Consider the following 72,089-nt stretch of genomic DNA (forward strand, 5'->3'; position numbering starts at 1 on the left):
TTTTTAAATATCAAGTAACGTCAAATGACCCATGAACAAATATGTACTTCTGCCCTATCAGTTTCACTCATTCTCCCTGTATAATCTCAATTTCATGATCTTTTGATTATTTTCTCATAATCTTAACTTAGTTTAAAAAGAAAAATAAAAAAAGAATTTTCTCTCCTCACCCCTTGCACCATGTTCAACAGCCTCATTACCATTCTCTCACCCTTTCCTCCTGTGAACTGCCAACCTTGTCCTACTTCCTTCCTCCGGAGAACCCCCTATGCTCCGGTGAACTCCTATCTGCTCTCCTTCACCTTTAAATTAAGCCTAGAACCACCACAAGCAACACTACTCACTATCACCTTTGAAGTCCTCACACGCAGCTCTAGAACTCACCACCACCCTTAACCTTATCTCAGAACCAACACACACAAACCTATAGTTGACCTTCACCCTTGAATTCAATAGAGAAGTACCATGTTCAACCCTATAACTCACCACTTCACCCTAAAACCGCCATACACTACCCGAAATGAGAGTGTGCGGACAGTGCGTAGGGGGTGGGGGAGAGTGTAACTCTCCATTAAATCTTTGCCTAAATAAAATATGATCAAATATACTTTTTTTATTTATTTTAGAGTAATTAAAAATATTTTGGTTAATCATCACTTATGATTCTATCGCGTAACATTCAAACGTGACATTTTATGATTAATATTTGAAATTGAGCAATTAAACTAATTTATTAATTAGGAAAAAATAATGGTAAGTTGAAGGGGTGGTCGGTTGGAGTGTTGGGATGGGAAAGAGTTATGACTTATGAGTTAGTTTTTGTAACTAATGGCAAATTGGCAATATGAGCATAATTACTCATTAAGCCTTCTTAAGCTACTTAACTCCACAACCCCTCATATAGGGGAGTTCAAAATTCAGATTCCGGATCCATATGGATCCGAAAATTCGGATACCGGTTTTTTGGATAGTGAAATTCACTATCAGGTTCCGGTCCATAAAAATTGAATATCCTAAATTCGAATATCCAATTTAATCCAGATCAAATACCGGATATTTGATTTTCATTTGATTTTCTTCTTTAAAACATTTTATACTTTTATAAATATTTAAGCTCACTTTACTTTCTTCTTTAATCACGCTTAATTATGAAATTTTCAAGTACAAATTGTTTACGGAAATATGATTGGATTTTCAAAATTCTAAATTAATTAACAATAAATTAGTTGTACAACTTAGTTATAATTGAGAATTCAACATATTAGTAAATTCAAGAACCTAAAAAAAAAAATTAAAAATATTTATATATTTTTTTAAAAAAAATAAAATATTAAAAAAAATTAGAAAATTGAATATCCAACTTTACCAATATTTTGATCTTTCAAAACATTGAATCGTATATTTTTGAACACCCCTACCCTCGTATGCAAGAAAATCATAAAACCAAAATTTAGAAATTTTGGGGAGGGTTTCGGCCAAAGAGAGGAAGAAAAGGAAATGAGAAAAAAAATTCAGGTCTAGTATTATGTGTTCTCACATTTTACAATTCGATCCTTGCCTTTTCCTTAGTAAGTTCTTATAATACTTAAATCTTCTACAAATTCTTAAATGTTAACGTTAGAATAATAGGATGTTTATTTTCATGTTTCATGATTAAAAATATTTACTTTTTTTATACATGATATCATTGACTGTAGAAGAGAAAGAAATATATATAGTTATAGGGTTGTATTTTGTTCATGATTATTGTGTGGTGATTTGTAGGTAGATTTGTATAAAATTCGATTTTTGACTTATGAAATTTAGTTCATGAACAAATAATGATGATGTGTGTTGATGAGTAAAAAACTGGTTGTAGATAATATATGTATTCAAAGTTGTCTATGTATTTTTTGTTCTTTTCATTTTTAAGGGGTTAGGATATGTCTGAAAATAATAAATATAAATACAGATGAAAATTGTAAACGTTTCAAATTGCTTGTAACATTAGAAATATTATATTATTTAATGCTCATCTTTAATTTGTGATTAATTTCTAATATATAAGTTACAACAAATTCAAGTTGGTTATTGTTTAATGACGACTCAATACAAAAATTATTTATATTATTTTTTTATAGCTTTTATTATACATAATAATTAGATATATAATGATTGAATTAATGCATTGAATTACATGAAAAATTAAATGTTACAAGTATTTTGAAATAGGGATAGTATATATTAGGTATCAAAAATTCTTTTTTTTATGTGTTTATAGATTTGATTAATTTGTTTATTTTCTTTCGCATCATTTTTGGTTAATTGGGAATTTGGTTGAATTAATTTATGAAAGAAAACTTTGGACAAAATGTCATTGCCTCGGGATGCTCACCACTAGTAATGAATGTTGGTATAACAATTTAAGTTCCGATGGAACTAAAAATCGCTTTTTAACAATTAAATTATTTAAAAACAGTAAATGGGTACTAGAAATTATGAAATTTGATATCAAAGGTAATTGGTACCTTTCTGGACTAATGGGAGAAGGCGGGTTTTCTATTTGGGGTACCTAAACTAGCAAAAAACGGCTTAAATTATTGCATATTTTGAAACATGTGCATTGAATTTGAATGATTAATCTATTGTGAATTATGGATTAGTGAGTACTAATAGTGTGAAATGATATGTGTGTATGTGCACGCACAAATATGTGGTATTGGGTGTGAATTATTGATAGGACCTCAATTTGTAAGGGTCACTAGTTAACTCGTGCTTGAAACATAGTGTGTTGTGAATAGTGTTAACTAAGTATGTACATGCTTAGATTGTTGTGTAAGTATTTGAATTTTTAATGGTGCACTTTTCATCTATGTTGGTTTTTGATCATGTATATCACTTAAAAATTAGTTATCTCTGAATAATATGAAGGAGTTAAAAAGGAATTGAGGATGTAATGTTTATGTTGCCCATAAAAATTCGTTACTTTGTTCCTATGGCTACATGGACCGTAATTGTAACACCCTCAGAATAGGTCAGACTTTTGAAAACACCTTTAATGAAAAACATGAGCCAAAACCTACTCATGGGAGTGTTACAACCACATCTATTTCTAATAAAATAAATGTAAGACTTAACGACTAAGAAATAACATAATAACTTTAAATCCAATAAAGGATCTTACAACATAAGAGAAAACTAAAACGCAATCTATGTCTATATAAAATTTAAACAACTTAAGGTAAAATTTAAACTGAAATACGACTCTAACAAAAACTATGATTCTAGGTGATCCTCACTCCACGATTCCCATACAATCAATAACCTGCAACATAAGAATGCAAGAAAAACAAGGGAAAAACTCCCAAAATCAGGAAATTGAGTAATTCCAACTCCATCCCGTAAAACGATTAAGTTTGAAAATGAATTAAAAAAATAAAATATAATCAAATTGAAAATAATTTTAGAAAATAATTAATAGTTGAGTTTAAAAGAAAAACAATTTGAGAAAACAATATATATAATATCACATAAACCAATTTATTAATTTGATATTTAATAATGACAAACACATAATCAAATTTTTTAATTTGAGGGAACGAGAACGCCAGTAGGCCGAGGCTTTACCCCTATACCTACTTCATCAAGAGGTCGTCACCCCAAATAATTCAAGGCCAGCAGAGTAGTCTCAGGGAACCCTAGTGTGCACACCCCTTCTACTTGGATCACAACAAATACAAGGAAGACCAAACATTGTATCAAATATTAGAAATAATAATACCTGTCGGCAGCTATATTAACCAAACAGGACAACCTTTTCATCACCCTTATACTTGGATCACAACAAATATAAGAGCTTCATTTCCTTCATGTTACACTTTACGTGATTTAATATATTTTAATAATTAGTCGCGAGCACACAAACATATAATCAAATATACATTATACATTTTATTTTTTGATCATATGTTTTCCCAAGAAAAATATATCTCAAGAATATTCAATTGTCATATTAATATCATAATATTTTTCTCCCAAATTCAATCGCATTTAAAATTATTATTAAAATAATAATATAACTTTCATCAAAATAATAATATTATAAGTATTTCTCTTTCAAATTAAACTGTATCTAATTTCGTTATATAAAAAAATATATAAATTTTATCAAAATAGTATTTATAAATTCAAGTTTGACAAAATATAATTTGAGAATATATAAAACATAATATCATACAAAATAATGTCATATCAAATCATGCACCCATTTAAACACGTTAATTATCACTTAGCATATAACACTAACGGGATAGTCCTAATTAGATGGACATTGAGAATTACCTTGTCACGCGATCCTAGACAACGAACGCTCCTAATAATCTCTGTCTACGAATTCGTTGTCTTTAATATCAAAATCTTGCGTTTTCTTGACTGAATTTTAAGCAATTGGAAGATGGAGGAAGTAGTTTGTAGGAGAAAAAAGGAAATGTGAGTAATAATGTGAATGAATTAAGGGTAATTGGTTTAATTTATAATAGGTAAGTGAGGTTAGTTATAAGATTTAGAGGGAGAAGTGGCAAGTTATTTGTTAATGGGGAGTTTTTTTTTATTATTTTTAAAATTTTTGAAATTTATTTATTATTATTATTGTTATTATTACTATTATTATTATTATTATTATTATTATTATTATTATTATTATTATTATTATTATTATTATTATTATTATTATTATTATTAATATTATTTTAAAAAAACAGATGTTACATACACTCCCCCTTAAAACAAAAGTTCGTCCTCGAATTTAAAGTTAACAACTGAAGTTTTAAAAGAAAATTGGACGATTTGGTAGACTCGCATCACCCCCCCTATTTTAAAAAGTTCGTCCTCAAAACTCAACGTACCTGTTCGAAAAGTTCGGGGTATCGCTTTCTCATGTCAACTTCGGTTTCCCATGTGGCTTCTTCGGTAAGTTGGTTCGTCCACAATATCTTGACCAACTTAATTTCCTTGTTCCGGGTACATCTTGTTTTGGTATCAAGGATTTTTATTGGTTTTTCTTCAAAGGTTAAGGTTTCATCAAGTTCAATGGTTTCAGGTTGTATGATATGGGAAGGGTCATGGACATATTTTCGAAGTTGGGATACATGGAAGACATTGTGGACTTTGGCTAGGTTCATAGGTAATGTTAATCTATAGGCTACTTCCCCAATTCGTTCCAATACTTCATAAGGACCTATAAAACGAGGACTCAATTTACCCTTCCTACCAAATCTCATGATACCCTTGGTTGGTGACACTTTGAGCAAAACTTTTTCACCTACTTCAAACTCTAATGCCCTCCTCCTCTTGTCTGCATACGACTTCTGACAATCTTGCGCGCCCCTCATACGTTCTTGGATCATCCTTACCTTCTTTGTAGTCTCCTCAATCATATCCGGTGCTAATCCCATCGACTCATTAACATCATTCCAACATATAGGACTCCTACACTTTCTCCCATATAGGGCTTCGTAAGGAGCCATTCCTATGCTAGAATGAAAACTATTATTGTAAGAAAACTATACATACATCAAATTATCCTCCCAAGATCCACCAAAATCCATAACACATGCTCTTAACAAATCCTCAAGAGTCTGAATCGTTCTCTCTGTTTGACCATCTGTTGCTGAATGAAATGCAAGTACTGAACTTTAGTATCGTGCCCACTGCTTTTGTAGCATCTTCCGAAATTTGGACAGAAATCTCGAATCTCTATCCGATACAATGTCCTTAGGCACACCATGCAATCTCACTACCTCTTGAAAATATGCGTCTTCCATCTGTTGCATTGTCCAAGTATTCTTCATCGCTATAAACCTTGCTGTTTTTGTTAATCGATCCACTATCACCCATATGGCATTCTTACCTGTTTTTGACTTTGGCAATCCTACTACAAAGTCCATTGAAATCGACTCCCATTTCCATCCAGGTAATTCTAATGGTTGCAATTTTCCCCCCCGGCTTCATATGTTGAATTTTCACCTTCTGACACGTTAGACACTTCGCCACAAAGCCTGCAACTTCACGCTTCATGTTGGGCCACCAAAAGTTCTTCTTAAGATCCTTGTACATCTTATCACCACCAGGATGTATTGAGTATGGGGAATTATGGGCTTCAGTAATAATCTTAGTCTTAAGCTCCTCGTCATGCGGTATGCACCATCTTCCTTTATACTTCATTACGTCATTTTCATCACTTTCGAACTCAGGTGCTTGACCATCCTCCTTCAACTTATTCAATTTAGTTAACCAGTTATCCGTAACTTGCTTCACTCTAATTTCCTGAAAAATATCAGATTCAATTGTCATTCAATTCAATTGAGCACCCACATATCCATACTCTACCACTTCTAAGTTCATCCTACGAATCTCTTCACACAACTCATCTACTAAAATTAAAGCATTCATTGTATGACTTGACTTCCTACTCAGAGCATCAGCTACTTTGTTTACGTTTCCCTCACAATACTTCAAATCCAGATCATAATCCTTAATGAGTTCTAACCATCGTGTTTGTCTCATATTCAACTCCTTTTGAGTGTACAAGAACCTCAAACTCTTGTGATCAGTATAAATCTTGCACTTTACCCCGAGTAAATAATGTCTCCAAATTTTCAATGCAAAGACTACAGCTCCCAATTCTAAGTGATGTGTGGGGTAATTCTGCTCATGCGGCTTAAGTTGTCGTGAAGCATATGCTACTACTTTCTCATCTTGCATTAACACATAACCTAGTCCATTTTTAGATGTGTCTGTATAAACCTCATATTCTCCACTTTCATTCAGTAAGGTCAGCACAGAAGCAGAGGCAAGCCTTGATTTCAACTCTTGGAATGCCGCTTCACACTTCTCATCCCATTGAAACTTAGTGGTCTTCTTCATCAAATTAGTGATAGGTTGAGTGATTCTCGAGAAATTTTTCACAAATCTCCTATAGCATCTGGCTAGGCCTAAGAAAATTCTCACTTTTGTCACATTAGTGGGTGTAGGCCAGTTCATTACTGCTTGAACCTTCGAGGGATCTACCATTACTCCATTCTTTGTAATTACATGCCCCAAAAATGCTACCTTTTCCAACCAGAATTCACATTTTGAAAACTTGGCATACAACTTATTCTCTCTTAAAATCTCTAAAACTTTCCTCAAATGAGCCTCATGCTCTTCGCGATTCATAGAGTATACTAAAATATCATCAATAAAAACAACTACATACTTATCCAAATAACACTGAAAAGTCCTATTCATAAGGTCCATAAAGACAGCAGGCGCATTAGTGAGTCCAAAGGGCATGACTGTGAACTCATAATGGCCAGACCTCGTTCGAAAAGCTGTTTTGGCTATATCCTCTTCTGCAATTCGTAATTAATGGTAACCTGATCTCAAATCAATCTTTGAAAATACTCCTGCACCCCTAAGTTGACCGAAAAGATCCTGAATTCTAGGAAGTGGATACTTATTCTTCACCGTCACTCTATTTAAATCCCTATAATCAATACATAGTCTCAATGTTCCATCTTTCTTCCTAACAAATAATACTGGGGCTCCACAAGGTGATACACTTGGTCTTATATATCCTTTATCCAACAAATCCTCAAGTTGTACCTTCAACTCTTGCAACTCGGCAGGTGCCATCCTATAAGGTGCCTTTGAAATGAGTCATGTTCCCAGAACTAAGTCAATCTTGAAGTCTAACTCTCTCACAGGTGGCATCTCTGGAACCTCATTTAGGAACATATCAACAAACTCCTTAACTACAGGTATCTCTCCTAACTCGTCCTCTTTCATGCTCGTGTCATTTACATGGCACAAATATACGGGGTAGCCTTTCCTAAGATGGGTTTGGAGATTTAGGGTGGAGATAAGCTTGGTCTTTGGTGGTTCGAAAGCAGTTTCTTGGAAGGTTAGTTAATATCCCTTAGGGCCTCCAAAGGTAATTATCTGTTTAGCACAACAGATTTTAGGCTGATACTTCTTAACCAATCCAATCCCAAAAACGAAATCGAGGCAACTAACAAAAAAACGAAAGTCAACGAAAATATAACTAAAAGAAATAACCACTACTACTAAGTACTTAAAAGTACTTCAAAACAATAAACCCATTGGTCCCCACTCTCATAATTTATTTTATTTTTTTTTTTGTAACTTACTTAAATTATTTAAAATAATTTTACTTGTACCATTTAGCCTATTTTTAATTTCAACCTTTATCAACTTTAAATCCTAAACGACCCTAAGATTTGACCAAAACAAACCTAGGCTACTGATACCACTTTGTAACACCCTCAGAATAGGTTAGACTTTTGAAAACACCTTTAATGAAAAACATGAGCCAAAACCTACTCATGGGAGTGTTACCGCCACATCTATTTCTAATAAAATAAATGTAAGGCTTAACGACTAAGAAATAACTTAATAACTTTAAATCCATCAAAGGGTCTTACAACATAAGAGAAAACTGAAACGCAATCTATGTCCATATAAAATTTAAACAACTTAAGGTAAAATTTAAACTGAAATACGACTCTAACAAAAACTATGATTCTAGGTGATCCTCACTCCACGATTCCCATGCAATCAATCAATAACCTGCAACATACGATTGCAAGAAAAACAAGGGAAAAACTCCCAAAATCAGAAAATTGAGTAATTCCAACTCCATCCCGTAAAACGATTAAGTTTGTAAATGATTTAAAAAAAAATAAAATATAATCAAATTGAAAATAATTTTAGAAAATAATTAATAGTTGAGTTTAAAAGAAAAACAATTTGAGAAAACAATATATATAATATCACATAATCCAATTTATTAATTTGATATTTAATAATGACAAACACATAATCAAATTTTTTAATTTGAGGGAACGAGAACGCCAGTAGGCCGAGGCTTTACCCCTATACCTACTTCATCAAGAGGTCGTCACCCCAAATAATTCAAGGCCAGCAGAGTAGTCTCAGGGAAACCTAGTGTGCACACCCCTTCTACTTGGATCACAACAAATACAAGGAAGACCAAACATTGTATCAAATATTAGAAATAATAATACCTGACGGCAGCTATACTAACCAAAGAGGACAACCTGTTCATCACCCTTATACTTGGATCACAACAAATATAAGAGCTTCATTTCCCTCATGTTACACTTTACGTGATTTAATATATTTTAATAATTAGTCGCGAGCACACAAACATATAATCAAACATACAATATACATTTTATTTTTTGATCATAGGTTTTCGCAAGAAAAATATATCTCAAGAATATTTAATTGTAATATTAATATCATAATATTTTTCTCCCAAATTCAATCGCATTTAAAATTATTATTAAAATAATAATATAACTTTCATCAAAATAATAATATTATAAGTATTTCTCTTTCAAATTAAACCGTATCTAATTTCGTTATATAAAAAAAAATATATAAATTTTATCAAAATAGTAATTATAAATTCAAGTTTGACAAAATATAATTTGAGAATATATAAAACATAATATCATACAAAATAATGTCATATCAAATCATGCACCCATTTAAACACGTTAATTATCACTTAGCATATAATACTAACGGGATAGTCCTAATTAGATGGACATTGAGAATTACCTTGTCACGCGATCCTAGACAACGAACGCTCCTAATAATCTCTGTCTACGAATTCGCTGTTTTTAATATCGAAATCTTGCGTTTTCTTGACTGAATTTTAAGCAATTGGAAGATGGAGGAAATAGTTTGTAGGAGAAAAAAGGAAATGTGAGTAATAATGTGAATGAATTAAGAGTAATTGGTTTAATTTATAATAGGTAAGTGAGGTTAGTTATAAGATTTAGAGGGAGAAGTGGGAAGTTATTTGTTAATGGGAAGTTTTTTTTTTTTTTTTTTTTTAAATTTCTGAAATTTATTTATATTATTATTATTATTATTATTATTATTTTAAAAAAACAAAATTTACAGTAATGGTCACCATGGGGGTATGCATACTTTACCTATGACGACCGAAACAAGTCGGACAATGTCTTAGGGTGGAGGTTGCCTTGGTATTAGTTCTCTCGTGTGTATTCCTCAATATTTGATACTTTAAGCAGTCTGATAGTCTGACAACATTTTAAGCATGGGGAACTCCAGAGTAAGAAGTAATGAATCATGTAGGAATCTACCTAGAGCCTTCACATGCTAGGATTAATTGTGGTTGCTATATTAAATATTTCATTGTTTGTACTTCTTTGTTTGACGTGCACTTTGTTGCTTATGCATGTGATGCTCTGATTTAATGTGGACTAGTTGAGTGTTGACAAGGTGTAAATGTGTGAATCAGGAGGACCATGTAGGACATAAGTTGCGTGGTTAATTTAACAAAAAATAACATTATAGTTGGTTAACTAAGTTTTCTTTTTATGTTTAGTTTGGAGAGGCCTAATAATGTTCTCAATATTTAATAAGAATGACTAATATGATCTTTGTTTCCGCTCGTAGTTTTTGATTATCAGTTTTGTCTTAGTCAATAAAACGTAACCCTAAAGTGGTGGAATGATTCGTTAGGGGCATAAGGAGTCTTAAATGTTACAAAATATTTCTTTACTCTACTTAGAGATTTCTAACACCTATATTTTTATTTACTATCATGGTTTTTGTAATGACCCGTCTTAATATAGGGTGTATTGGCGGAAACAATACACTAAGTTGGGTCACTATTTTATAACTTTGAATAAACTAAATCAAAAGTCATTACATAATAATCCAGAGAGTAAAACACTCCCATAAATAAAAAGATAAAACATCTAAACTTCAACTTAATGTTCTAAGTAACCCTACACTCTCTCTGTCTTATTCCCTAGTTGCTCCGAGTGAATTCAATCATCACCTGCAACAACTAAACAACAAATTACCGCTTAGTGGCCAGTAATTAGACTATCCTTAACACCAAGGTTTAAATTTAAACAAAGAACTAATGCGAGGCTTAATTAAAATTCAAATCAATTAACAACGATCCAACCATACAAGCCAAACCGATAGAGTCAAATAATGTTGATCAATTCAATTAATACCAAAGTAGGATAACCAAGGATAACTTTTCAAAGACAATTTAACAAAATCAAGTTAATAATATTTTCAAGTCGTACTTGGAACAGACGCAGTGAACAAATTCGCGGCCCACTAAGCCTAGATAAAGTCAGGGCGACCTCGGGTCAACCACAATGATATAACCCTGTCTAAGAATGGCCAATCTCTCTCGTTTTCCGAAGATCCAGCATAACGAGAACGACAACTAAATCTAAAACCAATCTACTATAGATGTGCTGTCCAATCGAAGGAACCACTATGGACTTACCCAACGATTTCCAAATAACAACAAAACCAATGTTCATAAGGAACCACTATGCATTTACCCTTAAGAACCCAAAAGTCAAATTCCAAAACCAAATCAAATGTTCATAAGGAACCACTATGGATTTACCCTTAAGAACCCAAAAGCCACAATGACCATTTCCAAAATACCAAAACTCCTAAGGAGTAGTTCAAAACCAATCAAGATCAAAATCATACAGTTTAAGTTGTAATGTCTGAGTTTGGAATAAGGATAATTCGAACTTAATCAAGAATACACCTTACTACAACTCTTGGCAAGAATATACTACAGACAATGTTATTTTATTCTTAAGTATAAACTTGTCGACAAGCAACAAAACAGTTTTATAAACCATCAAAATAAAATCACATAACCATTATAATAGTCAACAAAAGTCAATGGTCAAGGTCGAAGTCAATGCCAAAGTCAAGTTCTCTATTTACATGACTTTAACAACAAATGGTCATAAACTATCTAATTAAATAAATAAGTAGTACATGAAATTAACACATAACCAAGCAATTAGGTACATGACCAAAAATAATAAATTAATAAATTAAATCAAATTTTAATTCCTCATAACCTTAATTAATTCACAAAATTCAAATTAACTAGTTTAAGCCATTATTAAATAATAATTTTATAAAATTAAACCCAAATTCATCAAAATTAATTTACACTATTACCTATTGATTGTAATATACTTTAGTGTTAAAATAACGTGGAAATAAATTAAAATCAATAAATTACAGCCAAATTACTATTAATAAAAAGTGTAGATTTTCCAGATTTTCATAATAATTTAAAATAAAATTATTCAAATCATGAAAATAAATTTTAACCAATCCTAAATTAAATCTATGTTATAACGCATCATAGAAAATTAAAATAACAATAATATATGCACGAAAATAATTAAAGCAAAATTTACAATATAAAACTGAATTAATCAATTTAAATTTTAATTAATTCTAAACAAGACTTCTATGTATATTTAAGAAACTAAGTGAAGAAAAATCTAGTTACCTGGATAATGGAGGAAGGTAATAATCTTTAGAAGATTAAAGAAAACTCCAAGAAAATCTCCCAAATAATTTGCAAAATAAATTCCTTGAAGTAAGCTTGAATAATTCAAAATAAGTCTTCAAAGGTAGCCCAAAAATATGATAATATTTTGGCACTTGAAGAAAAATAAAGCAAGTATTCTTTTTTTTTATTTTGAGAGAAAAGAATGAGAGAAAGAAAGTTTATGAGCTAGTTTATGAATGAATGAAAATTTCCATAACAATAGGCTAGTATTTATAGGAGGGGAAAAACCATTCCAAAAGACTTCTCATAATGGCTAAAATCTATGAGCATTAGGAAGTTCAATCAACTTGAGAAAAGAAAATGAAAAGATTTGAAGGATGTTCATGCATTCATTCCATTCTAGAATGTACCAATTAATTAAGCATAAATTAAAATTAATTAACCTAATTAAACACTAATTTTACAAGCCTATCATGATAATAATGTACTAAAAAAAAATTATATTTAGTCCTCCTAAGTTAAAACTTGTTACCACAAGTTGGTCCAAAAATAAATAACCTAGGACATATAATAGTAGTACATAAATTTACTAAAAATAATATATTAACACGACGACAACAATAACAATAATAATAATAATAATAACAATAATAATAATAATAAAAATAATAATAATAATAATAATAATAATTATAATAATAATAATAATAATAATAATAATAATAATAATAATAATAACTTACGCACCTTTTAAATCACATTATAAAGCATAAAAGTGATAGTTATAATAATCCACAAATAATATCATAATAAATTATTTTAAATTAAAAACTAGACTTAGAGAAAAGTAACTAGAAAGGGGAATAAAATGGAAATTATGCCACAGAGAAAAATTCGGGGCATTAAAGTTTTGATATTCCCTATCTTATACTTTATGTGGATGATATCATTCTCATAGCCTTTTCTAACTCTCTTTGTCAATCTATTATGTCTCGGTTAAGCTTTGAATTTTCTATAAAGTATTTAGGTCCTTTTCATTATTTTTTGGGTATTGTTGTTTGTCTTACTACTGCAGTTATTTTCTTGTCAACGAAAAAGTATGCCGCTATATTCTTGACAGAGTCGGTATGCGTATCTGCAAACCTCCTCCTACTCATGTTGCTACCACTCAAAAACCAGTGCTACTTCTGGCTCTTCTTATGGGAATCCCACAATATATCGTTGCTTAGCTGGTGCTCGTCATTACCTTATGTTTACCTGTCAAGATATTTCTTATGTCATTCAACAAGTGTGCCTTTTCATGCATGATCCTCGAGCTGAGTAAATGGCCGCTCTTTAATGCATTTTTTGGTATGTCAAGGAAACTTCGGACCACAGTCTGTAACTGTACAAGTCCCCAATTTCTTCTCTATTATCTTACACGGATGCCGATTGGGGTGAATGTCTTGATACGAGATGCTCTACCTTTGGCTATTGTGTCTTATTTGGTGACAATCTCATCTGTTAGTCATCTAAGCAACAACCCACGTTATCTGAGTTTAGTGCTAAAGCTGAGTATCGTGGTGTTGCCAATATAGTGTCTGAGACTTGTTCAATTCGCAATCTACTTCTTGAGCTCAAATGCCTAGTCATAACCGCAACTCTTGTTTATTGTGATAACGTAAGTACATCTTACCTCTGGTAAGCCTGCTCATCATCAACGCACTAAACATATTGAAATGGATATTCACTTCATTCATGGAAAAGTAAAACGTGGTGAAACTTGTGTTTTCATTTACCTTCTCGTTATATATTAAATAGTTGATTTGACATTTTCACCAACGGGCTTCCTAAGATACTATTTGATGATTTTCAAACCAGTTTTAGCGTCTGTAAACCTTTTGATTCGACTGTGCGAGTGTAATAGAATAGAATATTACTAATATTCTTGTGAATATTAGTTTATGTTGTATATATTGGATTATCTTGAAGAATACTTAATCATTGTGTATGTATTTTGCAAGATATTAGGATCTTGTATTTGTACCCTAATTCTTGATTGAGAAAGGTAACCAATTCAATTCTAATAATATAGAGTTTGGATGTTCAACAAGAACAATAAACAAAGTGAAAAGCTACGTAGCTTGTACACACAAGAGAAGATTGCAGAGTTAATATCCATGCTCCAAAAGCAACAACTGAAATTCATAGCAATTGAAAACGTAATAAAACATAGCGAACTTTGAATGAAGAACCATCTAACATAATTCAGATAATAAGACACTTAAGTAATGTACAAAACCACTTAAAGCAAATGATTATCCCACATTCCCACTTAATTAACTTCTACATGAAAATAATCAACCATCTTGACAACTTTAAAGTCATCATTAAAACAACCATACCCAAAACAAAAATTTGCACACATAAAGTCATTCAATTCTTCATGTGGGTCATCTTGAGGCAAAATAAAATGGGTTTTACTAGATGGGTTCCATATAATAATCTCAAACAATGAAGGGTCATTAACATTAGTACAAACTGCAGATTTGATGATTTCTGAAATTTTGTTTTTGTGAAAGATACTGTTTTTTCTTTCTTGTTTATTACTTAGAATCATATTCAATATATACATGAGAATTTATTTAATTATAGTAACTGTCAAAGGATAACTGCCTAATATTTAACTGCTTAATATAATGTAACTGTATAATGTATGAACTGCTTTCCAATACTCCCCCTCAAGTTAGGTCGTGGGATCACCGATGCCTAACTTGCATAAGGTGCTATTGAAGACCTGTGATGAAACTGCTTTTGTGAGAATGTCGGCTAGTTGGTCTTTAGATCTAATAAAGGGGAAACGGATGACCTTGCTTTCTAGTTTCTCCTTGATAAAGTGTCGATCGATCTCTACATGTTTCGTTCGATCATGTTGGACTGGATTTTCGTAGATGCTTATTGCTGCTTTGTTATCACAATATAGAAGGCTTGCCTGTGTCTGGTGAAAGCCTAGCTCTCCTAGGAGTTTCGTAATCCATAGAATCTCTGTAACTCCTTTTGCTATCCCTCTGAATTCTGCTTCAGCACCGGACAGAGCAACCACCTTCTGTTTCTTACTCTTCCAAGTGACCAGATTACCCCCTTCAAGAGTGAAGTATCTCGAGATAGACTTCCTGTCATCCCGATCACCATCCCAATCTACATCTGTGTAACCAATAAGATCAAGGTTATCATTCTTTGAGTTAGAAAACTCCTTTATTACTGGTTCCCTTTAAGTATCTTAGGATCCTCATGGCTGCTGCCATGTGTTCAACTTGAGGTCGATGCATAAACTTGCTTACAATCCCTACTGCGTAGGCAATATCAGGTCTCGTGTGGGATAAGTAGATCAGTTTTCCCACTATCCGTCTATAACGATCTTGATCTGCCGCTTCTGCCCCTTCAACGATTTGTAGACCATGATTAGCTACCATAGGAGTATCTGCTGGCTTGCAGTCTAACATGCCTGTTTCTGCTAAAAGATCTAAGATGTACTTTCTCTGATTGATGAATATCCCCTTCCTTGATCTTAGAACTTCTATTCCTAGGAAGTATTTCAGTTGTCCCAAATCCTTCATCTCAAACTCTTGGAATAATTTGCTCCTAAGACGATCAATTTCCTTGGAGTCGTTTCCGGTAATCACCATATCATTTACATAAATTACGAGGCATGTAATTTGTTTTCCACTCTGCCTGAAAAATAGAGTATGGTTTGAGTTGCTCTATTTGTAGCAAAATCTCTTCATTGCTATAGTGAATCTCCCAAACCATGCTCTAGGGGATTGTTTCAAGCCGTATAGTGCTCTTTTAAGTCGACACCCCTCTCCTTGGCTATACTCATCTGAATACCCGGGTGGTGGCTTTATGTATACCTCTTCTTCAATCTCTTTATATAAGAAGGCATTTTTTTACATCAAATTGAAACAGTGGCCACTCTTTATTTGCTGCTACTGAGAAGAGGACTCGAATGGTATCAATTTTAGCCACAGGTGAGAATGTTTCCGAGTAGTCTACCCCGTAAGTTTGTGTGTACCCTTTAGCAACAAGCCTTGCTTTATACCGCTCAATGGTTCCATCAGCATGATACTTGACTGAAAAAACCTATTTACAGCCAATCGTCTTCTTATCACCTGGTAATCTGCACTTCTCCCACGTTTCGTTTTTCTGGAGAGCCATGATCTCTTTGTCCATAGCTTGCTTCCACTTTGGTTCTTGGAGGGCTTCTTCAATGGTTTTCGAAATGGTACTGGAATAAAGGGATGCATTGAAGGCAACTGCTGTTTGTGATAGCTGTTCATCATCCTATCTACCAATAGGATATCGGGATCTCTGGGATTCATACTTAGGATCATACCTCTTCGGGGACATTCCTCTTGTACTTCGAGGGGGCAAATTATATTTCCTGGGGACAACAACACTCCTTGGCACAATATTGTTAGTGGATATATCAATGAAAGGAGCAGTAGGATTCAGTGTTACCTCTCGTTCGGCCGGATGCTCAGGGATTGGATGCTCAGGAACTGGAGTAGTAGTCTGAGGAGATGATTCAGTAACAATGTCAGTGGCAATATCGGTGGTAGTGCCTACTTGCTCTTTGGGAGCTCGACTGTCAGCCAAGGGATGAGTCAACCAGCTGAGTCCTCACTCATACTCTCCCCCTGAGATCGAGGTTGGGTGTAGTAGGGAGATTGTTCAAAGAAGTCACAGTCCATGGTGGTATAAAGTTTTTGATGGATAGGATCATAACATCGATAGCCCTTTTGCGTAGTACCATACCCAAGAAACACACATTTGACTACCCGTGGCTCAAACTTAGTTCGGGCTTGTGATGGAAGATGGACATACACAACACACCCAAAGATGCAAGGAGGAAGGGAGTGAGAGGAGGGAACAGGAGTAAACGTATTGAGTGTGGCAAGAGGGGTCTGGAATTGAAGGATTTTGTGGGAAGGCGGTTAGTGAGATAGGTGGCAGTAGCAATGGCTTCAGGCTAAAAGTGTACAGGTACATGAGTGTCAAACATGAGGGCCCGTGCTACCTCAAGAAGGGTACCGTTTTTGCGTTCAGCAACCCCATTTTGTTGTGGAGTGTTGGGGCAGGAGGTTTGATGAATAAGACCATGTTCAAGAAAAAACTTCTTCATTGCAATAGAGATATATTCACCACCATTATCTGAGCGAAGTATTTTAGGTTTTGCATGGAACTGAGTGAGAATCATGTTATAGAATTTTACAAAGACATCAAAAACCTCAGATTTGTGTTTCAAAAAATAAACCCAGCACATTCGAGAATAATCATCAATAAATAACACAAAATATGAAAAACCATGAGTGTCAGTATGTGGGGCTGGGCCCCATACATCAGAATGCACTACATCAAAGGGTTTGGGAGCACGAGTATTACTAGGAAAATTGGACTGTTTGTGACTCTTAGCTAAGATACAAGTTTCATAATCTAGGGATGCAGTACAACTATTAAGAGAAGGAAAAAGTTGTTGTAGATAACCTAAGGATGGATGACCTAAACGGCGATGCCAAGTCCTCAATTGGTGAGCAGGAGATCTATGAGCAAGCATTGCACCACTATTTTGAATCACCTCATCGACATAGTATAGACCACCTCGTTCAGTACCACGCCCAATGATCGTCCCCGTCTGAGCATCCTGTACAATACAATTATCAGAGATTAACAGCACAGTACAATTTAAGTCCTTTGTTAACTGACTGACTGACAATAATTTATGAGACAAACTGGAAATTAACAAGCAATTTTTAAGATGAAGAGAGGAAGAGATATTGACTGCTCCAGCTTTGGCAACCGGTACACATGCCCCATTGGCTGTCTGGATGTTGGTTCGGTTAGTAGGATGGGTGGATAAAAGATCACTGGGTTCAAATGTCATCGTATTGGTCGCCCCACAATCAAATATCCATTAAGAATGTGTGTTATCACTAAGAAGACATTTGGTATTGTTGTGTTGTGGGCTAGAAGAGCAAATGGGCCTGGGGTTGGAACTTGGGCCGGAAAATAAAGGGTTGGAGGGGTGTGAGGTGGGTTTTAGGGTTTGTTGATTATAAAAGGGAGTCTGGGGGGTTTTGGGACATTTGGGCTTCCCTTTCCCTTCCCTTTGGCTGACTGCTGTTACTCCTCTCTCTCCTCTCTCTTCCCACTTCTGATTCTCACCATTGTTGGCTCTATGTTCTGAGGTTACTGTTGCCTCTCCTTCCCCTGTGCTCCATCCTTCTAGTTCACCTGATGTTTGACATGATGTCGGTTGATCGGTAGTACAGAGGTTAGCTTTGCCGCCGGTCCGGCTTGCCCGTGCCTTGGTGGCGGCTCTCCTTTTCTGTAGATCGTCCCACCACTCGGGGTATCCCACAAGTTTGAAGCACCCCTCCTTTGTGTGCCTGGAACCACCACAGTGAGTGCATCGGAGTTTTATCCGGTCATCCTCTTCTCGGCTTCTTTGGAAAAGTTTGTTTCTCGTGGCTAAACCCGAGCCAATCTCGGAGGGACTAGTTCTCGGTGATGAGACGCCGGTCATAATTTTCTGGCGTGTGATCTCTCGTCTGATTGAAGCGTAGGCTGTTTCCACCATCGGTAAAGGTTCACTATTGAGAATGTCCATTTTTTATTTGTCAAGATTTTCGTTAATTCCAGTGAGGAATTGATAGAGTCTCTGTCTTTGAATGAATTTATTGAATTCTGTTCTATCCTGTGGGCAAGTCATTGAATTTGGCATTTTTCTATCGATTTCTTTCCATAGTATGTTGAGTTTACCGTAGTAAACCTCGATAGTGTCGTTGTTCTGCCTTAATGTTGCTGCCTTTGAACTCAAATCGAATATTTGCAGTTCGTCCCTACCACATCCTAAGAGACTTTCGATCCCTTGCCATAGGCTGTGTGCTGTTGTGTAGTCCAGGAATTGGTTTACAATATATCCATCTATGTTCTCAATTATCCACGCTATGACCATGGCATCTCTTTGTTCCCATTGGGTATAATTAGGGTCTGACGGTGGTGGGGGTCCGGCAGTGATGTGATTGAGCCGCCCTCGACCTCCAATTGCTACGTGCATTAACTTGCACCATTTTGTATAATTGTGGTATGTGAGTTTTTCTGAAATTTTGAGTGATGTTGGGTGTTCGGTTTGATTGTTTATTTTGTCGAGTTTCTGAAACAGCTGTTCCATCTGTTCCATTGACATTAGGGTTTGGTGTGTTTGCTCTTCTGATAAATCGGTCATTTGCAAGGTAAGAAACGGTAGATGATGAGTCCTTCTCGAATCTAGACCCTAACGCTCTGATACCATGAAGATTTGATGATTTGATGATTTCTGGAATTTTGTTTTTGTGAAAGATATTGTTTTTTCTTTCTTGTTTATTACTTAGAATCATATTCAATATATACATGAGCATTTATTTAATTATAGTAACTGACAAAGGATAACTACGTAATATTTAACTGCCTAATATAATGTAACTGTATAGTGTAAGAACTGCTTTCCAATACAAACCAGAGTGATTAAACCATTACATGATCCACATATTGAAATCTCATAACCAGAAGAAACACATATGGGTAAATCAAATCTTGAAGAGCTATTATCATTAAATCCAATGCCAACCTTTTGAATTGTTATATGTTTTATAGAGGTAAAACTTGAAAGGATTAAACAACGAATTGAGATTACAAATCTTTGCACCTAATATAATTTTCTAGGTGTAGAAGATATAAATCAATCAAAGTCAACCATGCCTAATTGAAGGGTTTTATTCTATTGTATATTATGAATGTGGTCTTTATGTATGTATAGCTACTTAGTTTCCTTATTAGCTTTCCTAGAATTACTCTAACGTTATAGCATTAATTTAGGGATTTTATTTCAACATTCTTCCGTATATTCTTTCTTGTACTTCCTTGTATAAAAGCTTAACACTTTAATGAGAAATCATCACTTCTCCAAAACTCTATATGGTATCAAGAGCCTAAAAGATCTCAATTGCTCTGTGATTAATTTTTCCCCTCTTTTTTTTTCTTCTCTTCTATTCCAATGGCTAACAAACAGCCCCTTATTCTTAATTCTCTTGAGCCCACTAGACCATTTACCATTTTACAACTACAAAACACCATCAAATTAACACCCACCAATTACATAGCCTAGAAAAGTCAATTGTAAGCAACACTTCTTGGCTATGATCTGTGGAAATATATTGATGGCTCTTTTCCCTCTCCACCCACCTCCATCACTACTGATGGTGTTTCTGTTTCCAATCCGGCAGCCTTAACATGGTTCCGCCAAGATCGACTTGTTTTTGGTGCACTAGTTGGGACCCTTACATAAGACCTAGTCCCCCTTGTCTCTCAAACTGGCACTGCCCAGGAGGCATGGGAAATCATTTCCTCCACTTATGCCAATCCATCTCGTGGTCACTTCAAACAAATCAAGACTCAACTCTCCAAAATTACTCATACTAATCAATCAATTCATGAGTATATGCAGGCTATTAAGAAGTGCACTGACCGTCTCGCTTCTATGGGAAAGCCTATGGACCATGAGGACATTATTGATAAGGTGCTTCAAGGTCTTGATTATGAGGTGTACAAGTCAGTCATTGATGCTGTCAATGCGCGAGACACTCCTATCTCTTTCACAGAGCTCCATGAAAAATTAATCACTAAGGAAGTTGTTGTTGCTAATACACCTTCCCCTGCTCAATTCCCAGCCACTGTGCATGCCACTCAATATAAGAAATATTATTCCAAGGGTCAGCAGACAAGCCCTTCTTTATCAGGCTTGCTTCCTTCCCCTCGCCCCTCTTCTTTGCCAAAGCCACAACGCACTTTTTTGGGTAAGTGTCAATGGTGCTGGGTAACTGGTCATGCTCTCGACAAATGCACTATATTTAAGTCTCTCTTTCCTAACATTGAGATACCCCCTCCCGTCTATGCTAATGCGGGTCAGATGGGTCAGCAATCTTCATCCTTACCTCAGGCTCATATGATGCAAGCATTTAACTCCAACACCACTTCTAATGGATGGCTTTTGGATAGTGGAGCATCGCATCATGTCACAAATGATCTCAATAATCTCTCTCTACATGCACCTTATGATGGCTCGGATGAAATTGTGATTGGTGATGGCTCGTCTCTCCCTATAGCAAATACTAGTTCTTTCTCTTTCACCACTCCTTCTAAATTTTTTACTTTTTCTAATGTCTTACATGTCCCATCTATATCAACAAATATCCTGTCTATTTCCAAGTTTTGTAAAGAAAATAATAAATCTATTGAATTCTTACCCTGTTTTTTCGTGTCAAGGAGCAGTTTAAGGGTACAACTCTTCTACAAGGGCCTTCTAAAGCTGGAGTTTATGAATGGCACCCGTCACCTCATCGAGTTTTCACAAGTTTCAAAACACCCATTTATAATTGGCATCATCAGCTTGGGCATCCATCTAGTACTAACCTTAGGATTTTAAATTCTAAGTTTTCTTTAGCTATTTCGGATTTCTCTATGTCATATTGTAATTCATGCAACATTAATAAAAGCCACAAATTGCCTTTTTCCAATTCTACTCTCACTTCAAATGCCCCTCTTGATTTAATTTTTACTGATGTTTGGTCTAATCTAGTGTTATCTAATGATAATTACAAATATTATGTAATTTTTGTTGATCACTTTACAAAATACACTTGGTTATATCCTCTCAAACGAAAGTCAGACACTGAAAATACCTTTTATCATTTTCGGGCCCTGGTAGAAAAATATTTTAAAAAGCCCATAATTCAAGTGTTTAGTGATAATGGAGGACAATATGAAAAACTTAGACCTTACTTTGCTACTCATGGCATTTCCCATCTTACTACTCCTCCTCATACTCAGGAACATAATGGGTTTGCGGAGCGTCGACATAAACATATTGTTGAAACAGGGCTAGCTCTACTTACTCATGCAAAAATGCCTTTAACATATTAGCCATATGCTTTTTCTACAGCCACTTATTTAATTAATCGTCTCCCAACCCAAACTCTTCACAATGATTCTCCTTATCTTCGTCTTTTTGGAGTTGTACCCAACTACTCAAAACTAAAAAATTTTGGAAGTCTATGTTATCCTTGGGTTATGCCATATGCTAGTCATAAGCTTGACAATCGATCTCTTCCATGCATCTTTGTTAGTTATTCTCCATCACAAAGTGCATATTATTGTCTACATCTTCCCACTAACAAAGTGTATGTTTCTAGGCATGTAAAATTTGTAGATGATGTCTTTCCATTTCCTGCTTTTAGTCCAACATCTATTCTTGCATCTCTTTCTGATGTTGATGAATGGTGTACAGTGATTCTTCCCATTGTGGAACCACCAATTGTACAACACAATGTTGAACCTCAATCACCAATTTTATCCTCTCCTATCTTGCCTTCAAACTCTCTACAATCATCTCCAACTACACCAACAACCTCTATGACTTCATCTCCTACTCCACTGCCACCACCACCTCCTCCAGCGAGAACCATTGTCACTCGACTACAAAATAATATTTTCAAACCAAACCTAAAATTCGCTAATCTTACCATCACTCGAGTTCAATCGCTTGAGCCCCGAAACATCACCCAAGTCTTAAAAGATCCTCAATGGCGTCGTGCAATGACAGAGGAATATGATGCTTTGGTACATAATGTTACTTGGGAACTTGTTCCCTCTCACCCATCTCAAAATGTTGTTGGTAACAAATGGGTATACAGAATTAAATTCAAGCGTACAGGTGAAATTGAGCGTTACAAGGCTCGCCTTGTTGCTAAGGGGTTTCATCAACGACCCGGGATTGATTATTCAGAGACTTTTAGTCCGGTTATTAAGCCTACAACGGTACGTCTTATGCTCTTTCTTGCGGTCACAAATGGGTGGAACATTAGACAACTTGATATTAACAATGCCTTTCTTCAAGGTCATCTTAATGAGGATGTTTTTATGGCACAACCTCCGGGTTTTTTGGATAAGGATAATCCAACTCATGTATGTAAACTTCATAAAGCTATATATGGTCTCAAACAAGCTCCAAGGGCTTGGTATCAAGAACTCCGTACTTATCTTCTCTCTTATGGTTTCAACAATTCTATTGCTGATTCATCATTGTTTATTTATAAGAATAATAATGTCACATTTTATCTTTTGGTATATGTTGACGATATTATTATTATGGGTCCTTCATCTTCTGTTCTACAAGTTTTTGTCACTAGTTTGGCCTTTCGCTTCTCTCTCAAAGACTTGGGGTCGCTCTCATACTTTCTTGGTATTGAGGTACTACCTCATGAACATGGGTTGTTTTTAAGTCAAAAGAAATATATCCAAGATTTATTAGACCATGCCAAGATGTCAAATGCTAAACCAGTTCCAACACCTATGGCTACATATCCTCCTCTTAATCTTACTGATGGCTCACTCCTATCTAATCCTACTGATTATCGTGCACTAATCGGCAGCCTTCAATATTTATCATTAACAAGGCCGGATGTTACCTTTGCGGTCAACAAGTTATCTCAATACATGCACAAGCGTATTGACCTTCATTATGTTGCATTAAAAAGGGTACTTCATTATCTTAATAGTACTTCTAATCATGGTGTCATTATTCATCGTAACTCTCCACCTCAGCTTCATGCGTTTTGTGATGCAGATTGGGCGGGTGATCATGATAATTATGTCTCTACAACTGGCTACATTGTTTATTTGGGAAGAAATCCTATCTCTTAGAGCTCAAAGAAGCAAAAGAGTCTAGCACGGTCTTCGACAAAAGCTGAAGTCCGAGCTGTGGCAACAACTAGTGCTGAAGTCATGTGGCTTCGGTCTCTTCTCCAAGAGCTAGATGTTCATGTTAATAATCCTCCTAGCATTTACTGTGACAATCTTGGAGCAACTCACTATGCGGCTAATCCGATCTTTCACTCACGAATGAAACATCTAGCATTGGCCTTCCACTTTGTAAGAGAGCAAGTTCAAAGAGGTACACTCCGTGTACAACATATCTCAGGATGTGATCAATTAGCTGATAGTCTCACAAAGCCTCTAGCAAGGTCTAGACTTCATGACTTATCTACCAAGATTGGACTTGTTTAAAGACCGTCCATCTTGAGGGGGCATGTAGAAGATATAAATCAATCAAAGTCAACCATGCCTAATTGAAGGGTTTTATTCTATTGTATATTATGAATGTGGTCTTTATGTATGTATAGCTACTTAGTTTCCTTATTAGCTTTCCTAGAATTACTGTAACGTTATAGCATTAATTTAGGGATTTTATTTCAACATTCTTCCGTGTATTCTTTCTTGTACTTGCCTATATAAAAGCTTAACACTTTAATGAGAAATCATCACTTCTCCAAAACTCTATACTAGGAATACAAAATACAACAAAATTGAAGATACTTTATGACAATACTGTCTACGAAACTTGATACCACAAACTGAGGCACAATTTTATATTCTGTAAAGGTTATTCCGCCTACTTGGTGCTTATGCTTTAGAACTAAAAATACCTTTAGAGATACAACGATTTTCAATTAATTATAAGCACTATATAATTATTTTTTGTGAAGAATAAGAGTTTTATGAGCAAACTTAGATTATAATGAAAAAAAGTCATCAATTTCCTTCACACTTAATAACTTGTAGGAAATTTTTATTTTGGGAGAAAGAGAGAAAAATAATAGCAATAGCTTATGAATAAATTCAAAAAATTGCATATCTACCAACCTAATAAATTAGGTCCCTTATATTAGAGTAGAGTTAGTTCACTTCCCACTATCTCAGAATTCCACTTCCTGACACTTAATTAAAAGTGAACTAGCTGATTGCCCGTGCTAAGCACAAGCTATTTAATACTTTATTATATTTAACATGTATTTTTATATAATTGAGTAAAGACAATATTAACAGACACAAATAAAATAAAATAATATTATTCGTACGCAGAAATATATATTTGTGTTCCATGATATATCACAAATGGAAAATGAAGTTAAAAAGTATATAAACTTAGTGAAAATGAATACATTTATAGCGAATTTTATCAACTACAACTATTGAACCACCCCTTTGCATGAATATTATTTCATCGCATATTAAAATCTTAAGTCTTTGTCTACCTTTCACTCGTGAAACAACTACATATGATTGATCATATCTTAATATGTATCGTTAAAGATTTAAAATTGATGTGAGGTAATTAATAAATAGTAGATACAACATATTGTTATTGTTAGTTCTTCTCAAGCTTTATTACTCCTATGTAGATATTGCCCCTCTCTAAACCTTACTTTCTACGTCTCAATTTGAATAAAAAAATTCAATTTTTAACAACTCAAACAATGAAAACAACTTAATAAACCACGAGTAATTAAAAAAAATATGGAGTACATCAAAAAAATCAAATTCAAATAATCCATATCCATAACCTAAATTTATTTATCTATTAAATACTATGTAGTTAATAAATATTCAAACTTAGTTCAAATATCATATAAAAAATATCAATTTTGTTAAAAGGTAGGGAGAATATAAGGAGAAAAGTAGTATAAGAGATAAACTTATATCGGTTTATCTTCTATTCCATTCACTACCAAAGTATTGTGGAACTTGCACATATATATTGTGCAAGATGATAAAGGGATACAAAAGTGTTACTATTGAAAGGGATAGGAAACCCACAATCCAATGCATTCAATGTGTTGTCCCATCAATCACAATACTCCCCCTTGAATGCATTACACATATGCGGAAATTTTATTATGACATTCATGATCCTAAAACTGTCTCATTAAAAACCTTTATCAGGAAAAACCCAGTGGGATAAAAAAACTGATTAAATGAAAAAAGAGTACAATGAGCATATTTCTCCCCCTGAAGTTAACATATGTCTCGAAATCGGCACATTCCAATCTTGCGTACCAAATATTCGAATTGCTTTGATGGAAGTGACTTTGTGAATAAATCAGCAGGGTTTTCACAGGATTGAATTTCTTGGACTTTTATCTTTTTATCTTTCTGCAGATCATGTGTGAAGAATAATTTTGGTGACAAGTGTTTTGCTCTGTCTCCCCTGATGTATCCTTCTCTGACTTGGTTGATACATGCATCATTATCTTCATAAATTGTAGTTGGTGCCCTAGTTGTATTTTTTAAGCCACAATCCTTTTGGAGTTGGCCGATCATGGATCTCAAGCATACACACTCTCGGCTGACTTCATATAAAGCTATCAGTTCTGCATGATTTGAGGATATAGCCGTTAGAGTTTGTTTTGTTGATTTCCAAGATATTACTGTTCCTGCATATGTAAATACATATCCAGTTTGTGACTTGGCCGTATATGGATCAGATAGATACCCTACATCAGCATATCTAGTGGGTATGGCATCATTTCCTGATTGGAAAAATAATCCAAGGTCTATAGTTCCCTTTAGGTATCGAAATAGATGTTTTATCCCATTCCAATGTCTTTCTGTTGGTGCATTGCTATACCTAGCTAATAAATTTACGGAAAATGCTATATCAGGTCTTGTATTATTTGCTAAGTACATTAAAGCACCAATGGCACTCAAGTATGGCACTTTCAGGCCTAAAATTTCTTCGTCTTCTTCTTGTGGGCGAAATGGGTCATCACTTATATTTAGTGATCGTACCACCATTGGGGAACTTAGTGGATGAGCCTTGTCCATGTAAAATCGTTTCAAAACTTTCTCGGTATGATTGCTCTGATGGACAAATATTCCACTTTTCAAATGTTCAATTTGTAGACCAAGATAGAATTTAGTTTTTCCTAAATCCTTCATCTCAAATTCTCTCATCAAATATTTAGCTATTATCTCAATTTCTCTTGGGGTTCCAATCAGATTTAAGTCATCTACATACCCAGCAATTATTACGAAACCGAATTGAGATCGTTTAATGAATACATATGGGCTAATTTGGTCGTTTTTGAATCCTGCTTTCACAAGGTATTCACTCAAACGATTATACCACATTCGCTCGGTTTGATTTAATCCATACAATGATTTCTTTAATTTTATAGAAAACATCTCTCTAGGTACATTCTTTATTGGTAAGTTTAGTCCTTCAGGGACCTTTATATAGATGTCTGTGTCGAGTGACCCATATAAATACGCAGTTACGACATCCATCAATCTCATGTCTAGGCCTTGAGAAACTGTTAAACTTACTAGAAATCTGAGTGTGGTTGCATCAACTATTGGGGAATATGTTTCTTCATAATCAATTCCTAGCATTTGAGAAAAACCTTGAGCTACAAGTCTTGCCTTGTATCTAACAATTTTATTTTTCTCATTTCTTTTTCTTACAAATACCCATTTGAATCCTACGGGTTTTATGCCATTTGGAGTTTGTAAAATTTGCCTAAAAACTTCTCTTTTTTCTAATGATTTTAATTCTGCCTCAATTGCTTTTTTCCATCTTGGCCAATTAGGTCTTTTTCTGCATTCATTTATCGATATTGGCTCAAGATCATTTTCATCATTTATTATTTCAATAGCTACGGAATAAGCAAAGGATTCATTTGGGATGATCATTTTTCGATTCCATTTTTTCTTGGAGAAAATATAATTTATTGAGGTTTCATAATTTTCATCCTTTTCATTATCGGAGATGTCTTGATTTTCTCCTTTATTTTCATTTTCATTTTGAATATCATTTGGTGCATCTTCTTGTTTTCTCAATTTTCTTGGTTTAAATCTTTTGAACCAAGTAGCCTTCCACGCTTTCTTTGCACAACAATTTCATCACTTTTTACCTTTTTATCAGGAATTTCTATTCAAGCTGGAGTATTTGTTGCTGGTATATGTGATTTTATAACTCTCTTAGTATCTGTGAACGCATCAGGTAATTGGTTAGCAACACTTTGTAGATGAACAATTCGTTGTACTTCTTGTTCACATGATTTTGTTTTTGGGTCTAAATATTCTAAATGTGTTGCTTTCCAAATAAGTTCCATATTTCTTTTCTGTAAGTCCACATTCTCTCACCCTAAGGATGGGAATATTGTCTCATTAAAGTGGCAATCAACAAATCTAGCTTGAAATTGATCACCAGTTAATGGTTCAAGATACCGAATGATTGATGGAGATTCAAAATCGACATATATTCCCATTCTTCTTTATGGACCCATTTTTGTATGTTGAGGGGGAGCAATGGGCACATATACAGCGCATCCAAAGATTTTGAAATGTGAAATATTTGGTTCATGACCAGCTACTAATTGCATTGGCGAATATTTATGATAAGCTGTAGGTCTTAGCCTAATCAATGATGTTGCATGTAATATTGCATAACCCTAGGCCGATGATGGTAATTTTGATTTCATTAGCAGTGGTCTTGCAATGAATTGCAATCTCTTAATTAAGGATTCAGCAAGACCATTTTGTGTGTGGACATGTGGCACAGAGTGTTCCACTTTAATTCCAAGTGACATGCAATAATCATTAAAAGTTTGAGATGTGAATTCGCCAGCATTGTCCAATCTAATACTTTTTATTGTATAATCAGGAAAATGATTTTTCAATTGGATGATTTGTGCAAGTAGTTTTGCAAATGCATTGTTTCTACTTGATAGAAGGCTTACGTGTGACCATCTTGTGGAAGCGTCTATTAAGACCATAAAGTATCTAAAAGGTCCACATGGTGGATTAACTGGCCCACATATATCTCCTTGAATTCTTTCAAGAAATATAGGAGATTCAGTAACAATCTTATTTACTGATGGTCTAGTAATAAGAGCTCATTTAACTGGGGAATCTTAATATTTCTTAGTGGATGCCAGACTAATTTTCTATTATTTTATACATCATTCCAGTGCCAGGATGGCCTAAGCGGTCATGCCATAAAGTGAATAGCTCCTTATTGTCTAGTCTTATCATATTTATTTTAATTGAGCGTATATGAGTGAGATACAACCCGGATGAATATGCTGGCATCCTTTCAAGGATAATTTTCATTCCATTTCTTTCTGCTGTAAGGCATAAGAATTCTTTTTCATTTATGGTTTTGGTTTCCATATGGTAACCATTTTGCCGTATTGCTTTGAAACTGATAAGATTTCTTCGAGATTTACTCGAGTATAGTGCATCATTTATTTTTAATTTTGTCCCATATGGAGCATGATGCATGCTTTTCCAGTGCCTTTGATTAATTTTGTTGTTCCTGATATGGTATTGACATTTGCCTCAAGCAATGTTAGGTTTGAAAAATATTCTCGATTTTTCAATATCGTATGTGTTGCTCCACTGTCCAGGAGGCAATGAAATGTTGATCCATTTACTGACATTTCCTTTTCTAAGATAAGAGAAAAAAAAATTATATTATTAATATAAAGCTAGAATACTCAATACAAAAACATAAGTAGAGAATTACAACTTATCAAATGAAAAACAAGTTAGATAAACAGAAAATGCATCTAGTCATCTCAAAAGATGTAATTATCTTCTTCTTGGGGATCAAGTTTGTGGAGGTTCACATCCTCAGAGAAATCGGAGACATCTAAGGTGGGCCCAGATGTACTTGCTTCATTTACAAAATTTGCTTCTGCCCCTTTTCCTTTGTTTTTCTGGGAAGCTTGATATAAATCCACTAAATGTTTGGCGGTACGACAAGTTCGGCCCCAATGTTCAGTCATGCCACATCTTTTGTGTTTCTTGACTTGTTTAAAATTATCATTTCAGGGGGGAAATATATTTTTTTCATAAACGTGGCTACGTCCACGGCCACGACTAAGCCCATGACCACGACCACGACCACGACCACGGCCATAGAAATTTCCTTGTTCAAAAGTATTCATGCCACTCTTTTCGTGATATTTTCCACGACCTCTGCCTCTTATTAAATAGTTCCCACGACCTCGATGGCGCACATTCCTCTCAATCATATTTGTCTCATTAAAGGCCATAGTCCCAATAGGTATCCTGTTGTGATTTTTCAATAATAGTTCATTATTTTACTCCGCAACAAGAAGTGTTTTCAGCAATTCATGATATTTCTTGAAATGCCTTTCACGATATTGTTGTTGTAACAAAATTCTATTTACGTGAAAGGTTGATAATGTTTTTTCTATCATTTCTTCATCTGTTATTACTTGTCCACAATAGACTAATTTTGATTTTATCAGATGAAGGGCTGAATTATAATCACTAATTGATTTGAAATCTTGAAATCTTAACTCTCGCCATTCATCTATGGCCTTTGGGAGAAGTCCACTTTTATTATGGCCAAATCTTTCATTTAGCTCTTCCCAAAGTAATTTTGGGTCCTCATAATTTGTGTATTCGTGTTTGAGACTATCGGTTAAATGATGTCTCAAAATTGATGCAGCTTTTGCCTTATCTTCCTCAATTTTTATGGGATCTTTTTCAATATCCTTTCCTTTTTCGGTGGGATTAAGTTCAATTATTGTACATAATAAACTTTTTCCTTTTAGATATAATTTAACATCTGAAGCCCATCGTATAAAATTGTTTCCTGTTAATTCCAGGACATTGAATTCTCTCTTTTTGAGATCAGCCATTATTTTCTACAATTGAGAAAATGATAAGGTTATTTTAATGATTTTGTGTATCATTAGAGATATTAAAGCATATTAGTCTTATCTCCCCTTGATTTAATATCTCAAACATAATAAGCATAATATAATCATAAATAAAAATAAAATAGATAGTATTAATAGATGATAAAACAAATAAAAAAAATACATATTGCTAAACAAATGCAAGATTTACAATTTATTTTTGGATAATTAGGTAGATCATTAACGCTACGAGTAATACAATTAAACCCATAATGATAAGGAATGCTTCTAGTATTTTATTTATATTATCGGAAATTGGATTGATGTGGATGTTTGTAGATGTATTGTTTGGCATGGATGGTTGAAGGAAGAAGGCGATGAAGAAAAAAAAATTTATTTATTGTGTTTGGGATAAGGTGTGAGTGGTGAGTGTGTTTGTGACGGGTAGAAGTCCCTATTTATAGAGGATAAAAAGGTAAATTTTTTTTATTATTTATTAATTATTATAATTTTTTTTTCAGAATCGAACCCTTGACGATTTACTTGAATTATAATTTTCGGACCACTATGGCATTCATCCCATGGTGATATTTTTACAATTAGAAAAGGGTTTTATATGTTGTGTAGAAATAATGTATTCATGTGTGCTAAAATCTGTGTTATAGGTAAATTAAAACAATTTATTATTATAATGTTAAACAAAATGGAATCAAATAAAATTGTTATTTATTATTATTTGAAGGTGAAATTAAATTTTATGAGTTCACTAAGTGATTATATAATTTATAGACTAAAATAACCAAATGCATATGCACATAATATGATGACATGATCAGATAAATAGAGATAAAACCCTCCATAAAGGCAATAACAATGCTAAATTAGTATGTCCATAAAGGCGGTCATTACAAAATAATATTAGCCAGTCCATATAGGCGGCTGAAAAAGTAAAAACGAACATAAAAATTAAAGGACATTATTAAAGTAAATTATTTATGGGTTAATAGTCTGAAAACGTTTACTACTAGTTTCTTCACCTTCGTCATTTTTTCTTTTATTACTTTCTTGTGGGACTGTAGGATCATTAGTAGGTTAGACTGGTGGGTTATCAGTAGATTGTGGTGGCTGATTAGTAGGTGGTTGTGCTGGTGGATTAGCTGCATTATTGGGACTTGGCATTGAGTTTTCATTTATATGGGTATTATTTGGATTATGTTTTTGCAGTTGGTTTGAATCACTATTAGTTGGGTTGGTAGTAACAGATATACAATTTTCTTCAAGGATAAAGTATAGAACAGTGTTAGTAACAGCTTGAATAATAATATTGATACCGTTTGATTGTTGGTCCATATTGTGGCTAAAAAAAATGTTATAATGTTTTGAAAAAAATATTACCTTCTTGGATTTTTGAGAGCAAAAAATAGTGCTTATGACGTGTTAAAAGGTAGGGAGACTATAAGAAGAAAAGTAGTATAAGAGATAAACTTATATCGGTTTATCTTCTATTCCATTCACTATCAAAGTATTGTGGAACTTGCACATATATATAATGCAAGATGATAAAAAGATACAAAAGTGTTACTATTGAAAGGGATAGGAAACCCACAATCCAATGAATTCAATGTGTTGTCCCATCAATCATAATAAATTTAATATATTTGGTGTCTTAAATGTCCTTCCACCACTGTTTAACATGCAATGAAAAATATTCACACTTTTTAAGAAAAAGTATAAATTGAAGATTATTATTAATAAATTAGAGATGTCACTTGTATCACAGTTCACTTTGTAATGAGAGTATTTTTCATATTAGAAGTACAACTTTTATTCTTACATGAATAGTCTCATCAAATCTAGTAATACACACAAAACAATTACAGGTTTAACCTATTTGTTAGGGCATTACTATTTGTCGCCATCCTTTTCATTTTATCGCCACCCCTCCTAATGAAATTACGAATTTGCCCTTGAACTTTAAAAATTTACAAATGTGCCATTAGAGTTAATAACTTTTCATTTTCATTTTTTTTAATTTTTTTAATTCTTTTTATTTATATTATTATTGTTATTATAATTATTATTATTTTTGTTATTATTATTATTATTATTATTATTATTAAACCACAATAATAATATAAATAATAATAATAATAATAATAATAATAATAATAATAATAATAAAACTAATAATAATAATAATAATAATAATAATAATAATAATAATAATAATAATAATAATAATTATAATTATAATAACAATAATAATAAAAAAATTTAAAAAAAAAAAAAAAAAAAAAAAAAACCAATCGCACGGTCGAGTCGCACGTTCTGTGCGACTGTTTTTTTTTTGTTTTTTTTTTATTTTTTTATTTTTTTTGAATTTCGACTTATAAAATTTCTTTTGTTTAATTAATTCATTTTTTAAGTTACTTTTATTTAAATAATAATAATAATAATAATAATAATAATAATAATAATAATAATAATAACATTTAAAAATATAAATTAAATATAATAATTAAAACAAAAATAATAATTTAATAATAATAATAATAATAATAATAATAATAATAATAATAATAATAATAATAACAAAAATAATAATAATAATTATAATAACAATAACAATAAAAATTTAAAAAAAAAAAATCAAAAATATATAAAAAAAAAAAACCAGTCGCACGGTCGAGTTGCACGTTTTGTGCGACTGGTTTTTTTTTTTTTTTTTAATTTCGACTTATAAAATTTCTTTTGTTTAATTAATTCATTTTTTAAGTTACTTTTATTTAAATAATAATAATAATAATAATAATAATAATAATAATAATAATAATAATAATAATAATAATAATAATAACATTTAAAAAAATAAATTAACTATAATAATTAAAAAAAATAATAATTTAATAATAATAATAATAAAAACCACAATAATAATAATAATAATAATAATAATAATAATAATAATAATAATAATAATAATAATAATAATAATAATAATAATAATAACAAAAATAAAAATAATAATAATTATAATAACAATAATAATAAAAATTTTAAAAAAATTAAAAAAAAAGAAAAAAAAAAAAAAACTAGTCGCACAAAAACGATCGAGTCGCACGTTCTGTGCGACTGGTTTTTTTTTTTTTTTGAAGTTTATTTTTTATTTTTTGAATTTCGACTTATAAACTTTCTTTTGTTTAATTAATTCATTTTTTAAGTTACTTTTATTTAAATAAAAATAATAATAATAATAATAATAATAATAATAATAATAATAATAATAATAACATTTAAAAATATAAATTAAATATAATAATTAAAACAAAAATAATAATTTAATAATATTAATAATAACAACCACAATAATAATAATAATAATAATAATAATAATAATAATTATTATTATTATTATTATTATTATTATTATTATTATTATTATTATTATTATTATTATTATTATAAGAATAATAATAAAAATTTAAAAAAAAATTAAAAAAAAAAAAAGCTAGTCGCACACAACGTGCGACTGGTTTTTTTTTTTTTTTTTGAATTTCAACTTATAAAATTTCTTTTGTTTAATTAATTTATTTTTTAAGTTACTTTATTTAAATAACAATAATAATAATAATAATTATTATGATTATTATAATAACAACAATAATAGTAATAACAATAATAATATAATTAAAAATTTAAAAAAAAATTAAAAAAAATGAAAATGAAAAGTTATTAACTCCAATGGCAAATTTGTAAATTTTTAAATTCCAGGGTCAAATTTGTAATTTCATTCGAAGGGGGGTGGCGATAAAATAAAAAGGGTGGCGACAAATAAGAATCGGGATTTGTTAACCTATTTAATTCTACGCCTTTTATCATGTAAATACGAAGTCACTTATGTCATTAATTATGCCACATGAATTTAAAATTTGTAACAAGTTTTGATCTTGCCATGGAAAAAATAGGTTTTATGACAATATCATAATTATACCCAAAATTTTTGCCACGGGTAAATATATATCATGGCAAAAATGCACTTGCGCCACAAATCATGCCACGAGAAATTTTTTTGTGGCAAACAAAAACTTGTACCTCATTATAGCCGATATTCATATTAGATAAACCTACTTAAAATTTAATAGAAAATTTCAAAAACTTGAAATTTTTATTAAAAGAATTCAATCATAAATCGTAAAATATATAAGAAAAAAATACAAGATTTAAAAATATCTCAAAAATTCTAATTTAAAGGAAAAAAGGCTTAATTTTTTTAAAAAAATAAAAAACGACTTATTGAAGAGGTCTCATATCTCCTGCATGTAGTAGTGTCTCTCTTCTTAACTTTTTGTAATCAACTTGAATAAATTTGCTAAATTAGAAAAAGATCAAGCACAATAATAACAAAATAAGCAATCAAAATCCATGTTCTCAAATAAATCATTCAAGAAAATTTAAAATAAAAAGTCAATAAATATATAAAAAAAAGAGATAAAAAGGCCTTTCATGGCCCATTAACTGAAATTGTTTTTTCTCTTTTTTTCAAATCAATTAAACACAAAGTATCTATAGAGATAGATAATTAAGGAAAAAAAAAAATCCAATTTTTTGTTTTTAAAATAGATAAATCATGGATATTTTTTTCTTTAGAAAATCTAGAGTGATTTTTTGGTAATTGATGTAAACAGATCCTGTAAATGTCTAATTAGAAGTCAAAGAAAGAATCTATCTTCCTTCAAAAGCTGCAATAATCTATAAAAATGGAGAGACTTTGATTGATGATATAGAGATATTAAGTGAGGCATTTGATGAATGAAAGCTTAAAAATGGACAAAAATGAAGATATAGAGAATACAGCAAAATTTGTAAATAAATTTGTACTAATCAATTCGTTCATTGTAGAGATTTTATTAGTCATCATTAAACTCAATGTGAAGTCAATAGTCATGGGCTCCCAGCGTATTCATTACTCTAAATATTGAGTGTGAACTAAATTCACTAAAAGAAGACACTTTTCCTTAAATGGTTAGTGCTCGTGCAATGCACAACTTTATTAAATTTATCGATATATTTGTATCATTTAAAAAATTAAAATTTTACGAAATAAATTTTACATTTAGTAGTATACATTGCATACATTATTTTTGTTTGGTTTGTTTCATACTTTGCATTGTGGACATAGATGATTGTGAAAATTTAGTTATAGATTGAACATAAATATTTATGTAAAATTATTTTATAGAAGTAAAAAAAAATATTTTGTTTGTCATAAAATATAAGTGACTTGCATAAAGGCAGTCACAATTTAAATCATATTAAACTTATGCATTTCATTTAAGTAGCCAACTTTAATAGTATAAATAAAAGATCCTCCTAAAAGTATAATATCCTTTAACCAACTTAAAATATCCAATACACTTAAATAATACCCAATTAATAAATAAAATTAATAAGAGTTTATAAATAATTGAAAATAATGAAATAAAATATATGGTTTTCTAATACATTAAATGATATGACCTAAAAAATACAAAATCAATCAATATGGATAATACTTCTATTATAGTCTTAGTTAGAGAGCAATAAAGTCAAACATATAAATATTAGTCATAAAAATAATGACATCATCATTGAGTTTTGGAGGAAAAATTTTTGTTGAGTTTATGACACGTAAGCAATATTAAATAGTGATGATGTCAGCGTGTTTTGCTTTAATTATAGTTATAGATTATTTACTAGTACTAGTATAGGACCTGTGCAATGCATGGATTTCTTAGTGTAAATATCTATCAAAAATAAGATTTTAAAAATAATACGGCAAATAAGTATTAATGTTATTAAGTTTAATTTTTTAATTTAAAGTGTAATAATCAATATGTGACTAAAATTATAAGACAATTCAATATGAAAAATTATTAAAGTTATATATTACATGAAAATTTGGTAATAAAATAAAAATAAACATTAAATGTGTGAATTGTATCTAAATTATAAGTAACATTTAGAGGGTTTGAAACACCTCTTTGTAGAGAAGATTTTCTTTGCGATGACATACTTCACCATCCTTATCACATGAGAATTTTCAAATCTACTATGCTAGTCACTTTAGATATTGCGACGTCAAATTGTCCATGACTAAAAACCGGCTTAGGTAAGAACAAACCAACATGGGATAGTGACTGCCCTTGCTTCTTTTTGTCATCGTAAAGCATAAAGACACAGGAAATTGTCTTCTTTGTAGAGCAACTGGGATTTTAGAATTATCCGTCGGTGTGAGTGTAATTCTTGGAATGGATACCTTGTAACCAATGTTTGATCCGAATATAACAGTTGCTTGTATAATTCGATCACCAAGATAATCAACTAATAAACGTGTACCATTGCATAAGCCTGCTGACTGATCAATATTTCTAAGCATCATAATTGGAGCACCAACTTTTAACATTAAATTACGGTTTTGAACTCTAGATTCACTTATTGAGTTGAGAAATTCAATTGAAAATGCATCGTCATTGCCATCATAATTACCGTCAAATTTATCGACTGGATTTGAACTCAACTACATTATTTCCTCTCTCGGAAAAAGTGACAATACATGTTTGTTGACCTTATCCACAATCTCGTTTGTTGGTGCTGTTATCGCCCTCTCTTTAAAGTACGAATTATCAGTTGAACCCTCACAAATTCCAGGATATATGCAATCAACAATGCAGCTATTGGATCATATGCTTCTTTAATTATTAAATCCTCAGGTATATTGATAGTAGCCTCACCATCATTAGGTCCTCCAATCTTTCCATCACCAAAATTGAGAACCCAATCTGCAAACTCTCGAGCTCATTAACACTGGCTAATCTCGGTCATAATCTCATGTTCTTTGTAAGCCGTAATACCTTGCAATCATTTCAAATCTTTGAAAAATTGAGTGCTGCGAATACAATGTCTTGTCTTGTACCCTTTGGGATTATCAGCAAAACTTGCCTAAAATCACCACCAAATACAATAATTTTTTTAATGAATTCTGCCAAATGACTATTAGGTTCTATGCCTCTGCACATTGAATCTTCAGTAAGCCTAAGAGGTATTCCAAATCTTGAGTGTGCAGTCCTGCCCTTAGGAAGTAACAAAGATGCTATGCCACTTGATGCAATAGGTAGAACAATTTCACCTTTTTATCTTAGACTTACACATAATATATTCCACATAAATGTTTTTTCCAGTTCCACCCTATCCTTATAGAAAAAATACACCGCCTTGTCCTCTTTCAATGATTGTAGTAATTTCATTTTATATAAGAGCCTGCTCTTCAGTCATCAATGGAAGTAACACATGTAGCTTAGCTTTTAAAGATTCCTTGTCATAATTAAGCTCCTTCTTTATTAGCTTATTACTTCTATCTCTGATGATAATATCATCTGGGCACGTCTCAGGACATGTATACATCAAAGAACTTCCATTGTTTCCAAGCATCTCCTTAATATCTCTTCAGGCATAATTCCTTAATTGATGATCCGTTAGGTCTAATTTGGTACATATTTGGTTAAACTTAATAAACTATATAGAAAATAATGATAATAAGATCAAATGGTAAGAAATTAATAATCATTATTGCTCCTATAGTAAAACTACCTAGTATTTGACATAAAAGGTTTTTTTTATCTATTTAGCACACCTTCGGAAAGTAATCTTCATATGTTATCCCACATGTATTTTGGTCTTAAGATACTGTCTGACAACAACAACATTGCAAACAACTTTCTTAAGTAGAATGTCAATCTCCAAAAGCTTGCTTCAGTTATTCCATCAATGTAATCCTTATCATCATCAAGAAGGCCCATTGAATAGCAAGCATCCGAAAAGGTTGGATGTATTACCCCATTGACAGTTCTAATGTCCTCAAATGATGTCGGCCCTTTTGCAAAGTTAGGCAATGTTCTCAGGTAGTATCGTTCACAACAACCTGGTACAACATGATATAGTTTGCCTATTGAGAATCCTCTTTTTCTTTGAGTCCACACTTTTTCCATAATCTGCAATAAGTAACTTCCAAGGAATTCACCGTATAAAATATTTTTAGCATCTTCGTATCATTTGTTGCACTCCATCCAAGCCATGAACATTGATCTCTTACTCGTGGGCCTAGATATGACATCATCAACTGTATCATCATCATTAAACACAACAGTGTGTTCACCGGCCACGTGAAAACTCAACCTCTCTACTAATGGAGTCCGATAATGAATATCAAATCCTAAGATGTGCCATGAAGCTTCACTTACTGAAACATATATGCAATTGAAGTACTCTTGAATTTCATCATCTTTTTTGTTTTCCCCTTCTTCTCGTGTTCTACACAAACTTGCTGTAATCCTATCTTGTCCTTTGTTGATGTATTTGAAGACGTATTTAATAGCTCGAGATTGGTTACACTTTGACATTAATATGTGCTCTATATTTCTGAAGCAATGAAGGATTGTGTGGGACAACAAATCTATTGTCTAGTTCAATGTTACCTTTGACTACAATTGCACCATAATTAATTCTCTTGTAGCAGGGATAAAAATCTCCATCGATATCTGTTTCATTATTAAACCTCTTAGGAAAAGTTTTGAACACTTCTTATCTTGCATGCAAGGTGATTTTGGGTTTGAGGATTCGCATGGCCTTTGAATCATAAAATCTAAAACTAATGCATACAATAAAGGGTTGTCTTCCTTATTAGGCAACTCAGCAGATATAAATTTTTCAATATCAACTGGATTTTAGAGCTTATCATCTTGGGTAAGCCATAAAACTATATGTGAATGTGGAAGACCTTTCTTTTGCAATTCAATACTACACACCACTAAAAAATGACAATTATTAATATATTAATATATTATATTAAAAGGTATAATTAAATAGTAAACATTAGTATGAAATTGCAATTGGTCTTCCAAAAAATTTTCTTTTTTTTAGATCTTTAACCGATAAATCTAAGTTTATTCTAAACACTAAAGACATTATGGCTGGTCGATCATCTTATCAAAGATCTTTGGATTGAAGAAAACGCGATATCTATGGTCATTTTGGGTTACAGGTAAATGTAATAAATACATCTGGAAATTCATATGTCTTGCATATACCCATAGCATCATGTATACCTCAGTCATAAAAAGCAGACTCCCCGGTTATGTAGATGGTAATATTATAAGTCTGCCAGCTATGTTTGACGTACCACCAAATATTGACACAACACCTTAAAGGTTTATATATTTGTTAGCCCTTAAAAAATTTTGGGTCCTTCATATGAAAAGAAGCCTTTCAAACTCTATCATTGTCCATCCATCAACCAAAAAACTGAAGGAATAATTAACCGGAGCATAGTATTATGCCAGCTTCGTCTTGTCTATCCATTATTCGATAAGAAAACAATTCTCTCATTGTTAATTGTTCCTCGCTTCTTTACATTAGTCTGGATAAGTTCAGCAGTTAGATCAATGATGTGTTTATGAACATGATTATAACGTTGTATTGTGCCAAGTTTCATGCTCTTCATTCATTTTTATGCACATTATGCGTGATTTTACTTTGTTCTTAGCTTCAGGTTGTTTTATGGTTGTTTCAGGTATTTTTGGAGGTATCAATGTCAATTTCCATGTGTTTGAAGCTTTGGCATGCATATTAAGACTTTCCCCATACACCTCGCGTCATTGGAAGCCCCTTTGTACTTCAAAAGACTCAAGAGCAAGAGAAATAGCCCTGATTCAACCGAATGTAACACCCATTCGGTCAAATGAAGCTTCTGCAAATCAAGGTTGAATCAAATTGTTGCTAGAATAGGCGAATTCACTGATATTCGACCAAATGAAGTGCATTCGACTGAATGGTCCACCCATTCGGATGAATAGGCATGTTGTTAAGACTTCACAAAAAATTCTGTTTTAGGCGAATAAGGTGACATTCGACTGAATATAAGGGATTCGACCAAATGACTTCTCACATTCTACAGAATGATGGGTGCAGTAGTTTTAGAACTTCAAGTCTCCTTGCTATTCGATCGAATAGCCTACTCATTCGACCGAATGAGTTTGTTTTTGAGCATATTAAGTTTCTTCTCAATCAAGACTCAAGGGCAAATTTTGGGATATCAAGGAAGCTTTGTTTTAGAGGGTATATATACCCAATTTTTGGAGAAATCCCCATCTATCAACTACCTTAGCCCTATTACATCTCTAGTGTAGTTTTATCTTGTTCTTAAGCTTTCCTTACTTTATTAAACCCTAGTTTTTATAGTTTATGCTTTTAATCTTTGTATTTCCAAGTTTGACTTTCTAGCATTGGATTTCAATCTTGGTTTGTGAATCTCGACTACCTCCTTATTTTAGTATCAACTTTGGTTTGTGAGTACTAATCTCCTTTTTACTTTTGAGTTAATTTATACCATTTACTCTCTTGCTTTACATTTATTGCTTATCTAGAAAAGTTACTACATAATCTTTTGTTCTTGTTGGTTTCATTTAATGTTCATTATGCCTATAGTTGTTGATTCATTGATTATCTTTGCTTTCTGTTCTTCAATCATGTGTGAGTAGTGCGATTATAGGTCGTTCGTTGTGATTTGTGGAATCACAAACTTTCTCTCGTATTCTTAGGTATCAAGACTAATTATTCTTTGATTTCGTCTACCTAATACCTTCTTTCAAAATCACCTTCCTAGGGTAAATCTAATCTTGACCCCGTTTTGTTTCCTCCGATTTACATCGTCATCTAACAATGCTTGTCATTATTGCCATCAGTTTTAGAATCCACATCCAATTGAACCCCCAGATGGGATATATTTAATCTATACCCATCTTCTACAGGGAAACAATAACTGATATTGAAGTACAAGATAGCATGGATGAATCTCACTAATATGTTGCAATCTACCGTCTCGACCTTCAATAATTATGTCTCGCTCTTCGGCAACAACACCTATGTCCCCAATAATTAAAGCTGCAACTTTAGATACGGAAGGGAGTTTGTGAGTCCTTCCATCTTGACTTCCTTTATTGATGAGCTTTAATCGAATATCGATACTTTCAAATGACATATGTTATCACACGCCATCCTCCATTTCTGTACATAAGCGATTGTATAATCTAACATATTTTTTAAATCCTCAACAATTAATCATCAAAGTCTTCTTGATTGCCTGAGCTGAAATGACAACTTCAACGCGTAAGTAAAGTCTATTAAAACTCATTAAGGTTATAGTATTATTAAGATTATTATGATATTTTATGAAATGAAATTATATTTACCCAAAAACATTTTTTCTGTTTGATATCTCATTTTCAGTGTTAACAATATATAATTGTTGGAATTTTGCTGAATTTGACCCATCTGGAAGTAAGCTACGAATACTATAACATGTTTGCCCTCGCACGCGAAATATGTATGGCCCACGATTCATATTCACAGTTTTATTTATTTGTCCATCCATTGAGGTAAAAGAAAACATCATGTTGTTCCCTTTTATTCGCTCCATAAAATGTTTACTTTGTATGTCTTGACCATGCAAAAGAGATGAAAGCAATCAAGGGGGTTCTTGAATCTTTGGAAGTGCGATCTTTCCTTTTCTACAGCATAATGAAAAAGTTGGTGCATTATTGGTTTCTCGCTTCTTCACCCATTCAAGGCTCCACATATATGCACCACATTCTTCACACATGAACCATTCATCTCCTATATCCATATATCCTGCAATCAAAAGATCTATATATACTATATAAATTATAGGCATAACGTAAATATTTAATAGTTTAAATATAATGCTTTATAGGAATTAAACTATTTAAAATGAACATTAACCTTCAATAGGAACTTCTTCATCAACATTTATAATAATTAAAAGGAAAAATTGTCCAGATTAATCCAACCTATTTTCAATTCTTTGCTAATAATCCCATCTTTCGAAAATTAAAAATTAATCCAACCTTTGCATTATGTTTGTTGTGAATGGACCCTAATATGCACTAACCGGGTATAATCGGTCATACCCTTCAACTCCTTCTTTATTTCTCTCTCCTCCAATTCTGATTTCAAAATCAGAAACCCAAACCATCCTTCATCTCCCTCTTCAAAGCTCTCTCTTTCTCTTCAATGGAGTCTTCAACAATCTTCATGAAAAACAACTAAATCTTTCCTTTTTCAATTATAAATCTATAATTTTCTTCTCCAATCAATTTCGTTCGACAATTGCAACGAATCTGACCAGATTTCGCGTCATCTAACAGGTATTTTTTTGCCCTAATTTTCGAAATTTTCATGGTATTTCATCCGAAAATTTAATTTAATTTTAGTCTTTGATTTTCAATTTCATACCTAATCATCTTCCTAAATTTAACAGGTTCTCACATCTTCTTTGTCAATGGTTAGTAAAATTTTGAATTTTCTCATTATTCATGCTTTCTTGTATGAAATTTCTGAATTTTTATTTGTTTAAATTTCAATTTTAATGCTTTCATGTATGTATAAATTTTGTTTGTATGAAATTTCTGAATTTTGTTTCGTTTGTATGTTTTAGACTAGTTTTTTTGATGGTGAGAGAAGGAAATTAACACATAGGAGGGCACAAACGGTGAACTTGGACAAAGAAAAAGGAAATGTTGTAAGTGGTGAAGGTGATGACATAACTTCTTTAGTAGGTGTGAGTGAAGGTGATGACAGCGAGGATGAGTCATATGATTTTAGTGGGGATACTGAAGCTAGTGAGGAGGTTTCTTATGTTGATAGCGATGAGGCAAACACATCTGAAAATGAGGTAGATCAATTGTCCGAGTATGAGGATAGTGAAAGTCTCCTAGGATCTGATAATGAAGTCTTAGAGCATATAGATTTTTTGAAATTTAAATGGCAAGTTGGATTAAATTTTCCTAATTCTAGGACATTTAGGGATGCTTTGAAACATTATGCCCTAATTCAAGGTAGGAATGTGAGAATTGAGATTAGTAACAAAAAGAGGCAACAAAGGATTGGTGTTAGTTGTGTGAGGATTGTCCATTTAAGATGTACGCTAGTTGGGATAAGTCATCAACATCATTTGTGATAAAGTCAGTTGTTCCAGAACACACATGTCAAAGGAGTACGGATGGTAACAAGCAATTAAAGTCCTCATGGGTGGCAAACCAGATGCTTGAATTTTCAAATCAAGACCCCATGTGTTCAAAGGTTTAAGGGATGGATGGTTGTTAGGATGTAGGAAAGTATTGTGCATAGATGGTTGTTTTCTAAAGACCTTTTTGGGTGGGATGCTACTGTCAGCTGTTGGGAGGGACCCTAATGATCAAATGTTCCCCTTGGCATGGGCGGTTGTGGAAGGTGAGAATAATGAGTCATGCAGTGGTTTTTGAATGAGCTTAAGAAAGGGTTGCCACGAACAAATGGAGCTGGATGGACGATAATATCAGATGAGCATCAGGTATATTGATTATATATTTTATTGTTTTTAAGTTACTTTTATTGTTACTACTTTGAGTTAATACTAATATGTCAGTTACTTTGATTGTAGAGCATATTGAGGGCAGTTAACCTAGAACTCCCTCAGGCTGAGCACAGGCATTGTGCAAGGCACATATATGCCAACTGGAAAAAGGATTTCAAAGGCGAAGAGTTGAAGTTACATTTTTGGAGATGTGTTAAGTCATACAATATGGCTGATTTCAATGATGCTTTGCAAGAGATGACTGAACTTAATCACGCTGCAGTTGATGAATTTAGGAAAGCTGACCCTAATGTGTTTTGTAGACCTTATTTGAAGAATCTGACAAAATGTGATACCATAGTTAGCAATATGGTTGAAACATTTAATAATTACATTATGCGTGCTAGGTCAAAGCATCTAATAGACATGCTTGAAGATATTAGGACCATGTTGATGAAGAGATTGGTGACAAAGAAAGAAGACGCACAGAAGTGGGTGGGGAGTATATGCCCTAAGATTCTAGCATTGTTAGAGAAAGAAAAAGAAGAAGCTACCAAATGTACTATCATGCCAGCAACTACTTCACTATTTCTGGTAGCTTATTATTTTGATACTCTAGAGGTTGATTTAGATAAGAGGTCCTGCACTTGTGGAAAGTGGGATTTGAAAGGTATTCCTTGTCGTCATGCAATAGCTACTATATTATACAAGCGTTTCGATGTGTCTGCCTTTGTTGATAGATGCTATACAAAGGAGGCTTACCTAGAAGCATATAGTGGATCCATACCACCTTTAGCTGGTGATAGGTATTGGCCTAAAATGAATACCACCCTCCTCCCCCCTCCCATTAAACTTGGCCCAGGTAGACCTAGAAAGAACAGGAGGAAATCTGCCCATGAGGATCCTAAAAAACCTGGGAAGTTGACTAGACATGGACTACAAATGTCATATAGGGTATGTGGTTTACCGGGACATAACAAAAGGAAATGTCCTGATAAGGACACAATTAGGGAACCCTCACCCCCACCAAAGAGAGGAAGGGGTAGACCTAAAAAGGTTGTTGCTACTCCTTCAACACAATCCACAATCACTCATGAAATCTCTGCTCAACCCAGTTAATTAGGAAGGCGAAATAAAAGTGTAAGGGGAGGTCAAGGCAGTAGAGGAAGAGGTGGCAGAGGTGTGATGAACAAGGTAATTATTTTTTTTTTCTTTCTTTTATCTAGATAGAAAATACATTTAATCATGTTAATAATTATGTTTATTTAACTTCATTCATGCAGGGTAGCATGGCAAGGTCAATATCTTCACAAACATCTTAAAAAGTGGTCATTTGTTCAACGCAAGCATCTACCTCGAGTGTACCAAAGAATGTGTAGTTACTTGAGTTAAATTTGTTCGACAATGTAATTATTTTTGCTATATATTTTTTAAGCCATTTGTAATTGGAAAACTTATCCAATCATTTTGTAAGCCATTTTGTAATTGGCCAACTTAACTAAGGCATTTTGTAATTGGCTAACTAATCTAATCATTTTGTATTTAGAAAACTAGTTAACTAACGCATGTAGCCTTAATCCTTCTTAATATATATATATATATATATATATATATATATATATATATATATATATATATATATATATATATATATATATATATATATATATATATATATATATATATATATATATATATATATATATATATATATATATATATATATATATATATATATATATATATATATATATATATATATATATATATATATATATATATATATATATATATATATATATATGTAAAGAAAATGAGATATGTATGTAAAGAAAATTACTATTAATGCAATGATGAAGTTTATGCTTCGGAAATAATAACAATTTCAATTTGCTTCTTAAAGGGTCCATTGGCAGCAAACTGAAAGCAAAGGTTGGATTATTAATAAAAATTTCAAATGGTGGGATTATTGATAGGTAATAGGAAATAGGTTGGATTAATGTAAAGAAGACAAAAGATGAGAATAACCTGGTATAGCAGGTCATTTTCTGAAGGGTCCATTGGCAACAAATTGAAAACAAAGATTGGATTATTTATAAAAATTTCAAAAGATGGGATTATTGGTAGGTAATGGAAAATAGATTGGATTATTCCCAACAATTTTTCCTAATTAAAACTAGATTAGTTTATATTATTATTATTATACAATGAATATTAATAATTTAAGTAAGCCAACAACCACTGAAAAGACAATAATATAATAATTAACATAATACCTGCTTTATCTTTTTCTATAATCTCTTTAATATAGGACATCTTAGTCACAACTACAATGTTTTCATAAAAAATTAATTTAATAATTCCTTGATAAACAAATTTTAAAATACTCATTTGTTCACTTCTATTTGTCCAAAAAATTAAAAAGACAATATTTTCGTGTTTTTTTAATGTCAACTCATCTCATTATATTCTTGTTATATATTTTTATTTTGAGGTTCATGATTTGTTTATGAAATTGTGGAAGAAGTAAAGTAGAATTATATACAAAATATTATAAATTACAATAACTTATTAAAATGTAACACTTGAATATATTTTAATTGAAAATGCAAACCATTTTTGACGTTACTCAAAGGTGTCCGCAATATCATACGCGTACTCGCCACATTCTGTAATGAAGATTGATCTGGGGTCATAGTAATTTTTTAGTTAGACCATGATTTTAGACAATTATTTTGAACAATAAATCATTTCACGATTCAAAGTTAAAATTGCACATAAATAACTAACCAAATAATGTTGGAATGATTGTTTTTAATTCACTTATTTTGCATATACTCTTTTTGAATGGATCTTTCTAAATTTGACTTCTCCCCGCTTTTAATAACATATATTGTTTACTTGACAAAAACATAACAAAAAAAGTATGATAACATATATTGTTTATTATCAAGTGCACTTATGTTATTGTTCAAAAATTAAAAAATTAAATAAATTTTAATAGAATAAATATAACCGGGACAACTCAATAAAAATAATCTCATGAAGACACTCACTATTTTACGAATTTGTGTTAGACAAATAGATCTATTCCATTCATTACATCTAGATATTCATGTTTGAAAATTAAGATCAATACACTAATCTGACCGTTCAAAAAAAAATCTCAACCTTCCATTTGCATTGAAAACTGAAAAAGTTTTACCCATCTTTTTTAATTGTACTTTATGTTTTTCAATTTAAAATTGAAAATTATTTTACTCGTTGCATTGGAAACATATGAATTGAAAAAAGTTTACTTGCATTTATTATATTGAGTACTAAAAAGTTAGATGTTGCCTTATAAACCAATATATCACAAAGCTTTTGCATTTGAAAAATATTTACAAATTCAACGCTTTCATCTCACCATTAAAATGGGATATAAACCATAAATGTCATAAACTCATATTTTAACGCCATTTTAAAAATGTTGTTGAATGCCATCCCATAACTCACGAGCAGTGTCGCGGTATGAGATGGTAAAATGAATACTTGGATCAATTCCTGTTAAAGATCCAAGCAATAATCATATAATTAATAGTCAACCAGTCATCAAGATCAGTAGAGCTTCATTGGTTGATGAATACCAACATCAATGAACCCTAATTTTTTTTTTGCACCCACGCAAACTCTAACGGCCCGTTTGGTAAGTAGTAATAAATGGTGGTAATGGGAATGAAAAACAAGTGTAATTTTAGATTTTAGTTGAAAAATCTTTTTGCTACCTTGATGAACATGCTTTTCCAACTTCAATCATCTTATTTTCTTCATAAAATTTATTCCAATACATTACCATTATGAGATGTGGTATTAGGTGGTAATGAAAATTAGTAAATAAAAAAACTTATTTGTGATCAAAGTTTTATTACCTTGAGAATGAAATAAAATTTTTGATGAAATTTTACACTATAATTCATTTCTGTTATCAGCATTTAGTACCACTAACCAAACGGGTCGTAAAACCTTTATCTCATTCTTCATAAATTGACCCTTTGAGTAGTACATCCGTGATTAGTAATCTTGGGTTACCATTTGAAGAGTGAGAGAGAATAAAGGGGATTTGGGTGTGGTGGATTCGGGTTTGGTGATTTATTTTCATCTACCATTTTTTCTGTATAGTAATGGCTACTGATACCATAAAGTGAGAACAAGGAATGGATTGGTAATTGTATTCTGCCTTTCTCATTCAACTATTGTTGTTTATATACAAATACTCAATGTCAATATTATAGCAAGAGGATACATAGAATATTCTATCTAAGGAAAACTACAAGTAATTAGCTTAGAATAAGGCTATTAACTAATAGGATAAAAAAAAGATAATTGCTAATGTACCTTGCCATTGAATTTGCATCATTTTTCATTTTAGTCCGGCACACCACATTCTTTAAATTTCATCCATACATTTTTAATTCTATTTTAATTTTACCCATACAATTCATTCTCTCTCTTCATGAATTACCACTCAATTCCATGTTTTACGCAAATCTAAGAGGTTACAGTAGTATATCTTTGTTAATTGTTATAATCTTCTATAAATTCATTATTGACAAAACTTAAAGCATTTTTTCTCTTAATGTTAAAACCTGTTGGGATTATTATTGTAAATAGCTTTAGTTATTGGACTCTTATATAATAGGTTTAGGTCAGCCACTAAAAACCTATGTATAAATATCTTTTAATTATTCTTATGAATGGAATAAGACACAGCCGCATAACAAGTGAAAAGCTTTTCTTCTTCCTCTTCCATGAACATAGCTTCTGTACTACTAAAAACCTAACATGGTATCAGGCTTCTACGTGTAAAGGTACGACTGCTTCATTCTTCCATTCTTTTACTGTAATTTTAAAGTGATGGCTGGTGATGAGGATTCATCTAATCCTCTTAATATTGGATGAATCAAAGTTGACCCCTCTATCCCTTATTATATCAGGTCACATGATGGACTAGGGAATGTAATTACTCCCATTATTTTTTGTGGTAGTGATAACTATGAAGAAGAATAGACCCGTTCAATTCGTCTTTCTCTCATGGCATGGCAAAAGTTTGAGTTTGTTGAAGGGACCATCAAGAAACCCACTGATGAAAAGGGTATGCGTGATTGGCGTTGTTTGCAGGCTATGCTAGTTCAATGGATACTTAACACCATTTATGTCTCTATTAAGAAGATATTTCCTTATTTTTGAAGAGGTGAAGCCATTATGGCATGTTTTGAAGCAAAAGTTCAACGTGGGTAACGGACCTCGAAAACAACAAATTAAGAAGGCATTGGCCGAATCCCGAATGTATACAAACCAAAAACATGAGTACAGCTGAGTATTTGGGGCAACTAAAACCATTGTGGGATGAGTTAGCTACGTACAATCCATTACCAAGTTTCATCTTGGGCAGTGTACCTGTAAAATCAGTGAACAACTTCAAGCAAGGCTCGACGAGGATCGTCTTCAAGACTTTCTTTTTGGTGTTAATGTTGACTTATATGGGAATATGCGATTGACTATCCCTTCTCATGATCCATTACTATCTCTTGATAGAGTTTATCTAAATGTTTCTTCAAGAAGAGTGGTTAAAAATGGCAACCATATCTTATTCCGAGCAAGCCGAAATAATAGCAATGGCTGTAAAGTCAAGGGTAGCTTCTTCTTCTGGGATACGTGGAGAAGGTGATAAACATGTGTATTCTTCTTTGTCTTGTATAAAGGTCATGATGAATCCTGTTTTTGTAATAATAATGCGAAAGTCTTGTAATAATAATGTTTAATACAAAAAAAAATATTGCGAAAGTCTCAAAATGCTGAACTGTTAAAAACTTTAAATAATAAAAACTAAAATCATTTAAAACAAAAGTAAAATATTACATAAGAAATATTGTTTGCCCAAAAAAAAAAACATCATCATCAAGTCATCAATAAAGATACAAAAAACAGCTAAATTCTCGATAAATAGTAATTGTTGTGGCCTGGATCGAAACTTGACTTAATCTAGCAAAATGCTGTCATCCATGATACGGATGATAGCCGATTGAATCGGTTAGCGCTTAACGCTGAGCATAACTTCCTATCCAGCTCAATACGCTACATCTACAAAATAATAATTTAAGTATGAACTTATACTTAATTGACACCACCGTATACTTTTACCATATTCTTTTTCTGTTATATACATTTAAGTCATTAAGATACCATTCTCGATCCTGACAGAAGTACGTTACTGCCACTTATACAATTCGGTAATCTTAACATTTAAGTAAGTTCATTTGGTTAATACTCATAACTGTACCATGCATCATAGCATCAACACTAATTAATTTTATCACTGATCAACAAGCACATTAATAAGACACTCGATATATGAATCTGATTAGGTGAGGGCAGTAGTTCTAAACCCTAACTGTGGTCGGAGTCGTCAACCCTCCAATACAATATTTATGCTCGAGCTCTACAGGATAGGTAGCGAACCCCCTGTCTTACACCGCATTTTAAGTGCCGGCCAACACGTTGGGATTTTACATGTGATCCATGGTTTGACATTACCTTACTATCATGGCCAATCAATCAATACTCATTCACACAAGTACATCACATTTTTATTACTACAAGTTGACTTTGAATTTGACTTTGACTAACCTAGGTGGTAACTTCATTTATTTAATATAATTCTTAATCATAACGTTTAATTTACCTTCACGTCTTTATATGTTCATTACTTAATTTTTACACATTAAATTTTATTTATAATTTTATTTTAATAGCTCACTAAATTCACACTAATAACTTAATATTCTATTAATAGTCTCCAAATTAGTATTTTCCACAAGTAGCTATTAAAATCTATTTCTCTTGAAATAAGTTCCCAAAATCAAAATTTCTAACTTTAAAATAAATAAAACTTTGTTCTCTTCACAAAATTAAACATTCTAATTAAAATTCAAGTTAAACTGCAACCTTTGGATAAGTTTCCAAAATTCAACAAGTTCACCAAAAATAATTATTTCAAGTTTGGGAAAACAAGTAAACTTATTAGATTCGCAAAAAATCAACATTCTAGTTATAAAACAAATAAAACTTATAATTTCACAAAAATCAATATTTCACACATAGTTTAAGAGAAAGTTTACTAAAAATACTTTTACATCTTTTTATATAAATTTTGGTCAAATAGTTAGCAAATAAAATATTTTGTACTAAATAGTAATTAAATGTCACAAAAGTTAATTTTTTTTTAATTATGAAATCTCATATATTCAAGAAAATCACTTCAATATTTAATAACTTATAAAACTTTCTCAAAAATAACTTTTAAGATTGTATTTTAATATTATCACAAATAGCTTGTAATAATATAAAAAAGTAAATCAAACTCTTTTTCTTTTTAATATGATAATGATCGAATGACCTTTGAGTATTTTGAGACCATTTTAACTAAAAAAGCAAATTTATTTAATTTAATATAGTAAATCCTAGATTTAAATAATTAACATAACCACTAAAAAAAAAAATAAAAACTTTACGCAATAAGTTAGAAATTTACTATAACTTTAAGGATAAACTTAAATCTCAAAATAAAGTATAATAACAATATTCTTAATATAATCATACTTAGTAAAATACGTTCATAAAATAACTTACTACCTTATAAACGAGTTTGAAGGCTAACATAAACATGTTAATAAAAATTCTAACATAAAAAAATTCTTAAATATAATAACATTTCTAATGTAACACATAACTCATAAACATACTAGCACTAGTTTATAACATAAACCATACTTAATATCACTAGAATATAATTTTGCACCCAACTTCCTAAACTTGTTCAAAGATTATTAAATTAACATACTAAAAATACATTAGCATACACATACTTAATATAATCTTGATCATAATTTCATTAAACTAACTTCCACTAAAATATATCAACATATTTCATACTTTGCATATTATAAAGTAAATATAATGTAAAATTCCACAAAAAGAGTAGGATAAGAAGTTATATCATACTAACACCAAAGATTAGTACTAAGTACTAATTAGGAAAATAATAAGAAATAAGACCCTCCAAGATAGATAATAATGCTCCAAAGATAATTAATCCAAACTCCCAAAATAATGATGATGATTTAAGCTAAATAAAGAGTGTTCTAAGCTCCATGTTCTTGAATTTCTTCAATTAATAATAAAGGTATTAATGTAGTAAGATTTTAATGAAGTGAAAATAGAAGAAAGAATGTTAGAAAGATTTGATGATGGTGGTGTAAGTGATCTCATGTTAAGGGGGGTGTTTATAATGGGTTTGGGCAACTTTATAGTTCATTAGATTATATGAAAAAGAGTGTTAGGAGTATAGAAGAAAGGTTAACTTGTGTAAGTGATTTAGCATGTGTAAGTGAATGTGTAAAAGTTTGGAGTGTAGAAGAAGGTTAGCTTGTGTAAGAAAATAATGATAGCTTGTGTAAGTGATGAACATCATGGGTTACTATATGTTGGCACTCTTAGGTTTTGATGGTGACTGCACTTGATATAAACAAATGTATTGTTTAAAGATTATATGCAGGTCGATATCCGGTCGTGATTAAGATCGTTGATAGTACCTACGACTTGTCTATGAACGTGTACTAGTCAAAAGAATCCAAAGAAGTTAGATAAGGTATATCGCTTAGGATGTCAAATGTAGACAAGAGGTCTACTGTTCCCAAGTTTGATGATTAAACGTTACTGGAAAATGGAAACAATGCATTGTTCCCAGACTGGAGTCTGCAGAAGATACGTCTGCTGGAAAATTCTGATTAAGTTATTTTCTAATTTTTTAGTTGATGTATTAGTTAAAATTAATTTGTTGCATTATTTATTAATTAAGTTAATTGGCAAAATATTTTATAATCACCTAAAATTATAACCGTGTGATTTTCTAAGTATAGAAAATTTCTTTCCTTATTTTCTCCTTTTAAAAACGCTTTTATTTTGGATCTAATTTAAGTAACTAATATACCTATTATTAGAAAAAGAGAAACTGTAGCTTTTGCTTAAGCACCAAGCTTCCACTTATTTCTCCCTTATTTATGAGAAAAGGTACAAGTGTTAACTGTGGGTTTTGACCTTGTAATTCATGTTCCATATTATTCTCCTTATTTTTAGAGATAAGGGAATAATGGGTAGTCACTTCCTTTTTCCTAGCTAAACAAAGTCTATAAATAGGTGACTTGGTTATTCCAAAAATTAAGCACTCGTATGAGCCTTGAAAATCATACGTGAGTTTGAAAAAATTAACAAGAAATATTTTGTTTAAAAATTGCCAAATAACTTATAATATTTTCTTGTGCAACTCTTTAATTTTATCTTTAGAGAATGGATCCTTGTAAAGGGTTTTTGAGAGAATTATTGTGACTAGACTTGGGTAAGTCTAGGGAGAATTAGAAAGCTTCTAGTGAAGCTAGAGAAGAGAATAGGTTTGAGTAAAGCTAAGAGAGAAACTTAAAGTGAAGCAAGAGAAAGAGAAAGAGAAAGAGAAGTTGGCCTAGTAAGAGAAGTTTCGAGTGAAGCAAGTTGTTTTATGTAATTGTAAGGAATTGCCTAAAACATATAGGTGAGTTTTGAAATCCCGAGGGGTCGTGGTTTTTCCTTCTATTTAGGTCTAGAAGGTTTTCACGTAAAATTGTGTTGTCTCTTTTACTTTTTTGCACTAAGTTTAAGTTTTAATTCTTCAATCTAATTGCGCAAAAACAGGGCCAAAATACTTAAACTTATTAAAAATACAATTCACCCCCGCTCTTGTTGTCGTTACCATCTCTAACATTGTCTACAATTGGTATCAGAGCCATGTTTCTCATTTGCTCAGGAAACCCTGAGAGCAATATCCTAGTATTTTTAGAGATGTCGATAATGAATGAACGAATGGAAGAAGGGTACTCTTCTCTAAGGCCACCTATGTTCGATGGAAAATTTTATACATGTTGGAAGAATAGGATAGAGATCTTCATTAAAGTCGAAAATTATCAAGTTTGGAGAGTTATCGAAATTGGAGAACTTGAGGTAACTACTACAAACTCCAATAACAAAATTATTCCCAAACCTATAACCGAATATGAAAAGGAAGATTTTCAGAAAATGGAGATGAATGCTCTTGCCATCAACTTATTTCACTGTGGTCTTGGACCAAACGAGCATAATCGCATTATGGGTTGCAAATCTGCCAAACAGATTCGGAACCTGTTGGAAGTTACCAATGAGGGAACAAGTGAAGTGAAGCGTTTCAAGATTGTCTTGTTGATGTCAAAATATGAACGGTTCGAAATAGAACCTAGAGAAAGCATCCAAGAAAGATTTACAAACATCACAAATGAACTCATCTCTCTTGGACGACTCATTCCCACCGATGAACAAGTAAGGAAAATTCTTAGGAGTCTCCCTCAAGATGAACGCTGGAGAGCCAAAGTCACAGCCATCCAGGAATCTAAAGATTTCACAAAGTTCAATCTGGAAGAGTTGGCTGGTTCCCTTATGACTCACGAATTACATCTGGGAATAGTAGACAGTTCCCGAAACAAGGGATTGGCTCTGACAACAGTAGGTCAAGAAGAGTCAGAATGTGATGAAGAAGAGGCTGCCATGTTGGTACGAAAATTCAAAAAGTTCTTCAGGTTCAGCAGATACACCAATCAAATAAATAACAAAGAAAGAAGAACTGCCAATACCAAAACCAACCTTGAATGCCACAAATGTGAAAGTACTAATCACTTCATCAAAGATTACCCTATGTGGAAAAATGAAAAGGGCAAGGGAAAGACAAGGGATACAGGAAGACTACCAACCAAAGGAAATCTCAACAAAACCGACTTTTGCAAAGCCATGATAGCTGCATGAGGAGAATCCGAGAGTGATGCTGAGACTGTAAACCCCGAAGAAGAAGAAACAACTAATTTATGTCTCATAGCCTCACACGAAAGCAAGAATGAGAAGTCCAAAGGAAAATAGGTAAAGTCTTTTAATTCATTTCCTAACCATCTGTTTAAATTAAATAGATATAAATTAATTGAGTTGCTTATGGAGACACAAGATAAATTGAAAGAAAGTAATGATAAATGTCTCCAACTTGGAAAAGACCTTAAGGTTAGTAAAGACCATGTTTCTTATATAAATGCCTTTAGATCCAATGTCCAAAATAGATTCTTTAATTTGCTAGATCAAAATGTCATTTTAAAGGAAACAATGGAAAGAGTAAAAAAGGAGAATATTATTCTTAATGTTGAATTGACCCAATATAAATTACTAGGCTTGAACAAGGAATTAAATGACGCATCTATTAATGATTTATGTTCTGATTTTCAAAAATTGTAAATCAACTTAGAATCCAACCAAACCGACAATGATAAATTAGAACTTGAATTAATCTCAAGAGGAAAATGAAAATAAAAAATGTTCCCAAATGGATTATAAATGCTAAAACTAGAAATACAGAAGGCCTAGATTACCATAAGAATAATAAAAAGAAAAAGGTCTACGTCGATCTCCCAAGTAGCAAAGTCTATACCTTTTGCGGAAAAACTGGACATCTAAAAATCCAGTGTGCCAAAAGGGAACAGCATACTGTCTCCAATAGAGACTATGTCGATTATATTTGGATTAAGAAAGTTGATTCATGTCAAATACACAAGGAACCCAAGAAAGACTGGGTTCGTAATTCTAACAATTAATTTTTCATGCAGGTTCTAGTGAGGGGGAACAATTCATAGTATCTCAACAGTGGGTGTTCCAAGCACATGACAGGTGATAAATCAAAATTTCTCTCACTGGAAACCTATAATGGGGGAACTGTGACTTTCGGTGACCACATGAAAGGTGAAATCATCGCCAAAAGAAAAGTAGGAAGGTCAAGTTCCCTTGCAATTGACAATGTATTTTTGGTCGTGAATTTGAAACATAACTTACTAAGTATTTCTCAGTTCTGTGACAAAGGTAACTTTGTAAACTTCACTTCTAAAAAATGTATTATTTCTAGGAGTGACACGGGAGACACTGTTTTGCAAGGGATCCGAAAAGGAAACACTTATGTTGTGGACATCAACACTGTTCCCAAATCGAGTTTGACTTGTCTCAGTTTCATAGAAGAAGACCTCTTCTTTGGCACAAACGTCTAGGTCATGCTAGCTTTTCTTTGATTAATACCTTGAGATCAAAAAACCTAGTAAGAAGATTGTCATCCATAAAATTCCTAAAGGATGAAATTTGTGATCCTTGCGCCAAAGAAAAACATGTGAGGTCGTCCTTTAAACCAAAGAATGTGGTGACCAATTCAAAACCGCTTGAGCTAATCCATATGGATCTTTGTGGACCTATGAGAATCCAAAGCTGTAGGGGCAAACGATATGTATTTGTTATTGTTGATGATTATAGTAGATTTACATGGACTTTATTTTTAGTAACTAAAGATGAAGCTTTTAATGAGTTTGTTTCTTTTGCTAATAAAATACAAAAATCTAGTAATAATCAACTTATACGCCGCATAAGGTCAGATTATGGTAAAGAATTTGAAAATTCAAGCGTTATGAATTATTTTAGTGAACATGGAATAAGTCATAACTTTTCCGCACCGCACCTAGAACACCACAACAAAATGGTGTGGTAGAAAGAAAAAATAGAACATTAGAGGAAATGGCTAGAACGATGTTAATTGCTAGTGGTCTTCTTAGGAATTTTTGGGCCGAGGCTGTCAATATTGCATGCTATATTTTAAATCGTGTACTGATAAGACCTATCACTTCTAAGACACCCTATGAATTGTTTTAAAGGTGTAAAACCGAATATTTCCTATTTTCGTGTGTTTGGATGTAAATGCTTTATTCATGTTAATGGAAAACGAAACATAGGAAAGTTTGATGAAAGAAGTGATGAAGCAGTATTTCTTGGCTATTCATCTCATAGTAAAGCTTATAGAGTTTACAACAAGAGAACTATGTGAATAGAAGAATCCATTCACATTATTTTTGATGAAACTAACTTTATGACAAGTGAACAGAATACAAATAATTTTAAAATAGGTCTTGCAAATTTGGAAGATGATCAAGATGCAACGAAAAAGCAAGATCAAAGAACAGTAGGAGAACAACTGATTCAAGAACAAACCGAAGTACTAGACAATTCAGAACAACTAGTAAATGAGGACCAGCAAGCTTTTCCCAATCCAGCTGTTCCCATAAATGAGCAAACTGATCCAGTTGAAGATGAGTAGAATAACAATCAAGTTAATGACCCTGAGCCTACAACAGTTCCCACAAGAGAATTTGTGCCCAAACCTTGGAGATATCAAAAATGCCATCCACTTGATTTGATAATCAGTGATTTGAACAAGGGAACACAAACCAGATCCCAAATGAGAAATTTCTATGCAAACTTTGCATTCCTCTCAACACTTGAACCCAAAAATCACGAAGAAGCTCTAAAAGATTCCGAATGGGTTGTTGCCATGCAAGATGAATTGAATGAATTTGAAAGAAATAAAGTATGACATTTAGAACTAAAATCGAAACACAAAAAGGTGATTGGACTAAATGGGTATTTAGGAACAAATTGGATGAACACGGAATCATTGTAAGAAACAAAGCAAGACTCATGGTTAAAGGGTACAATCAACAAGAAGGGATTGATTATACCGAGACATTTGCTCCCGTAGCAAGGTTAGAGGCTATCAAAATTTTAATTTCTTTTGCTTCATTTATGAATTTTAAACTATATCAAATGGATGTGAAATGTGCTTTCTTGAATGGTTTTTCTTGATGAAGAAGTCTTTGTGAAACAACCCCCTGGATTTGAAAATCCCTCTTTTCTTGATCATGTCTATAAGCTTGATAAAGCTCTTTATGGGCTAAAACAAGCTCCTAGGAAATGGTATGAAAGATTATCAAAGTTTTTGATTGAAAATAACTTTGTTAGAGGTAAAATTGACAAAACCTTATTCTTTAAGAATAAAGGTTCTGATATTTTAGTTGTTCAAATTTATGTTGATGATATTATTTTTGGTGCTACCAATGAATTGTTGTGTAAAGAATTTGCTAACCTAATGAGCACTGAATTTGAAATGAGTATGATGGGAGAATTCAATTTCTTCCTTGGTTTGCAAATTAAACAAACAGCTAATGGAATCTTTATTCATCAACAAAAATATATAAAAGAACTTAAGAAATACAGTCTATATAATGCTAAAACTAACCACACAACCATGGCTACAAATGTTAGATTAGATGAAAATTCAAATGGTATTGATGTTGATCAAACTATGTATCGAGGCATGATTGGTTCTTTATTATATCTAACCGCAAGTAGACCCGATATTGCTTTTAGTGTTGGTTTATGTGCTAGATTTTAATCAAACCCCAAAGAATCACATCATACAGCAGTGAAAAGAATTCTGAGATATTTGAAGGGAACATATTACTTGTCCCTATTTTATGCTAAAGGTGATGTCTATGATTTGAAAGGTTATAGTGATGCAGATTATGCGGGTGATCTAGTTAACAGAAAAAGCACCTCCGGTATGGTACAATTTCCTGGCTCTTATTTAGTATCGTGGTATTCCAAGAAACAGAACACTGTTGCATTATCCACTGCGGAAGCAAAATATGTGGCAGCAGCAGCTTGCTGTTCCTAAATGCTTTGGATCAAACAACAACTTAGAGATTTTGGAATTAAGTTTGAATGTGAGCCTATTTATTGTGATAATACCAGTGCCATATGCATATCTAAAGATCCAGTGCATCATTCTAGAGTTAAACATATACATATAAGACATCATGTTCTTAAGGATAATGTAGAAAATAAAAATATAACTGTTAAGCATGTCAATACTAATGAGAAAATAGCAGACATCATGACAAAACCACTTCCAAGGGAAAAACATGAAAATATGAGGTTAGAACTTGGCATGATTAAGCTCCACTAAAGCTTATGACAAGCATTCTCCTCAAGGCAAAATGAAAATTGGAAGGTTGACTCATCCACAAAAACCTTGTTTAAGAAGTTAACCATTAAAAGGTTCAGGTATGCAGTTATTTGAAGTACGTACTATGTTTGCTTTCTTAAATGCATGTTTTAATTGACCAAACCATAACAGCATTTGTTTTAAGAAGATAGTCCTCATAAAAAAAAGGAGCACATCTTTATCTATTTTTTCAGAGTTTATTACCAGCATTATTATCTATTGATGGTCAACATGACATAAATGAGGGTCGAATAAAAAAAAACCATTATTAACTACCCATTCCATGAACCTATCCACTCAAACACATTAATCACACATGCAAAATTAAATAACGTGTAGTGCAACCCTTCATTAACTGTCCTTTCATCATCAATGTAACCCCTCAACCTCACATCACACCATCTCACATCATCACTCCTACTTTATCAACTCTCAAAACGTCGATTTTCCTCATTCACTCTCACTTCTTTTTCTTCTTCACATTCACAATCACCATGAAAACTTCAAAATCAACATCAAGCAAAAAGGCGAATAAGAGAACACCCAAATCCTCTCAATCGAAACCTCTCAATGTAGTCCATCCTTCACCATTAATCACAGCTCCACCATCTACCTCCAAAGAACCACAAAACTCCAACACACCAAGCCTATCTATGATGCATGCTGGAACCAAACGCCCTAACGACACTCCAAAAGGTAACTCATCATCCAAACCAACAAAGATTTATTGTTTAGCTAATCATATAAAAATCAATTTTCCTTCTTTAATGATTTCCCATTTATCTGATTGCATTGAAAAGAAATATCTTGCTGGTTATGGAGGGTTGTTAACTTGGATTTTTAGAAAATTTGGAGTACCTCTTGATGGCTTGAAGTTCCCCATGAGTCTCAACAACAAAATTAGGGCAAAATGTTTGAATAATTTGCATCTAAAATTGAATGATAACGGGATTCTTGAGGATGCCAATGAGGAGGTTAACTCTAACAAGGATAAGGAGGAAAAGAAGAATGAAAATAAGAATAAGGATCAGGAGACTGTTCCCACTATCACTCATAAGGAGGCAGAAGCTGGTTCCCAAAGGGAACAGGGGGAAGCAGTAAGGGAAGAGGAAGTCTCTAAGGAAGAAGAGGGTGAAGCACTGGATATTAATGATGATGATGATGACAGTGATGAGGAGGTTCGAATATCGATTAAGAAGAAGCCTGTTCTAACCCCAACGAAAAGTCGTAGGCTTGCTTCCAAAGGAAAACGTCCGGTTGTTAGTTTGGATGATGACTCTTCCTCTCACACCACACTTGAACCTCAAACAACTGCACCTCTCTCATCAAAACCAGCCACATCACCCACACACCATTTTCCAACACCTCCACCTTCACCTATTCCTGCCACACCGCCACCACACACCTCACCTGGTTTAGGTTTTGCTGAATTCACTAACAAATCCTCTATTCCCACAGCTCCAACAGATCTTGTTCTCTCCCAGCTGAAAGATTTTCAGTCCCAACTCTTTGTTTTCCAAGATGAGGTTCGTGTCTCCCTTGCATCTATCACTGATCAGCTTACTCTGATGAAAGCTCGTCTAGGAACCAAGCTCGATACAGTGGAAGTGCAGACCGAATTCATAGACGAAGAAGAGCATAATCCTTGACTCCTCTCCTCTTTACTTCTTCTGACCAATCAATCAATCAATCAATTAAACATTTATTTTCGTTTCACTGTACCAAAATGGGACAATGTCTGTATCTTGATACTCTTTTAAACATGGCTACTAACTTTCCTTTGGTTTGTGACTCTAATACATTGCATAATTAGACAGCATAAATTAGTATTTTCTTTTTATCACTCCCACTGCCTGCTTATCCTTTTAATTACTATTCTCATATGTTTAGTGTTGTGGTATAAAGGCTCATTTCCTTTTCGAATGATGTCAAAAGGGGGAATATTTGGCACAAGCTTAAAGGTATGCTTGATCTATGACTTAGTTCAATATTCTTATTTGTTTTACCTAAGGATAGTAAGTATGCTCTGATGATGTTCTGATAGTGAAGCTCTGATATCGTAAATGGTTAAAATTTGAATATTAGCTCTGACTATTCCAATTGGTTAATTGAAAAATGAAAAGCTCTGATATAATATGCTATATATTTTAATATTCTGGACATGCTGAGCTCTGATTATTATAATCTAAAAAGGAAGTATAAATTTGCTTTAATGCTTTAATTTGATAATATTATACTTAGGCTTTATACTTCAATATATTTACATTTGACTTGAAATATATGTTCTGATGAAATCCTTGATTATATGCTCTGATATGTTTACTGCATTGGTACTCAGTATTACTGTTACTCTGGTACTCAGTATTAGTGTGATGATGTTCTAATTATGCTTAGGTTAAGTATCTTACTAAGCTATGTTGTTTTATTTTAGATTTATTTAAAGACTTAAGAAATGAACTTCTATAAACTTCTCCTAATGCTCTGATTATGTTTATGTCATTTTAAATAATTTTAAATATTAGAGTAATCTGTTTTGTTATATGCTTGGTAAATTATATTGTAACGAGTTGACTTACTAAGTTATGTAGAGTAGCTTTAATCTCTAGCATGCTCTATGATATTGGTTTTACTCTATTTTGTTTAAGTTTGTTTAAAAGTTTGTCATCATCAAAAAGGGGAAATTTGTTGGCACTCTTATGTTTTGATGATGACTGCACTTCATATAAACAAATGTATTTTTTAGAGAATGTATGCAGATTGATATCCGATCGTGATTAAGATCGTTGATAGTACCTACGACTTGTCTATGAACGTGTACTAGTCAAAAGAATGCAAAAAAGTTAGATAAGTATATCGCTTAGGATGTCAAATGTAGACAGAAGGTCTACTGTTCCCAAGTTTGATGATCTAACGTTACTGGAAAATGGAAATAATGCATTGTTCCCAGACTGGAGTCTGGAGAAGATACGTCTGCTGGAAAATTCTGATTAAGTTATTTTCTAATTTTCTAGTTGATGTATTAGTTAAAATTAATTTGTTGCATTATTTATTAATTAAGTTAATTGGCAAAATATTTTATAATTACTTAAAATTATAACCGTGTGATTTTCTAAGTATAAAAAATTTATTTCCTTATTTTCTCCTTTTAAAAAGGCTTTTATTTTGGATCTAATTTAAGTAACTAATCTACCTATTATTAGAAAAAGGAAAACCGTAGCTTTTGCTTAAGCACCAAGCTTCCACTTATTTCTCCCTTATTTATGAGAAAAGGTACAAGTGTTAACCGTGGGTTTTGACCTTGTAATTCATGTTCCATATTATTCTCCTTATTTTTAGGGATAAGGGAATAATGGGTAGTTACTTTCTTTTTGCTAGCTAAACAAAGTCTTTAAATAGGTGACTTGGTTATTCCAAAAATTAAGCACTCGTATGAGCCTTGAAAATCATACATGAGTTTGAAAAAATTAACAAGAAATATTTTGTTTAACAATTTTCAATTAACTTATAATATTTTCTTGTGCAACTCTTTAATTTTATCTTTAGAGAATGCATCCTTGTAAAGGGTTTTTGAGAGAATTGTTGTAACTAGACTTGGGTAAGTCTAGGGAGAATTAGAAAGCTTCTAGTGAAGCTAGAGAAGAGAATAGGTTTGAGTAAAGCTAAGAGAGAAGCTTCGAGTGAAGCAAGAAAAAGAGAAAGAGAAAGAGAAATTGACCTAGAAAGAGAAGCTTCGAGTGAAGCAAGTTGTTTTATGTAATTGTAATGAATTGCCTAAAACATATTGGAGAGTTTTGAAATCCCGAGGGGTCGTGGTTTTTCCTTCTATTTAGGTCTAGAAGGTTTCCACGTAAAATTGTGTTGTCTCTTTTACTTTTTCGCACTAAGTTTAAGTTTTAATTCTTCAATCTAATTTCACAAAACATGGCTAAAATACTTAAACTTATAAAAACAACAATTCACCTCCCCCCCCCTCTTGTTGTCGTTCCCATCTCTAACATTGTCTACACTATAGAAAGGATTTTGGTTCATCAAATTTTTGTTCTAGTATGTACAAGTGTATACTTTAAAATAATGGCTAAATTTGATCATGAAAATATGTAGTTTACTTAGAAAATTTTGCTTAAACTATACTTAATGTTAATAATAAAAATAGGACTCATTTTTATGTATAAAATAATTAAATCAAAATTATAAGTTAAAATAATAAGTAGTAATGTTAGTTTAAGGAAGAAAGTTAAAACGTAACAATTTACAAAACCGTGAATATAATAATAAAATTTTACTTATCGTACTATAAAATAACAAAAGAATATTTTAGTGCTTATAAAGATATTTTGAACAAAATACTATTTTAAAGTTTATTATTTGAAAGAAATTACAAAATCGGAAAAGGTTTAGGAATTAAAGATGGTTTGAAATGGATAATCAAAAGATTTGAGATTTGAATTGAAAATTCAGAATAAATATTCGGAATATTAAAATTAAGAATTTTGAGTCTGTTACAAATCCAATTATTGGTCCAAACATGGATACCCAGAATGGTGGGATCATCGCCCCTCTCGTGGGGGAGGTCGTGGTTTCGAAAAGGGTGGGCGTGGTGCTTCACGTACCCCTCAACAACCATCCGATAAGTGGAGTCGGGATGATAAATAACCTTTTGTGGCTACTGTTTTTAGTGGGGAAGGCTAGACTATTACTTACACAAATGATATCTCGATTCCTGGCATGACGAGTGCACAATGGAAAAATCTTTTTGACTTGTTGGGTAGCTCTTCCTTGCAAACTAATAATGACCGCTTGTGTGGTAAGTCTCTTAACACCTCATGGCTAATTGACTCCGATGCTTCACACCATGTAACTGGAAACGTAGACATGCTAAGTGATGTGATTATTGTTTCTGTATGCCCCGTTGGACTCTTAGATGGTACACGAGTTATTTCTACCATGCAGGGTGAAGTGTCTTTGACGTTAAACCTTGTTCTTAAAGACGTGTTATATGTGCCACAATTAAATTGCAATTTAATTTCTGTGACCCACCTTACTGATACAATAAATTGTGTTGTGCATTTCACTAAGACATTTTGTGCTATACAGGACCAACACTTGAGGACCCTGGTTAGAGTAGGTGAACGAAGAGACGAACTTAACTATTTTCGGGATGTGTCAAGGATTCATGCTTTGATTGATGGTGGAGTTTCTACTACGGAGTTGTGGAATCGAGGACTTGGTCATCCTTCAAATAAAGTAGTGCAACCTCTTCCTTTTATTGATAAGACTAGTATTGTATTAGATAAAGCTTGTGACGTGTGCCATCAAGCTAAGCAGTCTAGAAATAAATTTCCCATTAGTGATACTCGAGCAACTAGTGGGTTTGAAATAATACATTGTGACCTTTGGGGAAAGTATCACACCCCATCCTCTTGTGGTGAAACTTATTTTCTTACTATTGTTAGTGATTATTTTAGAGCCATGTGGGTGTATCTTTTGTTTGATAAAGCAGACGTTTATCGAATGTTCAGTTCTTTCTTTGCTATGATTGACAGACAATTTGGTGCTAAAATTAAAATTGTTCGTAGTGATAATGGTACTGAGTTTAATTGCATGAAAGAATATTTTGATAAAAATAGAATTTTATTTCAAACCTCCTGTATCGAAACCTCCCAACAAAATGGGCGCATTGAGAGAAAACATTGTTATATTTTAAATGTTGGTCGAGCATTACGTTTTCAAGCTAATTTACCTTTGAAATTTTAGGGAGATTTTTCTTTAGCTGCGGACTACATTATTAGTCGAACCCCCTCTTCTTTGCTCAACAACAAAACCCCTTATGAATTGTTGTTTGAGTCACCTCTTTCTTTTTATGAAAATCTTGTATTTGGTTGTTTTTTTTATGCTCATAATCACAAGTCGAAAAGGAATAAGTTTGCAAGTCGTAGCTGTAAATGTAATTTTGTTGGTTACCCTCAAGGACAAAAAGCGGTGGAAACTTAATGATTTAGAGACCGAAGATTTCTTTGTCTCTAGAGATGCTCAAACCATTGTTTCGACAACCTCTCTTTTGTGTTCTGTTGCGCCTAATTTTTACCATTTTGATTTGATAATAAACTTGAAAATGTGGGAGACAATGTTAGTTCTGCAGTTGATGTGTTGTGTGGTCCTAATGTTGGGACAAATTTTGAGATTGATGATATGAGTTTGGTGTGTTACGGAACAGCTGCGGTAGTAAATGTTGATTATAGTAATAGGGTGCATCATGCGTTTGATGTGACTAGAGCTTCAGATGATTATTTGATTGAAAGTAGTACGGCTGCTGCATTAGTGGAAAATGGAAATAATAGGTGTGTTTTGAGAGAGAAGGATGTGGCCACTCCTACTATTTAAGTAGAGGATGAAAAAGGAAAAGGGAAGCGTTAAAGATTTCCTTCAATAAAATTGTGTAGTTATGTCACTAACACCATCCAGATAGTGAGTCCGTCTTCTTCGCCATCCTCATCTACTCCAATACGGTCAAAAGGTATGTCTTATCCTATAGTTCATTTTGTTAACTGTGATCGATCTTCTGTGGGCCATAGAAATTTCCTTTCAGCTATCTCCACAGGGGTAGAACCACGCTCTTTTAAAGAAGCAATCCAGGATCCAGGCTGGAGAAAGGCAATGCAAAAAGAAATAAAAGCTTTGAAAGAAAATGACACTTGAAGTTTGGAAACTTTACCATGAGGAAAGAAAGATCTTGGCAGTTGTTGGGTGTACAAAATCAAATACAACTCAGATGAAATTATTGAACGGCTTAAAGCTCAATTGCTCGTGTTTGGAAATCATCAGGTGGAGGGAATTGACTACTCTAAGAATTTTTCTCCCGTTGCTAAAATGACCACAATGCGTGTCTTTCTAGCTATTGCAGTTGCTAAGAATTGAGAGTTTCATCAAATGGACGTGCATAATGCTTTTTTGCATGGGGACTTGTCTGTAGAGGTGTACTTGAAAATTCCTCCAAGCTTTCAAGGTGCACTACCTGGGAAGGTATGCAGATTACGTAAGTATCTTTATGGTTTAAAGCAAGCTCCAAGATGTTGGTTTGCAAAGTTGGCTCGCTCTATTCGAGAATATGGCTTTAACCACTCATACTCAGATTATTCTTTGTTTACTTATCGAAGAGGTGCAGTTCAACTTAACATTCTTGTTTATGTAGACGATTTGATTATATCTGGGAACGATTCCGCTGCTTTGATTGCCTTTAAGAAGTACTTGTGCTCTTGCTTTCACATGAAAGATCTAGGCGTGCTTAAGTATTTCCTTGGTATAGAGGTTTCTAGGAATTCTAATGGGATATATTTATGTGAACGGAAGTACATTCTTGATATTGTTGCTGAATTGGGTACTAGGTTCCAAGCCTGTCTCTTTTCCTATGGAGCAAAATCATCAGTTGGCTCGTTCTACTAGTCCTCCTCTTGAGAATGTTGAGCAATATCGAAGATTAGTTGGTCGTCTTATTTATTTGTCATTTACTAGACTTGATTTGGCGTATTCTGTTCACATTTTGTCTCAATTCCTTAGTACTCCTCGTCGTGATCATTGGGATGCGACCATTCATGTATTTTGATACTTAAAGGGTTGCCCAGGGCAAGGGATACTTCTTAGATACTATGACTTGTCCTTGAGTGGTTGGTATGATTTTGATTGAGCAAGTTTCCCTCTTACACGACGTTCTTTGTCAGGATGGTTGGTTTTTCTTGGACATCTCGATCTTCTGCTGAGATGGAGTATCGGCACATGGCTACTGTTACATGTGAGCTCAAATGGTTGAAAGGTTTACTTTTGAGTTAGGGCGTGCGTCATCCACAAGCTATGAATCTCTATTGTGATAGTCAATTTACATTGTATCTTGCTCAAAATCCTTGTTTTCTTGAACATACCAAGCACATCGAGATTGACTGTCATTATTTGCGTGATGCTATACAAGATGGTAAGATAAGTCCTACCTATGTCTCTACTAATGTTCAATTGGCAAATATTTTCACAAAGGCTCTAGGTCATAGTCAATTCATGTTTCTTCTTTGCAAATTGGGCATTTGTGATCTTCATGCTCCAACTTAAGGGGGTGTTGGAATTATTATTGTAAATAGCTTTAGTTATTGGGATCTTATATAATAGGTTTAGGTTAGCCCACTAAAAACCTATGTATATATATATTTTTTAATTATTCTTATGAATGGAATAAGACACAACCGCATAACAAGAGAAAAGCTTCTCTTCTTCCTCTTCCATGAACATAGCTTCTGTACTACTAAAAACCTGACAAAACCCGGTTTAGCCATGAGAAAAAACCTACTCTAAGCTTGAAAGAAAAGTAATCCAAATAAAACGCCATGGACACACCTCCCCAGGAATTACTAACACATATATTTATAAAATTACCCGTTAATCTCTTGCAACTTTGAAGTGTGTTTCTAATTTTTTTCAACACCTTGATTTCAAGCCATGAATTCATCAACTATCATCTTCTTACTATCAATTCTCACCATCAGAAAAATATTTTATTCCAATCATTCAAGGATGATAATTATGAGAAAATAAGCCAAAGGATTGATGCTCTCTTTATATAGAAACTAGGGAGTAATACAAGAAAAGTAAACAGAAAAACATAAAAGGTGCAAACAAATAACCAACTCTAAGTTTTTAGTTTTTCTTAAATTGACATGAATTAAGAATCTTCGTTCTCTTTACTACGTGGTGTTCAATCCATCTTCCGAAATGTATAAAGAGATATGTTTAAAATGAATGGATATGTTTTTATATTCAGTTCAATTCAGTATTTATGGGTTCGTGTTTGATGATACCAATAACGATTCCAAGATTTTTGTGTATATGCAATTTCTTAGTCCAAGACAGACTCTTCAAATATTTGTTTATAGCTTCAGTTTAGATTCATGGAGTATCATTCCTTCACTAATTATCCTATCTTAGGATTGTTTAATGGTTGCTTGTGTAGTATGAATTTTACTCCTAACAATGGAGTTGAGATTTGGGTAATGGAGGACTACGGTGTTTATGAGTCGTGGACAAAGGTTATTTTAGTGCCATTCTTAATAATTTTTGGGTCCTAGGTGAAAACTAAAAAATGACCCTTGTATAAGTAAAGTTTTGATTTTTTTTCTTCAATTATGTATTATATAGTTTTTCTTTTTTTTTCATCACATTAATGTCAAATAAATATATGAATTTAAGATCATATAATGATAAGTTATTAAAATATAAGTAAAAAACTGATTTTTAATTATAAAGATTAACACAATTTGGGCCCCTTTATGAGTTGCGTCTTAGACAGTCGCACCTCAAAATTAACCTCCAAAAACTGCCCTGTGTTATTTGTGTAATGGATAAATCTATAATTCATTTTAATCTGCGAATTCCATTTTATAAATATTCATATTTTGTTCAATTTCGTGGCAATCCTAATGAAAAAAATATAATATGGGACCAGTTGGAAAGGAAGCTCATGTTTTACGATGTTAGGAATGAAACAGTAAATCAGATTGAAATTGATGAGAGGAAGAGACATTGGTCAATATTCGACCTAGCGGGCCATAAAATAGAATAAAAAAATTATTATATGAACGTTTAAAAACCACGTCAAATTGGCTCAGGTTTAAATGGGCTTTGACCCGCCTTGACCCGATCCATTTAAATTTTGACCCGATCCGACCCGTTGAACATCTCTAGCTCTACCTAGTATGTGTCTTAGTTTTTCTGATTTAGGGACAAAAGCCTAAAAAAACAAACTCAAATCAGAAAAAGAGTGACGAGAAAGTGGGTTTTTTTTTTCAAAATTCCATCTTGCATAGTCTTTATCAAGAGCTTTAATGGATAAGAAAACGTGGTTTTATTTCGCTTATTTTTGACTATTTTGAAAGAAACATATTGGACATCAATCTGAAATCTTCTATAATTTTCTCTATTATTGTAATTTTCTCATTTGTTAATGCTAAGGTGAGTAATGCACTTTCTTAATTTGATATTTGTGCATGTACTCTTATTTCATTCGATCCGGCCTTGAAGATAGACAAAAGGGAACACTGCCAGGACCCAAGCCAAAAATTTAGATATATGACTCGTAAGGAGCTATTCAGAAAAATAAAAAATAAAATATTAATCGGTAATATTAGTTAAAGTCTGAAAACAAGTAATAATAAACTCTCCTAATTAACGTTGTCTTCTCAACTTCTCCCAAATTTAATACTCAAATCTCAATTCCCCAAATTTATTCAACTCTCAACTCTCTAATTTTTCTCAACTATTAATTTTCCAATTTAATTTCAAAACCAGTTTTCAATCCAAGTTATTCATTCTCGTCTGTTTGTCCTTCCGTCTTCTCCCCAAATCAACTTAATCAATTTCTAAGTTCAACCATAGCATTCCAACGGTAAATTATGTGTATTATATGTCGCTTCATTTTTATTTTTTGTTTAACTTAGATTCTTGATGGACGAAATTGTAGATTCATGGATAGTATTTGTTTTTTTTTTCTACTTAGTTTGATTACATTTTATGAATTTGGAATTGCGCATTACTCTCAAAAGTTTACACAAGTTGAGTATTCATTTTTTAGATTCTTATTTTTTGGATTTTTAATTTAAAGATCTATAAAAGTTTAATATTGTTTTGATTGATTGTTTAGATTCTATGGTTTTATATGTTTTTTTTTTAAACTATTTTCCCTCTTTTTATTTGTTTATATTAGCTTATATATATGTTAGAAACCTAAAATGTTTTGGTGGTATTCTTATGAACTAGATTTGAAAATTGTTATTTTTGCATGTCAAATGTCAAAGTTAGATCTTTAAATTGCAAAGCATACTTGTTTCTAATTACATACCTGAAATTTTGTTAGAACACTCTGGAGTAAAAAAAATTATGGTGAAGCACTAAAATGTATGTTCTAATTTTTGAATTTCTTTTTTAGTTTTAATTTTTAGGTTGATAATATCATAAATAATTTTGCGAAGTCATTTTATGTTTTAAAAGTTTTTTATTAGTCCTGTGATTTTCGCACCTTAAACATCAGGACCGACCCCGCATTTAATCATAATAAGAGTGACTTAGGTAGACTCAGGGACGGCCTTAGGGGTAGGCAAGAGGTGCCACCGCCTAGGGCCCATGAACAAAAAAGGGCCCAAATGAAAATATGATTAACGTTTTAACAGTATTTGAAAAAAAAAATTAATTTGCTTCTAATTATGGCAGTCACAACATGTGTCTCTTCACTTTCTATAATTTATCTCTCAAATATCCAAAATTCATTAATTCTCTAAAATAACTCTCATGATCAACGAAAATTTCAAAGATTACCATAAAGAACATCATAACTTCCTTAAAAGATGTTAAACAATATACCACCATTTGAGTTTTTCTTCTATTAGCATTTTATTGTTCTTAAATTCATAAATAACAGGTTTGTACACTAGTGGAAAAATTCTCATTTGCTGCGGTTTTTTGCCCATAATATGTTGTGGTTTTGGCCCCAAGCATTAGTAATAGCAGCAGATGTCCTATTCTAAATGCTGCGGTTTAAAACCGCAGCAAAGTGAACCATATGCTGTGGGCCTCATTAAAACCGCAACATATAGTTTAAGATTATATGCTGCGGGTCTCCCTAAAACCGTCAGACGGGTACAATAATAGACCATTTTTTATCAGACGGGTCTACAATGTAGAATACTTGCTTGGCGTGTGTGGCTAGTATGAATGCTCCTCACTATCACGCAAACGAGCTAAGTTTACAAGAATGAATCCACAAGGGTCGTCATTTTTTATGCATCGTCGATTAGTCAAGCTCCCATATTTCATGTACTCGCCCGTAGTATACCAATTTAGCATCAACCGACGCTTGATCCATGACACTCGCGTAAAATGTAGATGACGCCAAAATAGAAACCCCACTGTTCAATAGATAAGATGACTTCTTATCTTGACCCTCAGTCGAAATGTGAAGCCATTAACGTACCCTCATATTTGTTGACATCATCACAAGGACCAAAAGCTAACCACTTAACAATTTCAGATACACCCTTGAGTTCTTCATTTATTACTCGATTATGAAACCAATCAATAAACGTTTTATTATGCAACTGCATCAATCCCCTATCCCCTTTTCAAGGATACTTTGCGTGCAATATATCTAAATGCTCACTCAAAAAGGATGGACTTCAGGAATATGATGCAACACATATAAGTGTGCTTGTAGAAGGCTATCTCGAGGAGGTGTGACCGATTTGGAGCCAATTGTTCCTTTTCCCTTAAGCCTTCCTTCATGTTGAGAGGTGGGAATTCCAATAAGCTTTGTGATGGCTAAATACTCGGCTATAAAGTTACTAATCTCATTGCTCACAGTGCCTTGAATCATACTCCCCTCGGGCTGTGCTGGATTCCTCACCTTGTTTTGTAAAACACCTATGTGTCTTTCAAAAGGATAACACCACCTTAAAAAAACTAGACCCAAAAGCTTGATCTCACGAATGAGATGGGCAATAAGATCAACCATTATGTCAAAGAAAGAAGGTGGAAAATACATCTCAAACTTTCATAAAGTTACAATCACGTCGACTTGAAGAGCATCAAGTTTAAAGGGATCAAGAACTTTACTACAAATTT

General features: G+C 32.6%; 2 protein-coding genes and 1 pseudogene across 2 annotated transcripts; 1 reads left to right on the forward strand and 2 right to left on the reverse strand.

Annotated features, from left to right (window-relative positions):
* Positions 1-29,889: 29,889 nt before the first annotated feature.
* LOC130828639 (uncharacterized) lies at positions 29,890-30,984 on the reverse strand. Its single transcript, XM_057694603.1, has 3 exons — positions 30,647-30,984; positions 30,172-30,385; positions 29,890-30,117 (listed from the first exon to the last, which is right to left on the reverse strand). Exons 1-3 carry the CDS (start codon positions 30,982-30,984, stop codon positions 29,890-29,892), a joined length of 780 nt encoding a protein of 259 aa, XP_057550586.1.
* A 6,065-nt stretch (positions 30,985-37,049) lies between these two features.
* Positions 37,050-38,451, reverse strand: LOC130828640 (uncharacterized; annotated as a pseudogene).
* Positions 38,452-44,341: 5,890 nt separating this feature from the next.
* Positions 44,342-45,547, forward strand: LOC130828641 (uncharacterized). The gene is made up of 2 exons (XM_057694604.1): positions 44,342-44,425; positions 44,516-45,547. Exons 1-2 carry the CDS (start codon positions 44,342-44,344, stop codon positions 45,545-45,547), a joined length of 1,116 nt encoding a protein of 371 aa, XP_057550587.1.
* The last annotated feature ends 26,542 nt before the right edge of the window (positions 45,548-72,089 follow it).

Source organism: Amaranthus tricolor, chromosome 12 (genome assembly GCF_026212465.1).
Source record: "Amaranthus tricolor cultivar Red isolate AtriRed21 chromosome 12, ASM2621246v1, whole genome shotgun sequence".
Taxonomy (NCBI): domain Eukaryota; kingdom Viridiplantae; phylum Streptophyta; class Magnoliopsida; order Caryophyllales; family Amaranthaceae; genus Amaranthus; species Amaranthus tricolor.

Excerpts from the sequence above, each read along its gene's own strand:
- LOC130828639 (XM_057694603.1), bottom strand. The coding sequence starts at position 30,984 with ATGGCTGATCTCAAAAAGAGAGAATTCAATGTCCTGGAATTAACAGGA. Across the intron at positions 30,386-30,646 it reads CCAAAGGCCATAGATGAATG|GATACCTATTGGGACTATGG; the intron begins GCGAGAGTTAAG and ends AAATCACAACAG. Across the intron at positions 30,118-30,171 it reads GTGGCCGTGGACGTAGCCAC|AAACACAAAAGATGTGGCAT; the intron begins GTTTATGAAAAA and ends AAACAAGTCAAG.
- LOC130828641 (XM_057694604.1), top strand. The coding sequence starts at position 44,342 with ATGCAGTGGTTTTTGAATGAGCTTAAGAAAGGGTTGCCACGAACAAAT. Across the intron at positions 44,426-44,515 it reads TAATATCAGATGAGCATCAG|AGCATATTGAGGGCAGTTAA; the intron begins GTATATTGATTA and ends CTTTGATTGTAG.